This window comes from Gopherus evgoodei, chromosome 14, assembly GCF_007399415.2.
Source record: "Gopherus evgoodei ecotype Sinaloan lineage chromosome 14, rGopEvg1_v1.p, whole genome shotgun sequence".
In the NCBI taxonomy this organism is placed as follows: domain Eukaryota; kingdom Metazoa; phylum Chordata; order Testudines; family Testudinidae; genus Gopherus; species Gopherus evgoodei.
Window position 1 is genome coordinate 5,154,880 of NC_044335.1, and position 70,866 is coordinate 5,225,745.

General features: G+C 49.0%; 2 protein-coding genes across 4 annotated transcripts in view; one reads left to right on the plus strand and one right to left on the minus strand.

Moving 5' to 3' along the window:
- Positions 1–2,641: 2,641 nt before the first annotated feature.
- SOX18 (SRY-box transcription factor 18) lies at positions 2,642–6,414 on the minus strand. The gene is made up of 2 exons (XM_030533768.1): positions 5,859–6,414; positions 2,642–4,711 (listed from the first exon to the last, which is right to left on the minus strand). Exons 1-2 carry the CDS (start codon positions 6,268–6,270, stop codon positions 3,861–3,863), a joined length of 1,263 nt encoding a protein of 420 aa, XP_030389628.1. The 5' UTR covers positions 6,271–6,414; the 3' UTR covers positions 2,642–3,860.
- Positions 6,415–50,040: 43,626 nt separating this feature from the next.
- TCEA2 (transcription elongation factor A2) overlaps positions 50,041–70,866 on the plus strand; it is a 27,386-nt gene continuing 6,560 nt past the window's right edge. For 2 of the 3 annotated variants that reach the window (XR_003996499.1, XM_030533206.1), the window contains exons 1-5: positions 50,046–50,272; positions 55,337–55,399; positions 56,492–56,597; positions 58,632–58,722; positions 69,548–69,681. Coding sequence is in view for 2 of the 3 variants with exons in the window: in XM_030533206.1 (XP_030389066.1) it covers positions 50,204–50,272; positions 55,337–55,399; positions 56,492–56,597; positions 58,632–58,722; positions 69,548–69,681 (463 nt within the window). In the remaining variant the exon portion in view is untranslated. Of the gene's footprint in view, positions 50,273–55,336; positions 55,400–56,491; positions 56,598–58,631; positions 58,723–69,547; positions 69,682–70,866 lie in introns of all 3 variants that reach the window. The other variant, XM_030533207.1, reaches the window with a different exon arrangement.

Genomic DNA, 70,866 nt, shown 5'->3' on the forward strand with positions numbered 1-70,866 from the left:
ACTGAAGTCCATGGAGCTATGGAGACACCAGCTGAGGATTTGGCCCAGCATGTATGAGAGATAGTGTGTGGGTGGGGCGGGGATTGTTTTGTTGCAAGTACCTTTGTGTTGAAGCGCATGGAGCTGGCAGGGACTGCATCATTCAGTGTTGTGGTGGAATAGAGATTTAAATATCTTAAGTCTCAAATGGCCATTTATGGCCATTAAAACACAGAAATGCACAGTATGATGTCTAATGCTCTGTTGCAGAAATATTTCATAAAATCATAGACTTTAAGGTCAGAAGGGATCATTATGATCGTCTAGTCTGACCTCCTGCACAACGCAGGCCACAGAATCTCACCCACCCACTCCTATATTGAACCTCTAACCTATGTCTGAGCTATTGAAGGCCTCAAAAGCGCAGGTCCCCGTCAAGCCATTAACTTCAGTGGTGAGCCATTGCCAAGGAATTAAAAAGCCCTGGGATGTAGGAACAGGGGAAGAAGTGGGAATGAGGTTCAGTCTGTCTCTGACGTTTCCAAAGGAGCAACATGCACGAATGTCGGTTTGCATTGCCTCACACGGCACTTTCTCTGCTTCCTTTGGCTACCGACCTCCTGCATAGGAACAGAATTAGAGATGGGCCCAAGCTTCAACCTTTGGATCCAGATCTGAACTCTTCCAAGGTCTGGGGCAGTTCAGACCTGGGGGCTTGATTTGATGCATTATAGAGATATCAGTTAAGTGAGATTTGTGTGTGTGTGTCAGGGGCAGCGTTTTGTCCATCTAAAAAGAACATGATCTGGAGCCATGAAGCCGTCGGGGACTCTCTCCCATTATAAACAATGGCTAGAGTGAAGGAACACTTCAAATATCTGGCCAGTATAGTCTCTCTCCGCTAGGCTAGATGCATCCATCAGCTGACAAAGAGCGGCTTGCTCCATGTAGTTTTGCGGCTGTTAAGCTGCTACATCTTAAACAACACCAAAGTGATTAAAAGAACCTCACCCACATACAACACAGGGCCAGAAACCTGTATTTTGTTGTTCAATTCCTTTTGGTGAAGGGCTGCATGCCTTGAGGACTGAAGATGGAATACAAAGCTGGTCATCTACTCAACTCCAGCCATTGATAGTTAGCACATAGCAAAGCCAAGGTCTGAATGGGCCATGGACACTGAAGCATTATCTGTCCTCTAGAGATGTCCCCTCCAGCTCAAGATTAGGGCACATCGACGGGGCATCTGCTTCCCATACTGAGCCTTTTCTGCAGATAGGATTTGGTGACATTTTCAGAAGTGCCCGAGTCACACAGGCTCTTTTGAAGAGGTTACCCTGCATTCTTAGCATTGTGACCAGCATTCAATTGACAATGAAAATGCAGCGGAGAGGCATCTAATTATAATAGGCAAAGAATCATCTAGCTACGCTCTGGGATGGTGGAAGAATTAGCACAGCTTGCAAATCTAACAGTGGGGGGAAAGAAGGGAATTTTAATGGTAGAAAATGACTAGCATTTCCTCTGTGATCTAATCTACCCATTACCTTTCCCCTGTCAGAGCTCCAGGGCAGATGGGAGAGGGGCTGAGTGTGCTTTTCTTCTTTTTAATCACAGGAAGTGATCACATGGTAATATGCAAGGTACTTGGAAGCTCAGAACTGGAAAATAAGTCAGAGCTTGCTTTCTTCCTTCCAGACCGTTTCTGGGGACTAGAATGGGAATCAGCCTATATAAGGCTGTTTCCTTTCGCAGTCGTTTGTCCAGGCACACAGGATGCTTCCCATTTCTGTTTGTTTCAGACGGCGATCCTGGCACATGCTGGACACACCACTGGTGGCCATAAGCCAGCTCTCCCATTTAGCCTATGATGTCATTTTTCCATGTATTCCCCCCCCCCTTTTTTTTTTTTTACATACTGTATATGGAAACACAATGGAGTTCCTTTCTGTAATTAAATGGGAACAAACACTCAGTTCATTTATTGGAACTTCATGTAAAAAATGGGGCAGGACTTAGGCCTGTTAACACTAACGTGGGTCTGATTTAGGAGAACCTTGAAAAATTCATGTCATTTGTTAAATATCCATCTCCCCTAAAAGGCAAATCCCTGCCAACAACAACAAAAATCTTTCATCTCTTCATTTTTTTAAGTAGCCTTTTTGGGCTAAATCAATCTGGTTTAAATCACCAGCGTTCAATGAACCGATGCCGCTAGCAATTTATGCAACAGATTGGCATTTTCTTTTGTAAATATTCTGATGCAAATGCTGCACTTACCAGAAATAAATAGAACTAATTAAAGTGAGAGGCATAAAATAGGAACAATGGATAAGATTTGCTTTGGGGGACCCAAATGAATTTAACAATGGGTTGAAACAATGAAAAGCTGAAGTTCTAATGGGTGTGTAGGATCTTGGTGGAAGCTCTGTTGCCGGGAATGTTTTATAACTAGACTGAACAAAGCATTAGAAAATGCGTTACAAGGAACAAGCCTGCATTGGCTGGGCTAGAAGTCTTTTCCATTTGCAACGTTTATGGGCCCCATCCTTGCACTTTTTGACTCAAATGAGGATACGGGAAAAGCTTGTAGGGATCAGGCCATATATGATAGTGTACAGCCATGCTAGCAAAATAATAACCACACAGAGGCACACAAATGTCAAGAGAAGGATATCACATGTTTTATTAAATGTCATTTATCTGAGAACAGATGCTTTCCCCATAGAACATATCTTTCACACTTACAAAATGAGAAATTTAAGAGAGGGTGAGACAGCCATGAGGACTATGTCTGCTGACGTTCTCTGAGCACTAGCCGCCTTTCATATATCTTTGGAGAGCATTTACAAGGCTTCCTAGCGCTGGCGGGCAATACTATCGAAATTAATACAATTGCTAGGCTGTCAGGACATTAATCAAGTGATCCAAGAATCTGGAAATGGTTGGGACAACATGCATTTGCGGAAAATATGTGTTCACACAACAAGAACACAAGATGGAAATAATTATATGAAGATGTTTTAATAATGAACCAGTATGCTCTCCAGACAGATCTAGACAATAAAAATGTATGCAGTTCTATTCTGGGGGCAGGGGTAGGGAGTGTGCAGAATTCTAATCAATTCTTCAACAATATTGATATCTTAATTCCCTTTTCTCCCAATATTTCTTCTTTTAAAATCCAGCCTCGCTACATAAATGCTGTAGAACTCATGGATATCCTTTGATTTATTTTAAAAAAAAGTTTGATAATTAAAAAACCCCCAAACATTAAATATAATTTTATATATAAAAATGCTTAGTAAAAATATAGCCTCGTTGCCCAGTTAAAATATATTGCTGAGAATACAGTGAAAACTGTGCTAAAAACCACCTCTAACAGGCACCCAGTCTTAAAACAACCCCTTCAAAAATATCTCTAAGGTTTCCCATGCTATTTAGTTTGCCCTTCAGTTAAACATGGTCAATTTGAGCAGGTCCCATTGGCAGTTGTTTTAGACACGAATCACTGCAGTTTGTCTAAAGACACGGTAGAACAACCTGATCTTAGAAGTTACAGCTATGCCCGGCTGAAAACAATGTGTAAGAAGCTTTGCCATATTTTCCAGTCGGCACAGAGTTAAGAGATGGAGTGCCATAGGCCGACCTCTTGTCTGGGTTAACCCTCTGCGTTGGAAAATGCATCTATTTGTGTTATATAGTTATACAGTATATCAGTGATTTCAGCATGTTTTAAAAAAGCGATGCATTTAATGAGATACTCTAAATATTATGGAGCTCAATGGTTAAAGGAAGATGGCTTTTCTTTTTTTAAAGGAGACTCTGCACTGAAGGGTCATACGTTCTCCAGGGTGAGCACATCGTGCAGTGGGGCAGACCTAGCCTGTGATGCAGGAGCTATAGTAGACAGCACTGCTGGCATCAGACAATGCAGATATCAAACTGCTCTCCTCACAGGAGATACTTCTCGGAGTCACTTTGGACAGGGAGACATGGTAAGGGAGTCCTGAGGTTTCAGGACGAGTCCTGCTCATGTTCAAATACTGGTCAAACTCATTGCGGTCAACATCTGTCCAAAGCTCAGTTTGATTTAAGTGATCTACGCTGTCAACGTGATGGGCTTCGGGAGGGGGTGAGAGCTGGCCTAGATGGGCAGAAAGGATATTCTGCGGTCCAGAGCACATTTGGTTGTAGTACATGCTAGATGGATGGGGAGTCCTCATAGTATCAGCCAAATGTGATGGGGTCTGAGCATAGGGCAGTGCCATGTCCCGCCCCATGGGCTTCTCTGGGGGAAACTCCATCTGGTGATGGGGATGATAGCCTCTAAAGGGGATCATGCTGCAGTCATCCTGCATGTGAGGAGGGAAAAACGCTGGCTCGGTCTGTTCCAAGACATCCAAGGGAGACATCTCGGGAGTTGGCAAGCCGTAGTTCTCAATATCCGACCCCATGGAGTGGAGTTCTCTGAAGTGGTTAAGTGGGGGAGGCTGGTGATGGCCAGGCTGGCTGCCACTATGATGATTCATGCTGAAGCTGTCGCTGCACGGCTGGGAAAGGTTGTGGAGAAGGATATTGGGTTCCATCCTCTTGATTTTCTTGGCTTGCTTCTTCCTCCTTGGGCGGTACTTGTAGTTGGGATGGTCCTGCAGATGCTGAATTCGCAGCCTCTCTGCTTCCTCCACAAAGGGGCGCTTGTCGCCGGCACTCAGGGCTTTCCATGACTGGCCTGGAAAGGGGAAAGCACACCCCGTTAAAAGAGCTCATCCCTGCACCCTTCCTCCAGGACGCACAGACCTTTGCAAAGAAGCAACGCATGAAGCTACAAGAGAGGAAAATGCTTTGGAGGGCAGGAGGAAGGTCACATCCAGCATGTGGTTAAAAAACCGACAACATATAAACCTCCAATTTAACTCCCCTCTGGGGAGAGGGCTGAAAAGTGATGCCAAGCCCCCTACTCCCCAAAGAAAAGAAAAGAAAAATAGGGATTTAACTCTTTAGCCCTGCAGGGAAGCAGAGAGATGACTGCAATGGCCTACTAGGAGCCAAATTCTGCTGAGAATTCCAACGCTTTCTGGGTACAGGCATCCAGCTCCCCTCTGCAATGGGACACTGCACGCTGCCCCCCCCCCCAAAGGAAAATAAACGCCCACTGGATAGGAAAGCCAATAAGCAAATGTCCTTTGCAAGGCAAGAGAGGAGGCAGAGGGGCCATTGTACTGGAGAGTTAGCAACAGCAGCTGTTCCAGCCACCAAGCAGCCCGGCCCTAAGCCATGCAGTCTTCTTCAGCCTGACCCTGGCCCAGATCCAAAGAGGGGCGCCTGTTTCTATGCCAGTGGGTGCAGCCTGCCCCTGTCCCAGTGGGAGCAGCCGGTCTGGGTCCCAGAGGGTGCAGCCTGCCCCGGGTCCCATGTCCCAGTCAGACTGTCTCTATCCCAGGTCCCAGAGGGTGCAGTCTGCCCCAGGGGCCTGGGTAGGGTGACCAGATGTCCCTATTTTATAGGGACCGTCCTGATATTCGGGATAATTTATTCTATAGGCGCCTATTACCGCCACCCCGTCCCGATTTTTCACACTTGCTGTCCGGTCACTCTAGTCCCAGAGTGGGGGCGACCTGTCTGGGGTCCCGGAGGGGGGGGCGGCCGGTCCTGGGGTCCTGAGTCCTGGAAGGGGGGCAGTCCGTCTCAGAGGGGGGCAGCCGGTCCTGGGTCCCGTAAGGGGGGCAGCCAGTCCCAGGCCCCGGAGGGAGACAGCCTGCCCCAGGTGTCCCGGAGGGGGGACGGCCGGTCCCGGGGTCCCGGGCCCCTGAAGGAGACAGCCTGCCCCGGGTGTCCCGGGTCCCGTAAGGGGGGCAGTGGCTCGCCTCGCCGCTTACCCAACATCTTGCTCAGCACCGCGTTGTGCAGGTCCGGGTTCTGCTGCGCCAGCCGCTTCCTCTTGTCCTTCGCCCAGACCATGAAGGCGTTCATGGGGCGGCGGATCCGCGAATCCTCCCCCGGCTTCCCCTCGGCTCTGCCCGAGGTGGGACTGTATCCATACCCGGGATCCGGGCTCGGCGAGCGGCTGGGCGCTGACCCGAGCGCGCCTGGCTCTCCCCCCGCCGCGCCTGGGCGAAATCCAAAGCCGGGCTCGGGGCTGGGTGTCCGGCTGGAAGCGGAGTCTGCCCCCGGGGTCGGCTGGTAGGCGAGGCCGGGCTCAGCGGCGGGGGCCGCAGTGGGTCCCCATGAACGGCCGCCCCTGGGTTGCGATATCTCCTCTCTACAGTAACTGGGCTCAGGTCTATTCATTCCAGCTGGGCGGCCCTTTGGATCAGAACCGAGCAGTGCGGGGCAAAGGGGAGAAACCTGCGACCGGCGGCGGCTCAGAGGGTCCGGGGGAGCCAGGCACAGGAGCGTTCCCCTCCCGAAAAAAAACCAAACTTTTGGGACGCCGCGAAGCTGGAAGGGGTCAAATATAGCCACCCCCGGCCAATCAGCAACTGGGAGGCGGCGTCCCCGGGCTGCCTCGGGAAGCGCCGATTGGGAAGGGGGTGGGCTGGGGGGCCAGTTTGAAACCTTGGTTCCTTTCCGGCCGAGGAGCTCAGACTTGATTTTTTATTTTGCAAGCTCTGCTGGGTCGCTGAAATCCGCAGCGCGACAGACCCCCTTCCCTCCCGGCAAAGCAAGCGGGCAGGGGGGCGATTCCCTTTGCAGGGCAATTGGGATCCGCTCCGCTGCTGTGCGCGCCTTGCAGCCTGCGATGCGCCAGCCCTGTCTGGGCTCTCTGGCAGGTCGAGCGCAGCTGGCACTGCCGAGGGACCCGGTCCTGGGGAGACGTGTGTGGAGCTGGGTGACCAGATGTCCCGATTTTATAGGGACAGGCCTGATATTGGGGGATTTTTCTTATACCGGTGCTGTTACCCCCCACCTCCTGCCCCGATTTTTCATCCTTGCTATCTGGTCACTCTGCTGCCTAGGTGCCAGTAGGCGCCAGTATCTATATGCAGCTGTCCCTTTGCAGCAGCAGGGCAGAAAAAGCTCCGCTTCTGCCCAAACTGTGTATTTTACTGGAGTGTCCCGGGACAGAGAATGGATCGGCTTGAATATATTGTCCTCCAGTGCTGCCTGCCATCCGGCCCAGCGCTCGGGGGCACAGGCGAAGGGTCTCCCCGCTTCTATCTGCATCCAAACCCCGCTCTGCCTGCAAACTCTACCCCGGACCCCAGCCTGAAATCTGAAACTGAGCATTAGGCGGACTCCGGGCACCGTGTTGAGCAAGAGCTCGCAGCGGAGAGCAGCGGGGTATTGCATGCCACGGGGTGTGTGTGTCTGGAAGTGATTTGAAACAAGCCAATCTGCATTTAACCCTAAACAAAACAAAAGGCGCTTTTTTAAAGGAAAAAAAACACCCAATTTACCCTTCAATCTCGAGACAGAAACAACTGAGGTTTCAAACTCCATTTTCTGCCAGGTCCTGGGGTCCCTTGCTAAGATTTTGCAACAACGAATCAGCAGTGACTCAAGAAGACCCTGAAAGTTTCCAGCCCCCTGCCCTTCCCTCTCCTGCGCTGGCTTTCGGAGGAAGGGGGGACAGCTGTCTGTGCCCTGCGCTTTTTAGGGCGCGCACGTGGGCTTGCACCCCGGGGCTGGTAGCTGCAGAGAACTCCCGCTGTGCTGTTTTGCCGCCGGCAGAAAACCGCTGCCCTGGCCTAGGCCATGGGAGCAGAGAGGGGAACTGCAGTATGTTAGACCTGCCAAGGCCAATGCCTGTCCCTAAGCGAAAAATATACAACCTGAGGGGAAAACAGCCCGTGTATATCTGAAGCAACCCCAGCCCCTCTGCGGCCAGCAGCTTCCCCTCGCTGTTCACCCCAGCCCCTCTGCGGCCAGCACCTTCCCCTCGCTGTTCACCCCAGCCCCTCTGCGGCCAGCACCTGCCCCTCGCTGTTCACCCCAGCCCCTCTGCAGCCAGCAGCTTCCCCTCGCTGTTCACCCCAGCCCCTCTGCGGCCAGCACCTGCCCCTCGCCGTTCACCCCAGCCCCTCTGCAGCCAGCAGCTTCCCCTCGCTGTTCACCCCAGCCCCTCTGCGGCCAGCACCTGCCCCTCGCCGTTCACCCCAGCCCCTCTGCAGCCAGCACCTGCCCCTCGCTGTTCACTCCAGCCCCTCTGCAGCCAGCACCTGCCCCTCGCTGTTCACCCCAGCCCCTCTGCGGCCAGCACCTGCCCCTCGCCGTTCACCCCAGCCCCTTTGCGGCCAGCACCTGCCCCTCGCCGTTCACCCCAGCCCCTCTGCGGCCAGCACCTGCCCCTCGCCGTTCACCCCAGCCCCTCTGCGGCCAGCACCTGCCCCTCGCCGTTCACCCCAGCCCCTCTGCGGCCAGCACCTGCCCCTCGCCGTTCACCCCAGCCCCTCTGCGGCCCGCACCTGCCCCTCGCTGTTCACCCCAGCCCCTCTGCGGCCAGCACCTTCCCCTCGCTGTTCACCCCAGCCCCTCTGCGGCCAGCACCTGCCCCTCGCTGTTCACCCCAGCCCCTCTGCGGCCAGCACCTTCCCCTCGCTGTTCACCCCAGCCCCTCTGCGGCCAGCACCTGCCCCTCGCTGTTCACCCCAGCCCCTCTGCAGCCAGCAGCTTCCCCTCGCTGTTCACCCCAGCCCCTCTGCGGCCAGCACCTGCCCCTCGCCGTTCACCCCAGCCCCTCTGCAGCCAGCAGCTTCCCCTCGCTGTTCACCCCAGCCCCTCTGCGGCCAGCAGCTTCCCCTCGCTGTTCACCCCAGCCCCTCTGCGGCCAGCACCTGCCCCTCGCTGTTCACCCCAGCCCCTCTGCGGCCAGCACCTGCCCCTCGCCGTTCACCCCAGCCCCTCTGCGGCCAGCACCTGCCCCTCGCCGTTCACCCCAGCCCCTCTGCGGCCAGCACCTGCCCCTCGCTGTTCACCCCAGCCCCTCTGCGGCCAGCAGCTTCCCCTCGCCGTTCACCCCAGCCCCTCTGCGGCCAGCACCTGCCCCTCGCCGTTCACCCCAGCCCCCCTGCGGCCAGCACCTGCCCCTCGCCGTTCACCCCAGCCCCTCTGCGGCCAGCACCTTCCCCTCGCCGTTCACCCCAGCCCCTCTGCGGCCAGCACCTTCCCCTCGCCGTTCACCCCAGCCCCTCTGCGGCCCGCACCTGCCCCTCGCCGTTCACCCCAGCCCCTCTGCGGCCAGCACCTTCCCCTCGCCGTTCACCCCAGCCCCTCTGCGGCCAGCACCTGCCCCTCGCCGTTCACCCCAGCCCCTCTGCGGCCAGCACCTTCCCCTCGCCGTTCACCCCAGCCCCTCTGCGGCCAGCAGCTTCCCCTCGCCGTTCACCCCAGCCCCTCTGCGGCCAGCACCTGCCCCTCGCCGTTCACCCCAGCCCCTCTGCGGCCAGCACCTTCCCCTCGCCGTTCACCCCAGCCCCTCTGCGGCCAGCACCTGCCCCTCGCCGTTCACCCCAGCCCCTCTGCGGCCAGCACCTGCCCCTCGCCGTTCACCCCAGCCCCTCTGCGGCCAGCACCTGCCCCTCGCCGTTCACCCCAGCCCCTCTGCGGCCAGCACCTGCCCCTCGCCGTTCACCCCAGCCCCTCTGCGGCCAGCACCTTCCCCTCGCCGTTCACCCCAGCCCCTCTGCGGCCAGCACCTGCCCCTCGCCGTTCACCCCAGCCCCTCTGCGGCCAGCACCTGCCCCTCGCCGTTCACCCCAGCCCCCCTGCGGCCAGCACCTGCCCCTCGCCGTTCACCCCAGCCCCTCTGCGGCCAGCACCTTCCCCTCGCCGTTCACCCCAGCCCCCCTGCGGCCAGCACCTGCCCCTCGCCGTTCACCCCAGCCCCTCTGCGGCCAGCACCTGCCCCTCGCCGTTCACCCCAGCCCCTCTGCGGCCAGCACCTGCCCCTCGCCGTTCACCCCAGCCCCTCTGCGGCCAGCACCTTCCCCTCGCCGTTCACCCCAGCCCCTCTGCGGCCAGCACCTGCCCCTCGCCGTTCACCCCAGCCCCTCTGCGGCCAGCACCTGCCCCTCGCCGTTCACCCCAGCCCCCCTGCGGCCAGCACCTGCCCCTCGCCGTTCACCCCAGCCCCTCTGCGGCCAGCACCTTCCCCTCGCCGTTCACCCCAGCCCCCCTGCGGCCAGCACCTGCCCCTCGCCGTTCACCCCAGCCCCTCTGCGGCCAGCACCTGCCCCTCGCCGTTCACCCCAGCCCCTCTGCGGCCAGCACCTTCCCCTCGCCGTTCACCCCAGCCCCTCTGCGGCCAGCACCTGCCCCTCGCCGTTCACCCCAGCCCCTCTGCGGCCAGCACCTGCCCCTCGCCGTTCACCCCAGCCCCTCTGCGGCCAGCACCTGCCCCTCGCCGTTCACCCCAGCCCCTCTGCGGCCAGCACCTGCCCCTCGCCGTTCACCCCAGCCCCTCTGCGGCCCGCACCGGCCCCTCGCCGTTCACCCCAGCCCCTCTGCGGCCAGCACCTGCCCCTCGCCGTTCACCCCAGCCCCTCTGCGGCCAGCACCTGCCCCTCGCCGTTCACCCCAGCCCCTCTGCGGCCAGCACCTGCCCCTCGCCGTTCACCTCAGCCCCCCTGCGGCCAGCACCTGCCCCTCGCCGTTCACCCCAGCCCCTCTGCGGCCAGCACCTGCCCCTCGCCGTTCACCCCAGCCCCTCTGCGGCCAGCACCTGCCCCTCGCCGTTCACCCCAGCCCCTCTGCGGCCAGCACCTGCCCCTCGCCGTTCACCCCAGCCCCTCTGCGGCCAGCACCTGCCCCTCGCCGTTCACCCCAGCCCCTCTGCGGCCAGCACCTGCCCCTCGCCGTTCACCCCAGCCCCTCTGCGGCCAGCACCTGCCCCTCGCCGTTCACCCCAGCCCCTCTGCGGCCAGCACCTGCCCCTCGCCGTTCACCCCAGCCCCTCTGCGGCCAGCACCTGCCCCTCGCCGTTCACCCCAGCCCCTCTGCGGCCAGCACCTGCCCCTCGCCGTTCACCCCAGCCCCTCTGCGGCCCGCACCTGCCCCTCGCCGTTCACCCCAGCCCCTCTGCGGCCCGCACCTGCCCCTCGCCGTTCACCTCAGCCCCTCTGCGGCCCGCACCTGCCCCTCGCCGTTCACCCCAGCCCCTCTGCGGCCCGCACCTGCCCCTCGCCGTTCACCCCAGCCCCTCTGCGGCCAGCACCTTCTCCTCGCTGTTCACCCCAGCCCCTCTGCGGCCAGCAACTGCCCCTCGCTGTTCACCCCACCCCCTCTCTGGCTAGGTGCGTGCAGCCTAGTGCCTTCAGCACCTCCCCCGGGACATGTCCTTTCGCCCTCATCCCTCCACGGGCACCCCCAACACACCCACATCCTGCTCCAGGTGCCCTCAGAGGCTCTCTCTGAACGGGCAGTTTGTGCTGGTACCTCTGGGTGGCGTTTCATGCCTGCGGAGTGGCTAATCCCGGATCAGCTCGGGTCAGTCTGCGGGTTATTCCTGAACACCAGGGCGGTTTATGGGATAGGACTGAAAGTCAGGTAACCTAGAGCGATGCTGACAGGGACGTGGGCCTGCCCTGGTCAGAGGTGGCGCAGAGGGTCTGTCGGAATATTTGCAGCTGCCACTTTCTGTCCTTGGGCTGTAAGAGCAGGATCCAGCTGATCCCAGCTGTGCTGGAGTTTAGAGGGGAGCACGGAGCTGGGAGGGATGTGGGGAGGTTCCCATTCTCCCTTTGAGAAGTGGAGCCCAAGGAGCTACTCAGAATAGCCCCAATGCAGTAAAAGCCCAAAGCCTGTTCTCTGTGCGGTACCATAAATGTTAAAGACAAAAACTGTTTGGAGCATGAAAGAATAAACTGCCCCCTTCCTTTCAGTCTTCCAACAATAGCTGTGGAGGGCCTCGTCTGCTCTGGACACTGGTCTTGATTACAGCAAAGCTACCGGCCTAAGAGCACTACTGCAAACCCTTAGCATAGACAGGCAGAGCCACTGCTGGGGTGGAGTTTACCCCTGCCTGAAACCCGGCTAAAGGTGAAGATTGTGGTGTATCTGCTCTTTGCAAGACTGCAGCTGTACTGGCGTCTGGGCCTCCACGGCTGAGACTGGTGCAGGGTCCCAGAGATAAGATTCATTGACTGGGCCAGAGCGCAGGCAGCAGGGCTGATGCATTAGAATGGAGATTCCATGTCTCTGCAGCAGCAAAGCTGTAAGTGGTAGCTTGCCACTGAAACAAGTGTCTCTTTGGGTTACTGTCATTTTGGTAACTCCAGCACAGGACAATGTGCTATTATTTCCTTGTTTCAGTGGTATCAGGCCAGGAGCCATTTCTGCAACTATACATTTTGGGGCTGATGCCGTCTGGTCAATCTCCAGGCCAAGATGCATAGTAAACATGGCCATATATATTTTAAAGTATTACTAGCTACAGAGAGAGATTTTAGCCAAACACAAGCTCAAAACTCACTGCAAAACGCTGCAATCGTCACCATTTGTCTCAGCACAGCCTGGACCAGTGAAACCTAGCATAACAGAATAGCAAACCCACAGACAAACGGCGGATCCTGTGTTCATTCAAGTCAATAACAAAGCTCCCATTCGTGCAGGGTCAGGACCAAACTTTGCAAGGTTACAGCTGGACTGATACGTGACTTCTGTGAACAGAACCCTGTAACTCACCAAAATGCTGTTTCATGCAACAATCTCTCCACTATGGTTTTGGCCAGTACAATAGTATTGGCCCTGTTTCATGACCACATCTTGCAACAACCCCACCTTTTTCTGTGGCTTTGGGGACAGTGATTTATATCCCAAGTCTGTTGTGAAATCCTTGTTTTGGTCATTCCAAGTGTAATGCCTGACAGACCCTGGTCGTCAGTGGGCGGGATCCAACCTAGGACCTCTGGAGCCTAGTTCAGGAGCTAAAAGCCAACTGGCTGTTAGGTAAGACTATAAAGCAAACTCATTAATCTCTCTCTAAGTGGTCTCGGTTCCACTAGCTGGGACAGACCATCACACCCAGGAGGTGTGTGGGTTACATACTTCCCCTAGCTGAGGAAGCACATCCCCGGACTTCCCAGTAGAAATCCTGGATGAGCCTCTACTTGTAAAGCTGACAGACTCTGGTCATCGGCGAGTGGGATTGAACCAGGGACCTCTGGAGCGTCATGCAACCACCATGCCCGCTCTTGTAAAACCACACCCAGCATTGCTGTAAACCGTTGAGATCTCCCAGGCCATGTTAATACCCCAGTGCGTGTGATCTACAGCAACATTGGGCTTGTGTAGCACACCCCACAGGCAGATATTTCAACTTGCTCCATTGGGACGCTCAGCAGAACTACGGTTCACGGCTTTTGTTTGTTGGATTGCGAGTGTACTCCTAATCCATCAAAGTGCTTTGGGTGATGCTGGCTATGCTGCACCTGTCTGGGCAGACCTCTGCTCATGGCAGCCTGGGGTGGAGCATGGACATAATAAATGATTGCTACTTATTGCCACATGGGAGATCGGCACCTTTCAGACAGTATTGTTCAGCATCAGACTACTTCTGGGCAGCCCACCCCTCCACTTTTGGACGGGAAGCCAGAAATACTGAGCTAGATTTTCAAAAGCACTTGGCATGCAAGGGATTGGGACACACTGCCTGCTGAACTCTTTGGAAAATCTGTCCCACTCTTTCTCTGTGTTGCTGTGTCCACACACACCTGGGCAGGTGGGTTCATGCCAGGTGGTGTGAGGTTTCTACGGATAACAATCTGCACAATGGAAATGCCTAATTTAGACATTTTTCATCTGTTCGATTGGCTAGATTAGAGAGGAGGAGAGCCAGAGAGGGAGGGAAAGGAGGAGGGCAGGCAGAACAGGTGAAGGAAGAAGGAGGCAGACAGAAGAGGAAATGAAATATGACAAAGGCAGGAAAGCAGACAGAGGAAGGAGCGGGGAAGGCTGCAAACAGAGTAAGGGAACCAAAAACTTTCGACTGCTGCTGGTGCCAGACACAGTCACGGTAACACGGCCTGAGTCAGCCAACTTCGCCCAGGCCCAGCGACTGCACTGGGATCTGTGCCCGTCGGGGATGGCTACGTGGGCAATGTCTAGCCTGCCTTGACTTTCACCCTCGCCAAGGCCAGCGCGGGTAAATCATCCGAGCCCAGCAGACACCCGGCTTGGGGTGTGACATAAACACACAGTCCGTGCTCCTATCGCTCCTCTGGCCTCTTAACTTTCACTGGGGAAAAACAAAAATCCACCCCCACCCCCAGCTCCAGTGTATCCAGATATACACACATGGCACCTCCCACGCACCAGAAGGAGAAAATAAATAAAACCCGGCTGAAAGTGGGGGGTGGGAGACAGCGCCAGAGAGACAGGCAGCCGGGGAGGGAGAGGGAAAGCCACTGGGGGGGCTGCCCTGGGCCCTCCAGCTTCTCACAGTTCGGATTCGTAGCAGCGTATGGAGAGGAAATGTTGGATATTCCTGGGCAGAGATAAGATCATTGTAAAAGCCAGCTGGGTGACCTCTCCCATCACCCGCCTCACCAGGGCTGGCGTCTGAGGAGCTGGCCCTTAGCCCAGCAGCCGCCACTCTGCACAGGGCTTTTTTTTTTTTATTGGGCCCTTGGATTTCTCTCTCCCCTGACCCCCTCCCCGCTGCCCCGGTTTCCCTTTATAGACTCCTGTGCTTCAGCGAGCTCCAGCACCACACCTAGGAGAGGAAGTTTGGCTGGGGATGCAGACTCTGTGGCTGAAATGCTCTTTAAACACAAAAGTTTTTTTTTCCTGAGTTCCCCCCTCCCTCCCCATCCCCCCTCATCTTTCGCGTTTCTGATTATTTGTCAAAGCGGCTGACGCTGGGGCTGCCATCAAGCTCCCACCAGTCTAAAAATAGGCCCAGCACCTCCTGCCTGCTCCAAAGGCAGTTGGAGCCCTCCAGAGTCTTTGGGAAACGGCACTGTAGGAGAATAGGCAGGGGAGGAAGGCCATGGGCAGGAGGGCTGGTCAGGGAAGCTAACTCATGCTATTATTTATGATTATTTGGTTTGAGGTAGTGCTTAGGAGGCTAGTTGTGGAACATGGCAGCAGTGCACTAGGTGCTGTACAAATACAGAACAAAAAGACAGTCCCTGTACCCCACACCCTGCAAGACTAACAATCTATGTTAAAAACAAAAGGCAACAGGTGCAGTCAGACAGACAGACGAGGTAGCCCAAGGAGCCAATGATCTCAAAGCACTTTCCCAAGAAAGGTAAAAGTCATTAGCTTCATTTTGCAGATTGGGAAACTGAGGCACAGAGTGCTGAAGTAAGTTGTCCAAGGTCAACCAGCAATGGCAGTAGCAGAGCCAGGAACTGAAGGCAGGCCTCCTGAATTCAACACCACTGCCAACAGTGGACTAGTATTCGTCATATCAAAATCATTCAGGAGTCACTCCCGATTCCTGAAAATGGATACATTGTTTGTAAGGATTCCCCAACAATGTTCCGACTCTGGGTGGGTTCAGGAACCCCTGCATGAATCATTCACTCCAATTATTCACAGTCCGGGGTGTGGGATTGTTTCACATGGTACTGCTTCTACTCTCTGATTGGATGGGCAAAACTTTTAACAGGAGGATATTTATTAATAATTTATTATTAATAATTTATTACTATTACTTCATTATTGGTTAGCATTATATTGAAGTAACACCCAGAGGCTAAAAAACTCAGGGCTGTATTGTGGTAGGTGTTGTATAGACATAGAAAGTCTTTAGACCAAAAAGCCTAAAAGATGCGATAGTTTCACTCTCCCCTGAATTGCAACCCCCTCTGGGGTAGAACATGGTAGCTCTTTAACAGCACGTAACAATACTATACAACATGCTAGGGAGGAAATAAAGAAGATTAATATAGCCAGTGATAACTTTAGGGGGATTTAAGTAAGAGTTAATTATCTGAGTTTGAAGTTAATTGGGAAACTGGGGTTAAGACACCCCTGCTCGTGTCATGAGACAATCCACAAGGCTGTACTGGATGATGCTGATTGCTGTTGGGATGAGGGCATGACTGACCTTTGATTAACTGAATATCCACTAACCAGAGTTTGGTTATTCTGTGCATGGCATAAGACAGTATGCAGTTTGCAGTAGAGTAGACATTGGAGCTGGACTGCTGTGATCCCAATCTTCAGACCTGCTGGGCTTAAAACCTGGGATCTGCAGATATACAGAGTATTAACAGGGCCTTCCACAGACTTACTTGACCCCAGCACCTCTCCTGTCCCCTACTTTCTCATTCATGCACCAACCTATCCCCTACATCTGAGCTCCAGCGGAACCAGCAGACTCTGTTGGTCTCGTAGTCTGTATTGGTTGCCCTGGTATTATGATCAGCAATATGTACTTTATCTTTTTCTAAAACAAATATTTCCAAAAGACATTTAAAAGGAAAGGCATTTCCTGGAGAACAAATTGCTCAGAAGTCCAAGACTATTTATAAGCCTCGTAGAGAAGTTAAAAGATGAAACACAGCTAAAGTGGCCAGTTAGGTGAGGACAAATTCACCCCTAATGACACTCATTTGACTCCCAGCTGAGTTCCATTTGGCCCCCGCCTTTTAGGGTCAAACTTTTCAGCCAGCTTCCAATTTTTCATGCCTATTTCTGCATGTGCTATTGTTGTGACCACTTTTTTGTGGGTACAAACCCCACACTAGCGCACTGTGCCCGTGATGGATGACTAACTTCCTGGTGTGCAAATGCTGAAATCAGTTTGCCCACCAGGATGTGGTAACGTTGGACACCAGAGTCAGCTGATCACTGCAGAGGGGGAGCAGAACGGGAGGCCAGGACTGGCATGCTTGTCCTTTTTAGTCTGACCTTCCTTCTCTGTAGCTTCTCCAATCCTTGCTTCTGGAGGTGGAGGGAATTCCATACCTGGCAAATGTAGCCTGGCTGACCAGAGATGAAAACCTGCATGGTGAAAAGGTGACCAATGGTGGTGACTCCAGATGAAATTCCAAGAACTTTGATTCCTGAGGACAGGAGAGGAGCTGTCTCCAAGGTCCATTCTATCCCTTGGTCTCTCCACTGAGGCAGCCAACAAAGGGCCAGTTAGTGGGATTTGATAATGTGCGCATCTGCTCAATCAGCCCTGGCCGGAGACATAAGAACATAAGCATGGCCATAGTGGCCAGACCAATGGTCCTTCCAGCCCAGTATCCTGTTATCTAACAGTGGCCAGTGCCAGATGCGTCAGAGGGAATAAACTGAACAGGTAATCATCAAGTGATCCATCCTCTGTTATCCAGTCCCAGCTTCTGGCAGTCAGAGGCTTAGGGACACCCAGAGCATGGGGGTGCATCCCTGACCATCTAGGCTAATAGCTACTGATGAACCTGTCCTCCATGAACTTATCTAATTCTTATTTGAACCCAGTTGTACTTTTGGCCTTCACAACATCTCCCTGGCAATGAGTTCCACAGGCAACAAGTGTGCATTGTGTGAAGAAGTATTTCCTTATATTTGTTTTAAACCTGCGGCTTATTAATTTAATTGGGTTTATGTGTTCTGTGAAGGGGTAAATAGCACTTCCTTTTTCAAGTTCTCCACACCATTCATGATTTTATAGACCTCTATCATATCCCCCCTAAGTCATCTCTTTTCTAAGCTGAACCGTACCAGTCTTTTTAACCTCTCCTCATATGGAAGCTGTTACACATTCCTAATCATTTTTGTTGCTCTTCTCTGTACTTTTTCCAATTCTAATATAACTTTCGAGATGGAACGCCCAGAACTGCACACCGTATTCAAGGTGTGGACGTACCATGGATTTATATAGTATCATTATGATATTTTCTGTCTTATTATCTATCCTTTTTCTAACGATTCCTAACATTCTGTTCGCTTTTTTTGACTGCTGCTGCACATTGAGCAGATGTTTTCAGAGAACTATCCCTAATGACTCCCAGATCTCTTTCTTGAGTGGTAACAGCTAATTTAGACCCCATCATTTTGTACGTATAGCTGGGATTTGTTTTCCAATGTGCATTACTTTGCATTTATCAACGCTGTAGTTCATCTGCCATACTGTTGCCAGGTCACCCAATTTTGTGAGATCCTTTTGTAACTTTTCACAGTCAGCATTGGACTTAACTACCTTGAGTAATTTTGTATGGTCTGCAGAATTTTCCCCTTCTCTTTTTACCACTCTTTCCAGACCATTTATGAATATGTTGACCAGCACTGGTCCTGGTACAGACCCCAGGGGACACCACTATTTACATCTCTCCACTGTGAAAACAGACCGTTTATTCCTACCCTTTGTTTCCTATCTTTTAACCAGCTTCTAATCCACGAGAGAACCTTCCCTCTTAGCCCAGGACAACTTACTTTGCGTTAGAGCCTTTGGCAAAAGACCTTGTCAATGGCTTTCTGAAATTCCAAGTACACTATAGCCACGGGATCACCTTTGTTCACATGTCTGTTGGCCCCGCTCAAAGAATTCTAATAGACAGGTGAGGCATGATTTCCCTTTTCAAAAGCCATGGTGACTCTTCTCCAGCATAGGTCATCTAGCTGTCTGAGAATTCTGTTCTTTACTATAGTTTCTATCAATTTGCCTGGTAATTGCCAGGATCACCTCTGGAACCTTTTTTAAAAATTGGTGTTACATTAGCCATCTGCCAGTCATCTGGTACAGAAGCTGATTTAAGCGATAGGTCACATACCACAGTTAGACCCTCCCAAATACATTTTGCATGGGCCACCAAACTGTCACCGAGGGTCTGTCCACACTGCAGTTAAAGATCCGTGGCTGGCCCTTGTCAGCTGACTTGGACTGTGGGGCTGTAAAATTGTGGCATAGACATTCAGGCTTGGGCTGGAGCCCTAGCTCTGGGACCCCGACCTGAGCCCAAATGTCTACACACAGTTTTGCAGCCAGAGCCCTGTGAGCCTGTCAGCTGACACGGACCAGCCCCAAGTGTAGACAGATCCCAAACATCATGACTTTGGTCACTACAAATCTGGGTCAGATTTGACTCAATAATTTAGGGAAAGGCTGCTCGATCTCTGAGCTGAGCTATCCGCCACACACACACATACTGTTTGTTCTAACAGTATCTTTGTTATAGATATAAAACAAACAGCAAAGCTCTCGTCTTCCACTCAGATTGTAAGCTCTCTGAGGCAGGGGCTGCCTTTTTGTTCTGTCTGCACTTAATGCAGTGGAGTCTTGTTTCATGACTGGGATTCCTAGGTCCTAGGATCATACATACAAATAAATACATAACTCCCAAGGAAGAGTGTGTCCCAAGACACCTTCTGAGCACTGGCTTGCCCCCAGGAAAAGGGAGCCTCAGCCTTTGCAGCACAGAAACTAGGCACCAGTCACAAGGAAGTGGAGAAAGTTTTCTCCTTCTATGTAAGAAATCAAAGTCATCCTCGTTTATACAGGAATCCCACTGTAACCAAAAATCCCTATTGTCTGAGCAAGCGAAACCCACAGCTAACCCAAAAGAGCTGTTGTGCTGCCCATACTCCACCCACCAGACAGCTGGAGCAATTGTCCCAGGAACAGAGGATTCAGTTTTGCATCGCTTGCATTTCAGAATAGCCTCTGTTGCACTCAGGGAAGCCTCAACTCTCACCTGAGGAAAACATCTTTCTTGCTTCCATTGGACATTCGCAGAATTATTTGCCTTTAGAAATTCTCTTCTGGCACAGACTCTGCTGCTCTCCTCTCCAGCACCTCATCAGCAGTCTGCCCACAAAGACTCCACTGCCTGATTTTCAGAGGCACCGAGCCCACTGAATTCAGCACTTCTTAAAATCAGGCCCTCAAGCAAGGGGTTGCCATGACTGCTCCAACTGCCTGTCCAACTGTAACTCAGAGTACAGCCAGCCAGCAATCTCTCACTCTAAACGGGCCCCTCTCACCAAGCTGGAAACTGAGAAACTCATCACATTTGTGACCTGTGTTTCAGTGCTGAGATAGTACTAAACACCCCTTGCACTGTGTCGACTCTGTGTGTGTGGGACTGAATGGGCTGGGTATTTCTCAGTGACATAGCCGAGGTGCATGTGGGAGTGATGTCGTGATTCCATATTTTCAAGGCCTCGACTTGGCCTAGATTTGTGAGCCAGCAGTGTTGCGTGCAAAGACAACTGTGCATGTAGAGGGTTTGGAATTGAACAGAAGCCGAGAGAGAGTTTGCATGTGCAAATTCTATCCCAAGTGCAAATGCCGAAAAATGCTGGTCCGTACAAAGTTGCACAGGCACAAGCAGAAGCCATGCTTTGAAAGCGTGGCCCTGTGTATTTAACTGGATGGGGCAGAAATAAAAATGGGGGTCGGGGGTGACTGCGTAGGTATGTGTATATGTGACTGAACGGTGTATGTCAGGGGTTCTCAAACCTCATTGCCCCAGGACCCTCTTCTGACAACAAAAATTACTACCCAACCCTGGGGCAGGGGGACCGAAGCCTGACCCCACCCAAGCCCTGCCAGCTCAGCAGAGGGGTGTGGGGAAAAGCCAAAGCCCAAGCCCCATCGCCCTGGTCAGTGGGGCTCGGGCTTTGGCTTCAGCACCGGGTGGTGAGGCTTGGGCTTGGGTTTTGGTCCCAGATTCCAGCAAGTCTAAGCCAGTCCAGGTGACCCCATTAAAACGGGATCACTACCCATTTTGGGGTCCCGACCCACAGTTTGAGAACCACTGGGGTATGTTATGGCCACAATGAGCGCTTTGGAAAATTCCACCCATTATGTTTCTAACTAGTTTGCCAAGTGCTCTGATTATGAATAGTGCCACTCAGGTGCTAAGTCCCACGGTGTGTGATAGCATTGTGTAAGGGGGGGTGTCGATGTGCATCAGTGTATATGATAGGGGGGGTACATGTGAGTCTGACTGGGGTGCGTGTGTGCTTTTTTGAACAGTCATTTGTGTTTGTGTTTATTTTAGTATTCAGAGCTCATCACCAAACCAGCCCAGCATTTCAGCAAGGAAAGTATTAAATTTCCCCCAACCATTTCCAGACTCCCATAAACACATTTTTGTTTCAGCATTAATGAATTACCTCAATGCATAGCCAGCCGCATGCCAAATACGTGGACACAGATTGCAGAAAAGCCACTGAGAAACAGAACTGGCTGCCATTCAACAGCTCTGATTGACACAATTTATTTTCTTGATTACAGCACAAAAATAAGTTCTAGGCACAGCATCCCATACAGGCAGGAGAAAGCATCTGGTCCACACTGAAACATTTCAAATGTTCATTTGCTATGCTTGACTTTTTTTTTAATTGTTGGCAGAAAATACTATTTATTAGTATTTGTACAAAAGATACACACTCCTGAGTTCCTTGAACAGACAGGACTCTGCTGACTTGGCTGCTTTGAGTCTGTTAAGTGGCTCTGGGTGTGCAAGAAAAGCAGGAAAAGACCTGCCAAATCAACGGTGCCATCATCCTTGAGACTTTTGCATAACCGAGTTTGTAAAATTGGTTGAGTTTGTACAATCCCAAGCAGTCTTATAGGAGCTTCTGTACTTCTTATCTGTGTAAACTTGAAAACTTGTCTCTCCCGTCAACAGAAGTTCATCAAATAAAAGATATTACCTCACCCGCCTTGTCTCTCTAATATCCTGGGACCGATACAGCTATAACAGCACTGCGTACATTACAGGAGCTCAGTTAATTATATTTATCTGCTGCAATCTTGAAGGAAAAAAAAATCTTTGCATGGACCACTTTCAGGAATAGCTGTTCAAAAGTGTGTCCCCTGCCTTGTGCATGCATAGCCTCTGATGGACATACCCAAAGGAATTATATATGCACATCAATGTGTACAAAGCCCACCTTGCTTGTGGGTTTGGGGAGCAGCGTGAACAGAAAAGCACACATCTGTTTTCATAAAATCTTTTCCTAAAACTGTTTACACAGAAGTGAAGCTGCTGGAGAGGAAAGCAGGACCAGTTTAAGTGCCTGATATCACTCCTCTGCATGCTAAGACTTTTACAATAGGTGGTTTCCCATCAATCTTTGTATCGTTTTGTAATATGTTGAACACTTATGTCCATGCAATACACATAGACCAATGCCCACACGCACAAACAGTCCTTCTGCCACTAATCTACAGTAAGAGAAAGGTTTGCTGTGGACTGTTTTTCCATAGAGAGATAAAGTGAGAGAGGTAAAGACTTTTATTTGACCAATTTCTGTTGATGAAAGACACAAGCTTTCGCTCTTACACAGAACTCTTCTTTAGATTTGGGAAAGGTACTCAGAGTATCACAGCAAAATACAAGGTGGAACAGAGAAGGAGTTAACACATGTTGCAAGAGACCATTCAAAGTGAAGTGGGCAGCTAACTCCTCTACAGTCTGGGATAAAGGAGAGTTAGTAGGTTACAGATTGTTGTAATGAACCGTAAGTCCAGAATCTTTATTAAGTCCATGATTTTTGTCATCTAGCAGAGCTGTGAATTTACATTCCCAGGGTCATCTTTTGAAGAAGTTGCATAGTTTTCCTTTGCGGATGAGGACTGGGAGGTGAGCTGTGCAGTGAGTGTTTTGTGAAGAGTGCTCACCTACAGGCAACACGGTGTTTTTGTCCTTTACCATTTTTCTGCGTGAGTTCACTGGAGAGCACATTGATTGTCTCGTTTCACCCACGTAGTTGTTCCTGGTGGCATTTAGTGCACCGGATGAGGTGCACCACATGTTGTGTGATAGGCATATGTAAGATCCATGGATCTTGGAAGGTGTGTTGGGTGGGTATTGATCAGTGGAGCTATGTCGGCAGGTTTTGCATGTTATGGTAGGGGCTGAGTTGATGTACCCTGGTCTGTGGGGAGTTTGCCTCTGATGATGAGCCTGGTGAGGTTGTTTTTTCTTAGCACATTGTACTCCAGTACACTGGTCTCGTAAAGAGCTCCCCTCCCTTTCTGCTGACAGCAAAGTCTCTTTCACGCCTGGTAGTGTCAGATCAGGTGATTTGCCAGAAAAGAACACCTCCCCCTTCTTATGTGGCAAACCTTCTCTCCTGGGCTCTGCTCTGAGAGTTTCCTAATCGCCAGGTTTCCTTTCTTGAAATTTATTTTATGTCTTGTTACTAAAACTTCATTTGATTGAAGATGTCATAAGAAAAGGTTTCACACAGCCTCCCAGAAAACAATACTACTTTCAAATAAGGGAAATGAGTTACAAACTGTGATGACAATTCAGAAGCATTTGAAAGCAGGGGCATCCCCAACACATGATTCTACGTTAAGTTATTATACCCCACTGCAGAAATATGGATACATGATTTTTAAACGCTTATGGCCTCACCCAGCAAATCCCAGTGCAAGAAAATATCTCAGCGAGTTCCAGTAAAGCACACCCACAAAGAAGGAAGTGGGCGCTCCAGAGCTTGAGCTCCAGAAATACGGGCCTCTGATTGTTTGGGGAAGGAAGCAACCTCACTATCACAGAGCAGAGTCTCCATGAGCAGGTCCGTAATGCAGAGTTGGCTCGTGGGGATTGCTGCTCATACACTTCACCAGATAGCACCGCCTGTCAAACTGCAGAAAAGCAGCTAAGAGTGAAAAGGAACATTTCCCCATCTCAGAAGTATCTGATATAATAATGTAGGATGTGTACATCTGGGAAAGGTTTTCTGCTCCTCCAAACTGTTGTGTTCCTTGACATGTTATAAGTTATAACAGACCATTACCTCACCAGCCTTCTGCAGATGGCTGCTGTCTGCAAAATGCACTAAGCACTTTTCTTTCTTTCCCAGCTGAGTCTGCAGCCCTTTAACTGAGCTCCTTTAGGTTTCTGGTCTGGTTTCCTAGTTTTGTCTGGTTTCCTCGTTGTAACCTGGCTTAGCATTGGCATGTGCTTGTTTTGTTTGCTTAGTGCTAGGTTGGGGGCTGGGGATACTGGAAATGTCTTGTAGTACGATTTGCACAGACAGGCTTCACTATGGAGTGGGAGGTTGGAGGCTGACCCTAAGCATGCAATGAAAGAACCCTGCACTTGCGTCTGATGTCGCTACTCACAGAGTGGCACCCAGGAAGCAGAATTCCCAGTGCAGAGGTGGTGAATATTACAGAAATTAATAGCAGCTTGATAGCAAGAGGAACCCATTCTGGAGGGGTCGGAGGGGGGGGATGGAATGTTACAGTAATAGAGCCCTGCACAGATACAAAATTTGTACCTGCATCTGATCCACAAACAAGATCTGAGGATATCTGCAGATTTGCAGGGCTCTATGTGCAAACCTTGCCTTCTAGAGACATGAGCAGGGACTGATGTGTCTTAGAAGAACCAACATCAGCCTGAGGTTCAGACTAATGATAACATTTAGAGTCACTCCTGATTAGACACAGCCGCCAAATCCCATGATTCCAAGAATCAGTGGATTGACTCTGGACTAGGAAGGGACCTCTCTTCCAAAGCACAACTTTGTGCAATGGCTGGTTGCTGTACTGAAGGTAAAGTCACAGTCCTCAGAAACATCAGGAATTAAACGTGTGCCAGCGAGAGGAAAATGGATTTGAGGGGCCATTTGTCCCATCTGCTCTGGCAAATCATATGATTGTATGGCTATGTGATATGCAACATCCAAAGATCATGTGTTATTCTTTACATATGAGACAGTGGAATACATTGCAAATATCCTGAAATATGGCCAGTTGGGTAATACTCTCAGTGCATGATGTATATATGACCCTGCTCAATAGATTTAAACTAAAATATGGCTAATTTTCTTTATGGGTTGCAGACTGTGAGGCAGCCTGTAGATATCAGAGTGCAATGGATGTTCAGCTCCTATTCACCCAAAGCTGGGCAGGAAAGGTCCAATCGCTAGAGCATACGTTTGGGGCTAAAGAGAAATGGTGTCTCTTTCAGGCCTTGCTACAGACTTGCTCAGGTAATTCACATCACAGCTCTGTGCCTCAGTTTCCCCATTGTGAAATGGAGAGAATTTCAGGGGGCAGCAGGTTGAGATTCACCCTGGGGCTGTCAGCCTGCACAAGGATCAGCCGCATCACTTGAGAATCTGACAACAGCGAGGCTGCAGCTGTGCTGAAACCACTGCCTGGCACCCGGACCAATATTGTTTCCTTGTGTTCCCCTGTCGCTCTGTATCTAACTGTTATTTCTTACCTCATACTTAGATTGTCAGCTCCCTGGGGCAGGGACTGTCTTTTTGTTCTGTGTCTGTACTGCACCTAGTGCAGTGGGGTCCTGGCCCAGGACTGGGGTGCCTCAGCCCTACAGTCATACAAATAATAATAATGATAAGTTGTGGCCCACTGTCCAGGGGTGAAGCCCGTCCTATTGTCAGTAAAGCTCTTTGGAAGGAACCACTAGGAGTGCAAAGAGCAGATTATTATTGTCTGACAGCGGTGCCTGCAAAAGGAAAGGCTGGTGGTCCCTCCCAGTTTCCTCTGCCACGACCCCTGGCTATTCCCATAACCAGAGGGCTGGGAGGGGAAGTCAGCGGAAAGGAAAGGGCCAGAAGGAAACTGACAGCATTACGTGGCTCTGGAGCCTCGTGTGGAGTCGCTGGGCTGATTAGTCAGCGTGGTTCCAGGGGCTGGGAGGAGGGGGAACAACCTGGATCTCACCTCTCTCCAAAACGAAGGGTCTCCCAGCCGAGGGGCAGGATGTGCCGGGGTCATTTTGACCGAGTGCTTCTTTCCTGGAGAGAAAAAAAAAAGGCCCAGGAGTTTTCTGTGAAATGACGGTTCCTTTTCTTTTCAGGCCTTGGCAGCTGAAGCTCTAGCTGAGAGGTTCAAGTGGAGAAAGGCTTTTCCCTTTCAGCACTGTGTTTCAGAGTCAGCACTGACACCTCCTAAGATAAGCAGGCCTCACGCTCGACCCGGGCCTCCTACCAACTGCCATGCTCAGTCCTGAGAAAAGCAATGCTCCCATGAGGGGTGGGTGCTTCCCCCCCATGGGGCTTCCAGTCAAGCCTGCCTGTGCCTTTTATCTGGCCTCTACCAGCACAGTATCCAAGCACCTCACTAGCTTTAATTCATTTACCCTCCCGGTGCCCCTGTGAAGCAGGGCAGTGCTATTATCCCCAATGTACAGGTGGGAACTGAGGCCCACAGAGGCTCAGCCAGGAAGTCTATGATGAAGCAGTGACATGAACCTAGGTCTGTGCATGTAAATCATAGGCTAGTGCCCTGGTCACTGCCTCAAGCATTTCTCACTGGTACTTGGCTAGCACTTGTCCTCCACTGGCCCCTGCTCTGCATGCCAGCAAGCACTCAGGGTCCGGTCTCTGCACTGATTCCCATTCACTGGGTATGCTGTAAGCTGCAATAGGTTGGCAATACTGTGGGTGAACACTCACAAATTCTGAGCCAGGCCTCAAAAAATCATGTCATTGGCTTAAAAAAGTCAAAGGTAACAACAGCTGGGTTCTTTTTTCTTTGCTCCAGGCTTGCGAAGCTTCAGGCCACACTCAGGACACGTGCTCAGGCTTTTCTCTTGCACAGATGAAGGCTAGAAATGAAACGTGCTTTTCACTAAACTCGCGCTCAATCTTGAGCAGATGCTGCGCTGCACTGGTGGGTGGGAGACAGCCAGAAGAAAGGCACCGTTGCTCAGCACAGGACCTTTGCCCAAAAAGTAGGGCTAGTGGGAGGGGTGTACCGGCTGCAGAGAAATGCGGGGGTGGGGCAGGGTGTGACAGAGAGAAGGCTATTTGTGACAGATGGAGGTGTGAGCGGCTGTACAGGAAGTACCAGGGATCTGGAAGCCAAAAGGGTTCTCTTCTGCAGAGGAAGGGAGCAGGAGGTTATTGACCTGAGGGGTTGGAGGTCACTGCTGGGTGGGGGTCATCGACTGGCACAGTGGAGAGCTTATATAATTAGGGCATCTGTGTCTGTCATGGAGGGTGCGGAAGTCATGGATTCTGTGACTTTCCGTGACCTCCGTGACTTCTGCAGGGGCCAGTGTGGCTGACCCCAGGGCTGCCCAAGCAGCTGGCTCCGGGGCCAGCTGCTCAGGTGATCCCCGGGACAGCAACACCAGCTGCTACTGGAGCATCCTTGGGGACAGTCACATCAGCCGCTGCTCCGGCAGCAGTCCCCGGGCAGCAGTCCCTGGGTGGCCAGCCAGAGCAGCCGTGGCCCGGGCAGCTGGTGCACCTGGCCCCAGGCACCCCCCTCAGCAGCAGCCCCCCATGCTTCCCAGCTCCTCCCCTACCCAAAGATTTAATTACAGGTCACAGGCCGTGAATTCGTGAATTTGTGTTTATTGCCCATGACCTGTCCATGACTTTTACTAAAAATACCCATACTAAATCGTAGCCTTAACTATGCTCAACAGAGAATCGCTGCTCTGCTTTGCTCCTGCCTCAGACCAGGAAGGCAGTTGAGCTCAGGGCTCCTGCCTGGCAGAAGAGTGTTGAGAAGTGTGAGGCCAGGAAGGGATCTTGCGTCACTTTGCTAAGATCAGTGTCGAGAAAAGGTTGTCCAGGCAAAGGATCTGAGATCCTTGGCTCAGTGCTTTGCTGCAGGGGGTAGGAGAGCGTGATGGGCTCTGGAGTTCACAGTGCTGCTCTTTCAGTTCGCTCCTGAAGACCCCTACGTGTATGTGCCTTGCCCTGAGGCTGGCCGCCCCAGAAGATGCTGGGGTGGAGTTACTTTCCAAAGGAGCCAGCTGATGGCCCAGTGCTTAGGGCATCAGTTGCCCAGGAAGGTGTCTCTATCCTGATATCTCCCTCCAGGGATCTTATAACACCCATTGTGATGCCATTCCCGGAGGAACCCTCTCTATATACCTCAACTCCTACCTCCCCCATAACAGTTCCTCTTTCTTAAATCTTTGAACCATATCAGTGACTAAAATCCTTGTGAGGAGCAAGAGAAACCAAGCACCAGAACTCCTCTTCCCCTCCCCCCCCCCGGTCATGTTATAGCTGAAGAAATAAGGTTAGCGCTCTTATCTGATGGAGCTCGAGCCTTGCCAAAGCTTGCTGCTATCAGCTCAGGACACATGTACAATTGGCAAAGGCTCTGGGACAGAGTAATACAAACAATTTTCATTGTGGAGTCAACAATGATGGGAGAAGCAGCGCCACGCTATAACCAGTGTAAAAGGCACACTTCATGCAGGCTCAAGACAGGAGGATGCAGTCAAAAACAACAGCAGGGGCAAGCAGATTATTACAATTATAGTTGTATTCTCGAAGGAGAAATCTGCCATTGAAAATGGCTCGGAGCCAGAAATAGGAAACGGAGGGATTTTGGCTGCCTAGTAAAAGGCTATGAAATGAACTGAAATCAACTGCGTTTCCAGCTTATCTGGAGAAATGTGTACAAACAGGGCAGGTTTGCCCATGTGCCAGGGTCCACGTTAATGTATTGCACCCTCATCTTGATCTGGAGGAAAGAGATCTTGAAAGGGCCGGGGGTGGGGTGAGATATTTCCAGGAAAGAAGTGATACAGCTGTGACAGTTAGAAATCTGAGGATTTGTTTCCTTATATCCAGATCCTCTTAATTTATACGGTGCATGGCCCTGATTTTCAGAATACCTGGATGTGTGCAAAGTGTGTGTGTACAATTAAGCATCTAATTTGTGCATGCAGTTACCCTGATTGTGCATATACTAGGTAATTACAATGAAAATATCAATAATTAGGTATTTGTGAGAACGATCACCTTATTTGCACACACAATTAGTGTACATTAACTATGTGTTTTGCATGTGCCATTGCATGCCCACGTTCAAGTACATAAAAAGTTGTTACAAGGAGGAGAGAGAAGAATTGTTTTTCTTAACCTCTGAGGGTAGGACAAGAAGCAATGGGTTAAATTGCAGCAAGGGAGGTTTAGGTTGGACAGTAGGAAAAACTTCCTAACTGTCAGGGTGGTTAAGCACTGGAATAAATTGCCTAGGGAGGTTGTGGCTCATCACTGGAGATTTTTAAGAGCAGGTTAGACAAACACCTGTCAGGGATGGTCTAGATAATACTTAGTCCTGCCATGATTATGCAGAGGACTGGACTAGATGACCTCTTGAGGTCCTTTCCAGTTCTATGATTCTATGAAAATCTGCCTGTGAATATACCATGAATTCTTTTCCAACCACATGATAAGTCTCCCTAAGTGACTACAGTTCTACCAACCCAGCTTCTTGTTATACACTGGTTCAGTATGGACTTGGGAACATAGGAATTGTCAGACTGGTTCAGACCCAAGGTTCATCTAACCCAGTATCTGGTCTCTGATGATGGCTGGCACCAGATGCTCCAGCGGAAGGTATAAGAGCCTCACAATAGGCAGATGTGAGATAATCTGCCCCTCCATCAGGTCTCATCCAGGTCTTTGATAGTTAGAAATTGGCTTACACCCTGAAGCACAAGGCTTAATATCCATTCCAGAATTTTTGTTAGCAATGACATTTAGAACTCTGGATATACTTTTTATCCATTTAAAAGCCTAATCCCTTTGAGACACTTGTTAAATTCTTATCCTCAATAACTTACTGTGGCAATGAGTTCCACAGTCTAATTGCATGTTACATGAAGAGTATTTCCTTTTATTAGGTTTCAATTTGCCACCTTTTAATTTTGTTGGCTGGCCCCTTGGTTTGTGTTATGAGACAGAGAGAAAAGAACCTCCCAGTCTAACTTACCTCGACCATTCATTATTTGATGTACTTTTATCATGTCCCCTCTTATCTGTCTCCTTTGTAAGATAATCTTTTCAGTCTTTATTCATACAAGAGTTTTTCCAGGCCCTTGATCATTCTTGTCACTCATCTCTAATCTCCCTCTAATTCTGTGATATCCTTTTGACAAGGGTTGACCAGTTCTGTGCATGAGGCTGCAGCACTGATTAATATAGTGGCATTATAATATTTTCTGTATTATTCTCCATTTCATTCCTTATTCATCATAAATCAGTTGGATTAGTCATGTGCTTACATACCTTACTGGAGCAGGGTCTTGACTCAAAATGAAATTGTAAATGGAGAATCATCTTCAAGTGGGGTGTTTCTAGTAGGGTCCGGCAGGGATCAGATCTTGGCCCTATTCCATTTAACATTGTTATCAGTAATTTGGAAAAAAACATAAAATCATCACTGATAAAGTTTGCAAATGATACAAAGACTGGGAGAGTGGTAAATAATGAAGAGGACAAGTCACCGATACAGAACAATTTTGATTGCTTGGCTTAAGCACACAACAATTTCAATATAGCTAAATGTAAGGTCATACATCGAGGAACAAAGAACGTTTGCCATACTTACAAGATGGGGGACTCTGTTCTGGGAAGCAGTGACTGAGAAGATTTGGGGGGTCCCGTTAGATAATCAGCCCAACATGAACTCCCAATGCAATACTGTGGGCAAAGGGGCTAATACAATCCTTGGATGTATAAACAGGAGAATCTTGGGTAGGAGTAGAGAGGTTATACTGCCTCTGTATTTGGCGCTGGTGTGATTGCCATTGGGAATTCTGTGTCCAGTTCTGGTGTCCACAATTCAAGAAGGGTGTTGATAAATTGGAGAGAGTTCAGAAAAGAATCCCAAAAAGATTGGGAAACTCGCCTGATAGTGCAAGACTCAAGCAGCTCAATCTACTTAGCTTATCAAAAAGAAGGTTAACGGGTGACTTGATCACAGCCTATAAGGAGCTACATGGAACAGACATTCAATACTAGAGGGCTCTTCAGTCTAGCAGCTAAAGGAATAACAAGGTAATAAGATTTAAAGGCTGGAAGTTGAAACTAGACAATTCCAGACCAGAAATTAAGCACACGTTTTTAATTAGCCATTGGAACAACTTTCGAAGGGTTAGGGTGGATTTTCCATCCCTGGTAATTTGTAAATGAAGATGGGATTTTTTTCTGGAAGATCTGCTCTACTTCAGCTGCAGATATTGGACTTGAAGCAGTAATTAATCCAGGGAAGTCCTGTGGCCTGTGTTATACGGGACGTCAGATGAGATGATCACAATGGTCCCTTATGGCCTTGGAATCTATGAATTCTCCCCATGTAGGTTTGCATCAGTTTGTTTTGTGTGCTGCTTCTCGTTGTGTTAAGTGAGTGTGCGTTTCTGCAAGACTGCTGCAATCTAGCCCCTATACAGCTAGCATCCTCTGTATAAGTGAGGGCAAGGCAGCTCTTGTCTTTATACTGAATTAGAGCAATGCTTAAAGGCAGCCCTGGCCTTGGACTGACGTTGTGTGAAATTCAGATGTTGCGTTTGAGGATGTTCGTTCCTTGTACAGATGTTGGCTGTTTAGCCTTGCATGGCATCATTTGCCCCGAATGTCGTTGCGGAAGAATTTTAACACCCACCCACCGCGCAGCCCAACCCCATGAATTTCCAACCCCATGAATTTCCAACCCACCCTCCAAGTTTGATTTTACTTTTCCCCATCTGGGAAGCTGCAGCTGGCAGCAGACTGTCCAGGAGTTGGCCCAGTGGCGGTCTCTGAGTTTCCATAGCAATAAGCGCCAAGCAGGAAGCAGCGAGAGGAGCAGGAAGGAAGTGCTTTGCTCCCTCTGGGTGGCACTTTGGGGCTCAGGCTGCAGCGAAGCCTTGAAATTATGCCATGAAAACACAAAGCAGAGCAGAGAGGAGGCTGGGGGAAGGCATGTGTGAAAGGTCGAGGTGAAGCAGCGCCAGACGAAGAAGGAAGATCATTTCACAGTCCAAATTGTTGGAGATGGTCAAATAGTTCAGCTCAAAATTATACCTGCAGAGTCTTTCAATCTGATGGCAAATGACTTCCAGATTCCACGCAGCGAAGGCAATATACATCCGTATGGCCCAGAGACATGCCTTCAACGACCTGATCCAAACTCATCTCTGGGGTGACTCCTGCTGAAGTCACTGATGGGGTAGATTTGGCTTATGATTTTAGTAGGGCCAGAATAATACCAACCTTGTGTAGTTTTGCACTTTTCCAGTCAAATTCTGGAGCAGAGGTGGATGCAGGGTTTCGCCCTATGGCAGTGGTTCTCAACCTATTTACCACTGTGGGACACGTATGCAGCTCTCTATGTGTTATGTAGGCTGCATCCACACAATATATATACTACCTGTATGGCCCTGAGGATGTCACATGGGCCACTGATGAGGGCTGATTGGGCCGCGAGTGGCCTGCGGGCCATGGGTTGAGAACCACTGCCCTATGGTTTCATGTTCAGTTTGGTACTAAAACGAAGGTGGCATCTGTTGGATGGGAGGAGTTCTTGTGGTTTATGAAACCAACTCTCCTCCTACCAAGAAAAAAACACAACACAACACTGCTTAACCCTTTAAATGCCCTTGCCACAGATTTACAAAGGTCTTTCGGCAGATTGTGCAATTTACAAAAGTGCCTACACAGTTCAAGCATCTCACTGCCATTGAAAGGCAATAGGAGTTGGGCACATAACTCATGGAGGTGCTCTGTAGAGCTCACGAGGTGCCTCTTTACTTGTGCAAACCTCCCCCTTCTGCCCTGGGCCAAGCCGCTCTTGCTCCAAGGGATGTCCTGAGGTCCTGGGCTCATTCTCAAATGACAAGTGCAAACCAAAGTGAGTAGGTTCAGGGCTTACTAGTGAGTTCACTGACCTCTCACCCCACTGCAATGAGGCTGACATCCTCATGTCATGAACCCAGCTCTGAAGAGTCCATGCTCTGGAAGAACATCTGGTTATCACAGGGGAGAGGCCTTCTTTACACCCTTCTCCAGGGCTGGGTTCTCACAGCACAGGCCTGTGGCTGGTTCATTCTCCAGCATGATTGCCTTTGCTTTCTCTCTGTGCTCTGGCAATTTGCTGGACACTGCCTTAGACCAAGGGAAAGCTGCAGGGAGACTTTGCCAACCTCCACCTCCATCAACCCCCCCACTTCCTGTGACCCCACAGGGCTGTTCCCAGCTTTAGTAATCACTTCTGTATTTCCGTGACTCCAGGTCTTCCTCCTAGAGTTAGATTAGGCAGCTAGGGTCACTGGGTTCTCAGCCTGACTCTGCCACTGATTCCCGGCCACTCTTGTCATGTTAGTGAGGGCAGCACCATGTCTTTTGGGCACAGCCCTAAGTGGGCAGGTGATGGAGTGGAGCTTTCCTGACCACTCAGGAGTGCAGAGGGCCGCACAACCCTTCCAAAGTCCCCTCCTCCTTTCTGTGGGCTGGGTCCATGTCCCCACTGCTCCCCTATTCTTTGTGGGGCAAAGCATGCAGATAAGGAGCTTCTGAGCCTGACCATGACTGCCTCGTGAGTGGATCCGTATTCCTGTCTCTGCCTTGCCTCGCCAACACACCAGGGCGAGTTCCCCACCACGGCATGCATCACCTCAGGCACACTGAGCAGAGTCGATCGGACAGAGGCTTCTCTTTGGGGAGAGTCTATTGATAGAGATTCTCTAGGTCCTAGTCAGGAGCAGAGGATGGAAGAGGATAATGTAAGGGCCAGATCAGATGAGAAACATTCACATAAAAAATCGGACACATCAGAAAAGGGCAGACAAATAAACAATGACAAGTTTTTAAAGTGCTTGTACACAAATGCTAGAAGACTAAATAATTAGATGGGTGAACTAGAGTGCCTTGTGATAAAGGAGGATATTGATATAATAGGCATCACAGAAACCTGGTGGACTGAGTACAATCAATGGGACACAATCATTCCGGGGTACAAAATATATCGGAAGGACAGAACAGGTCGTGCAGGGGGAGGAGTGGCACTATATGTGAAAGAAAATGTAGAACCAAATGAAGTAAAAATCTTAAGCGAATCCATATGTTTCATAGAATCTCTATGGATAGTAATTCCATGCTCTAATAAAAATATAACATTAGAGATCTATTTTCGACCAGCTGACCAGAACAGTGATAGTGACGATGAAATGCTAAGGGAAATTAGAGAGGCTATCAACATTAAGAACCCAATAATAGTGGGGGATTTCAATTCTCCCCATATTGACTGGGAACATGTCACCTCAGGGCGAAATGCAGAGAGAAAATTTCTCAGTACTTTAAATGACTGCTTCTTGGAGCAGCTGGTACGGGAACCCACAAGGGGAGAGGCAGCTCTTGATTTAGTCCTGAGTGGAGCGCAGGAGCTGGTCCAAGAAGTAACTATAACAGGACTGCTTGGAAATAGTGACCATAATATAATAACATTTAACATCTCTGTGGTGGGAAGAACGCCTCAACAGCCCGTCACCGTGGCATTTAATTTCAAAAAGGGAAACTATGCAAAAATGAGGGGGTTAGTTAAACAGAAATTAAAAGGTACTGTGACTAAAGTGCAGAGCCATAACAAGGAATTTTTGCACCCGAGGCAAGGGCTGGCTCCAGGCTCTTCAGTGGCAATTCGGTGGCGGGTCCCTGAGTCCCTGTCGAAGGGAACGACCTGCCGCCGAATTGCTGCCGCCACTTCATTCATTCTTAGGCCACAGTTTGGTGGCAGATCCTTCCCTCCAATAGGGACTCAGGGACCCGCCGCCGAATTGCCACTGAAGAAGCGGCGGCAGAGCTGCCGCTGAAGTACGGCAGATCACGGTAGAGCTGCGCCCCTCCGCTTTGTGCGCCCAAGGCAAGTGCCTCGCTCACCTTGCCCTTGTTATGACACTGCTAAAGTGAAATCCCTGCAAGCTGCATGGACGCTTTTTAAAGACACCATAATAGAGGCCCAACTTCAATGTATACCCCAAATTAAGAAACACAGTAAAAGAACTAAAAAAGAGCCACTGTGGCTTAACAACCATGTAAAAGAAGCAGTGAGAGATAAAAAGATAAAAAGTCAAATCCTAGTGAGTTAAATAGAAAGGAGCATAAACACTGCCAAATTAAGTGTAAAAGTGTAATAAGAAAAGCCAAAGAAGAGTTTGAAGAACGGCTAGCCAAAAACTCCAGAGGTAATAAAAAAGGTTTTTTAAGTACATCAGAAGCAGGAAGCCTGCTAAACAACCAGTGGGGCCCCTGGATCATCGAGATACAAAAGGAGCTCTTAAAGACTATAAAGTCATTGCAGAGAAACTAAATGGATTCTTTGCTTCAGTGTCATGGCTGAAGATGTTAGGAAGATTCCCAAACCTGAGCTGGCTTTTGTAGGTGACAAATCTGAGGAACTGTGACAGATTGAAGTGTCACTAGAGGAGGTTTTGGAATTAATTGATAAATTTAACATTAACAAGTCACCGGGACCGGATGGCATTCACCCAGGAGATCTGCTCAAATGTGAAGTTGCAGAAGTATTAACTATGGTTTATAACCTGTCCTTTAAATCGGCTTCTGTACCCAATGACTGGAAGATAGCTAATGTAACGCCAATATTTAAAAAGGGCTCTAGAGGTGATCCTGGCAGTTACAGACCTGTAAGTCTAATGTCGATACTGGGCAAATTAGTTGAAACAATAGTAAAGAATAAAATTGTCAGACCCATAGAAGAACATAAATTGTTGGGCAAAAGTCAACATGGTTTCTGTGAAGGGAAATCATGTCTTACTAATCTATTAGAGTTCTTTGAAGGGGTCAACAAACATGTGGACAAGGGGGATCCAGTGGACATAGTGTACTTAGGTTTCCAGAAAGCCTTTGACAAGTTTCCTCACCAAAGGCTCTTACGTAAATTAAGTTGTCATGGGATAAAAGGGAAGGTCCTTTCATGGATTGAGATCTGGTTAAAAGACAGGGAACAAAGGGTAGGAATAAATGGTAAATTTTCAGAATGGAGAGGGGTAACTAGTGGTGTTCCCCAAGGGTCAGTCCTAGGACAAATCCTATTCAACTTATTCATAAATGATCTGGAGAAAGGGGTAAAAAGTGAGGTGGCAAAGTTTGCAGATGAAACTAAACTGCTCAAGATCGTTAAGACCAAAGCAGATTATGAAGAACTTCAAAAAGATCTCACAAAACTAAGTGATTGGGCAACAAAATGGCAAATGAAATTTAATGTGGATAAATGTAAAGTAATGCACATTGGAAAAAATAACTCCAACTGTACATACAATATGATGGGGACTAATTTAGCTACAACAAATCAGGAAAAAGATCTTGAAGTCATCGTGGATAATTCTCTGAAGATGTTCACGCAGTGTGCAGAGGCGGTCAAAAAAGCAAACAGGATGTTAGGGATCATTAAAAAGGGAATAGAGAATAAGATGGAGAATATATTATTGCCCTTATATAAATCGATGGTATGCCCACATCTTGAATACTGCATACAGATGTGGTCTCCTCACCTCAAAAAAGATATACTGGCACTAGAAAAGGTTCAGAGAAAGGCAACTAAAATGATTAGGGGTTTGAAACGGGTCCCATATGAGGAGAGATTAAAGAGGATAGGACTTTTCAGCTTGGAAAAGAAGAGATATGATAGAGGTATATAAAATCATGAGTGATGTGGAGAAAGTAGATAAGGAAAAGTTATTTACTTATTCCCATAATACAAGAATTAGGGGCCACCAAATGAAATTAATGGGCAGCAGATTTAAAACAAATAAAAGGAAGTTCTTCTTCACACAGCGCACAGTCAACTTGTGGAACTCCTTGCCTAAGGATGTTGTGAAGGCTGAGACTATAACAGCGTTTAAAAGAGAACTGGATAAATTCATGGTGGTTAAGTCCATTAATGGCTATTAATCAGGATGGGTAAGGAATGGTGTGCCTAGCCTCTGTTTGTCAGAGGATGGAGATGGATGGCAGGAAAGAGATCACTTGATCATGACCTGTTAGGTTCCCTCCCTCTGGGGTATCTGGCATTGGCCCAGGATACTGGGCTAGATGGACCTTTGGTCTGACCCAGTGCAGCTGTTCTTATGTTCTTATGCCCCAGTAGAGCTCGGCAGCTCATCAGTGGGCTGCAAACTGGCCACTCGCTGAGGGTGCAATGGCATAAGATGCAGAGCTGCTGCTTTTGGACTTGAAGTCCTGGAGTTCATGCCCCGCCAGACAGAGGCTCCCCCATGCATGGAGAACTTCAACACAGCGCTGCATGTTGACAAGGAGAGGGAAGGTTGCTGAAGGGCTAATGAGGAAAAAAATGAGACAATGAAAGAGAGAAACCTGCTAAAAAAAAAAAAAGAACCAGGGGAGGAAGGGGTAAAACTAGGCTCCAGGTCAGAAATTCATCAATTATCATCAGATAAATGAGCTGGACCCTGGGGCCTGAGATCCCCCTAAGTACAATGATGTCATTACAATGCCCGCGCTGCTGCAGCAGAGGAAGCAGGAAGCCTGAAGCAGCCAGCAAGTCTCTCTTCCTCAGCTTTCCCTGTGTGTTTCAATGAACAATGTGTCCCCACAGCGGACATGATGCGAGGCAGCAATTTCTGGAGAATGGGTCTGGTGTCCAGAGCTTCCTCCCTGCAGCTGATCCTGGCTCCCCTCGATTGAAAAGGCTCTTTGTAAGATTAAGGGATAATCTCCACAGGGCCATGGAGGAAGGCTCATGGCTTGGGCCCTAAAAGGGAGGTCTACACTGCAGCTCACCGCTCGCCCCCCAGCCTGGGTCTGCAGACTTAAGCTAGCGGGTGCTAAAAACAGCTGGGTAGATGTTGCAGCTCAGGCTCTGAAGCCCGCCAGCCTGAGCTGCAATGGCAAAGCACCGTCTGCACAGCTATTTTTAGCAACCTAGTATGAGCCCCATTAGCCCAAGTCCGTGGACCAGGGCTGGGATGATCCCTCGCAGCTGCAGTGTAGACACACCTTCAAACTAGTGTTGGCTGGGCCACGCACTAGAATGGTACAGGAGGGAATTGCCCCTCATGGGAGCTAATGGCCCTTTTCTATCTCCAGCTCCAAGCACGGCTCGGTGGACAGCCAGCCTGCAGCCAGCTGGGCCCATCCTTATTTTCTCTCTTTCTTCTTTTTGAAACAGGGCATGTGAGAAAGGCTCTGAATCCAGCCTTCCAGTGTACGAATCTGGGGCTCCCATAGAGCGGCGGGGGAGCTGGGAGTGGTACCCCTTGAGAAGCAGTGCTCAAAGGCACCCACCACGCCTTCGAGAGGCCTGGAGGAAGCACGGGGATGGATGCCCCTAGCTACAGCTGTTCAGCAGGTGTAGCAGCCAGCGCTCCCTCCCAGTGCAGCTGTTCAAGCATGGCTTGATCCCTCCCAGCCTTCTCCCAGTCCAGCTCATCCACCCTTCTCCCAGTCCAGCTCATCCACCCTTCTCCCGGTCCAGCTCATCCACCCTTCCTGTGCAGCTCAGTGCTGGGAGACAGATTACACACCTGGCCCCTGGGGAGGGGCATGTGCAAGAAAGCCTGATGCTCCCACCCAAAAGGAAACTCTGTTTAACCCCTAATGGTCAGGCAGCGATGCTGGCTAGGGTTAGAACAGCAGACTGGGAGGCAGGAGCTATAGCATTTGATCCCCGGCTCTGCCTCTGAGCCTGTCACCTTCACCTCTGTCTGTGTCCCTTTCTCCCCAGATCCCTACCTTCCCGTGGTTGGGGCTAACCAGTGAATGCCCAGAAAGCCTTTGGAAAACACAAAGAGGGAAGTATCAGATCGAATCACCGCCTCTCTGCAGCCAGTCTCATCTACCTCTGGGGCTGGTTGGTTATACTGTGCCCATCACCCTGTGGTCTGGGCATCTACATGCTATTAGAATAGGTGCTGAGGCCGCTGCAGAGCAGGACTAGGGTGCTAGTTAGTCTTTCAGTTTTCTGAGCACTATAATTATGCCTAGCAAACATTTATGAAAACAGAAGAGCTGACCTCTCTGTCAATAAATCGGTATCTGCTGGCTGGGGCTCCCACAATGCATCTACCAGTGTGTATCTCCCAAGGAAGATCGTCCCAAGAATCAGAAACTAAAGGGACAACTGCCAGATTCCATCTCAGCCTTTCCCAGTGCTTCCCCCTCCGCTCCCCCCACCCCACACCCACACCCTTGTTTTGCAGAGGGCTGTGAGAAATCCCTACACCAGCCTTGCTGAGGGATGTGGCAGACTCCGGTTGCTGGGGGTTGGCAGCGACTGTTTGTGCTGGTGCCGACAGGCCGGCTGGCATGCTTTTCCCCAGGGAGGCTTTAGCAGAGGCTGTGCATTTCTGGGAATTGTGTAGGTCAGGGAAGGAGGTTATTGTTTGAGTTACAAGTGTGCAGTGCGCTGATGAGATCAGGGCTTGGTGCTTGGTGGTGGAGCAGCGGAGCTGTCTGCACCGTGGCTGATGAAGCGATAAGCTGGAGATGGATTTTATCTGGGGCACATCCAGGCACATTGGTACAGTGAGAGCGGAGGAGCAGAATGCAGGCTCCTAAAACCCAGATGTCCCCAGCTCCACTCTCCTGCCCCACTCCCTTTTAAGAAAGTGATCAAAAGACCTGGACAAAGCCAGCGTGGAAGGGAATACGCCCACGTAACATACAGCTCTGCCACTGCTCCTCAATGCAGATAAGCCACACTCCTGATAGTCCAATCCTGGGGCCCCATACCTCTGCCAGCATTCTTCCTGGCTTAGCAACGCCTCTGCTATCACTGTCCTGAACTGTGCAGTTGGATGGTGCTGGCTAGAACAAGACATTATGGCCCAATGTTATGGACGTGTCCCGCACACAGCCTTGCCAATGCACATTCATTGTGACCTGCAGTGTCACTACCATTCTGTATCTGCATACCTTCTCCCCAGCTGCCGACTCATGGCAATTCTGCCCTCCAAAACCCCTGCTAATTCAGTCCTGGGTCCCCCAGCCTCCTCCCAGGCCCCTGCTACCCTGTCAGGCATGGCCCTCTTAAAGACCGTCCTCTTGGTCCGACAGCCCCACGGATCACACTGGTGGGGGAGAAAACACCAGTGTCCTGATTACAAAGGAACGGTGCAGCTGGGGGACGTTGAACGGGTTGCAACCCGAAGCCAGGGCTTTGCCTTCAGCCCTTTAGCATGGATGAGCCTGGAGCTGCTGGGGTTGGCACAAGAGATTGCACTGCTTTCCCCTGCAGCAGCTCTGCCACACAGGCTGAAGAGCTCCCTCATCTCCAGAGCACATTGCTCTCCGGGCTTGGAGCTGGCCTCTTGGTGGAGCAAGCCATGTGACCCCGGCAGAGACAGCCCTGCGGCACGGTACGGGCAAGGCAGTTCTGGAGAGCCTCCTTGCCATCCCCGCGTGGCAGCTCTCGCCAGGGAGCGGGGACAGTATAGGAAGTGCTCAATGAGACAGCCCTGTGTGAGAGTTCGGGAGCCCCTGCCTTCCCACAGCAGCCTTTATCGAGGCCCCATTTCAGATCGGCGCTTTCCACGGGCCAAACGGGAAGTGTATTAACACCGGACTTCTCAGGGTCAAGGATGCAGAGCAGGTCAAGAGGAGAAAGGCTGTGGGAGGCCGGGGGGGGGGACGCAAATAGCAAAATGACTTACTTTGATTTCCTATGCTTCATGTAGGCAAATAGAGTGACACAGCCAGACCCCAACCCAGAGAGCCAGATTCTCTGCTGGCGTCAACAGGTGTCACTTCGTTGGCATCGGCGGAGCGACGCTGTTTTAAGCCGGCTGAGGATCAGCTCCACAGTCCCCAAAGAACGCCTCCTTTAGAGTCAAAGGCGGGTACTTAGCACTTCTTCCTCATTAGGCTGTTGCTATTTTGAGTAGCAGCCAAAATAATTAACACAGTGAAAGGGAAGAGAGCTAAGAAGCAGCCCCAGTGTCTCAGAAAAGCATCTGTAGAACTGGCGGGCCAAATGCAGCACTGGCATAAGCCCGGCGCCTAGGCCAAGGGAGTTTATAATCTCATCCCTAGCCTCACCTCAATGCAGCAAGGACAGGCTTTAGGGAGCTCTTCTGATCACAAGGGGTTGCTTGGACTATAAATCCTCCAGCCACAGCCAAATCAGGCGGTCCTCACTCACGCAGAACTCTCACCAGTGTTAATGCGAGCCGTGATAGGGCAAACGCTGCATTTATTTCCCTTTTGGAACTGAACAGAAAACGATCAACTTCCTATTGCTATCCTATTGAATTAATGGAGAATTATCATAGAAACATAGAAGATCAGGGTTGGAAGGGACCTCAGGGGGGTCATTTAGTCCAACCCCTGCTCAAAGCAGGACCAACATCAAACCCAGCCAGGGCTTTGTCAAGCCGGGCCTTGAAAACCTCTAAGGAAGAAGATTCCAACACTTCCCTAGGTAACCCATTCCAGTGCTTCACCACCTTCCTAGTGAAAAAGTTTTTCCTAATATCCAGCCTAAAGCTCCCCCACTGCAACTTGAGACCATTGCTCCTTGTTCTGTCATCTGGTACCACTGAGAACAGCCAAGATCCATCCTCAATTATATCCCTACTCGTCAACCAAATCTACAGAAAGATGCCACTCTCCATTAACTGCAGAGTCATTTTTATGGAATTTTGTGAAATTTCTATAGAACCTTATTGAGTTCTGTTGAAGAGCCTGTTAAATTCTGCAGAGTCTTTCACAAGTGTTGGTGCACTGAGAGTTTGGACTCTCTTACAACAGCGAGATGATCCCAGACGATGATCCCAGCCCAGGCTGCAGAATTCAAGTCTGAATTTGAGTCCAAGCTTTCCCAGAGTTGCAGGGGTGCTTATATCGAGAGTTTTGGCTGGATGGCCTTTAGGTCTATAGCCAAAACGCCACAAAGGTCAGGGTGTCTGAGCCAGAGATTTGATCCATTATATTGATACCAAACTGGTTCCTCAGGTGATGTAAGGCTGAGGAGAATCAGACCCTGTGTTTGGAATCAGCAGTGCAGTGCAGTGTTTAGTTACATCAGCGCAGCACAGTATCCGGATCTGTGTAGCAGATAGACATATCCCCCATCTCAAATAGAAAAGAGAATTTTGCAGTTAACCACCCACCCTTAATAATGGCCTGAATCCAACCCCCATATTCCCAAATTCTAGGTGAGTTCAGATGCCGATCAGACTAGCTTTGTGGCTCATGCCCATCTGTTAGCTAATCTGAGAGACACATTTCAGAGATTGCCCATGCGCTGAGAGTGGCATAGATTTCCTTTCTGATTCAGATCTGTGTGGCATTGGCCCCCTGGAGGTTGGCTTTAAGTTCTGGGCTCAAACAAATCCAAAAGCTCAGAGAAACTCCCCTGACTCTGCCCATTTTCACCTGGCCCACCTGCCAAGCTGGAATTCATCTGAGGTTCACAACTTTCCAACAAATCTGAGTCAAGCTCCGGCCTTGGCACGAGACCAGCTGTTTCAGGTTTTGCGGTGAACAATTTTCATGGCTCCACTGCTCCCCCTTCACAAGGGGCAGATGAAAAGCCGGGATCCATGTGGATACAGATGTCAAAAGGTAGCTGTCAGCATGCAGTGCTTAGCCAAAGTCCCCAAACTCTGCTCTAGGGGTAGAAGCAACCTGGCTCTGTTTTTAGCACATTCTCGGGCTGGTTTTGCAAGAGGTAAGGGAAAGTTCATGGATCTGTTGACAGATCAGCCCAAGTGGGAATCTCTCTGGGAATTCCTGCTGCAGCAGGTTGGCTCCTATGGAGGTGGAGTTTCCTCCAGTTCTCCACCCAGGCTTGAGGAGAATATGCTGGCGACCAACTCTGGACTCCGGAGGCTGGGCTGAGCGACGCCACCGCTGAGCGGAGGTCATCCAAAAAACCCAGCAAACTCTGAAAGGAAGCTTGTGGGTGGAAGGGACTGTGTACTGGGTGAGATCAGAAATCCAGGCTCAGGATCTGATCTAAATCCCTGTTTCTGCTAGGGAGAGATGGGGGATGAAGGTTTTCAGCCCACACCAGGCTAGATGCAGCCACTGAAAGGATCGCAGGGGTAGAGTGTGTCATTGTTTGACCTGGGTGATGCCCCTCCTGGATCCCTCCCCCATTGGGCACTGGAGGTGAGGAGGAAGGTGCTGGAGCCACCACTACTGGCCAGCATCATGGTGCACCTGTGTATGGAGGCAGTGGGGAAGTGGATTACAGTGTGTGCGTCAGTCGAGACTTGCTGAAGCTTGGAAGGTAGCTCCGTGTAGGGAACGAAGTGGGGTAATGGTGCTCCACAACAGCGCCGAGTGACTGAGCTCTCTGGAATCTGAGACATGCCACAGTCCATACTTGTGGTTATGAATCACGTTTGAATTCAGATGATACAAACCATATTTCCAGTGTCAACAGAGCCTCTTGTGTGCTCCTCTAAAGCAGAGTCCTGGGGTATCCCAATTTCCCCACCCATGGGCAGGAACTCCCCCTTTTCAGGGTCTTCTGCCTGGAGGGACTCCATCCCACTGGGTTCTGCTTGCTTTGAGACGTCTTCTCCTCCCTTTCAGAGACAGTCTCCCTCTGCAGTGACCTTCCCCCTTTCAAGCCCAGATGCTGTGAAATCTCCAAACTCTGGTCTGGACAGAGCCCTGATTTGTAAAGACAGGTCTGAGCCATGATGTCCCAAGGTGGATCTACATTTCCACAGAGATGAGAGTATTTGGAGAGAGGTTTTTGGGTTTGGCCCATCTCTGCTCATCTATGGACTTTCAAGGTTGTCCCTTTAGTAACAGTATATTTATTACTAAATGATCCGAAAGTGATGATCATTGACTTCAGTGGGAGCTGCAGGTTCCCAGCAATTCTGAATAACAGATTTAGATGCCTAAATATGAATGTTCGCAGCTAACTTGAAACACCCAAGTCCAAAGCTGTTGGCCTGACTTCCTTCAAAGCCCCAGCATTCAGGGTCACGGTGAAGTTAGAACTTACTAGTTCCTGACTTGGGGTCCAGAGCTCACAGTAGCAGACTATATCAGCAACTCTCTGCAGGTTTTACTTTAACTCCCACTGAAGCACCGCCACCTCTGGGGCAGAAGGCAGCAGTAGTAGTCTAATAGCACACAATGGCCCTATGCCACCCTCAAGGAGAGAAATGCAGCTGGCCCTATTTAACTTCAGAAACAATGTAAAGCTCTCCTCCTCCAGCTGAAGAAAGCAACATTTCCAAAATAAGACCCATAAATAGGAGCTTTACGTGTATTGAGTAGGACCAACTTACTAGTGAATACGCATCCAGACATAGTCTTTCTATGGCTCAAGAGTCCCATCTAGAGGAATTTCGGAGACAATAACATACACTCACGTAGCAGCAGACCCTAGAGTGGAAGGCCCAAGACGGCTGGTCGGGAATTTTTTGACAGTGTTTTTTCATTGGAAAATGTCCGTTTGTAGATACAGAAACTTTTCATGGGACCGGATCAGTTTTGAAAAACCTTTGGTGGGGAAATGGTTTCTCAAGTCCAGGACAGAGTTCTGGGCAAAATCAGAAAGAAGGAAAGAGAGCCTGTCCCAGCCACATTCTTTTCGCAAAAACCTTTGAAAGATCTCAGTTTCGTCCCGAAGCAGAGCAGGAATAATATTCAAAATCTCGAAAATCTTCGTGAGACAGGAAAGTGTTTCCTGCCCAGCTTTGCACAAGGGTCAACTGTGGGTTTACCTTAAGCTGGCCTTTCCATTAACTAATTCTGGGAGGGACATTTGATTCATTATTCTACAGGAAAAAGTCCTGCCCATCAGATTGCCTTGACTGTTAGAGGTTCAGGTGCTTCCGTGCTCGGTATTTGAAAAACAAACGTTGCTGCATGCATAGAGAATTTACATTATATGGATGGCCTTAACACTCCAACCTAACACATTACTGTACATAGAGACACCTTGCTTTCAGACATCTTGAGACTGATTTTCAAAGCAGCAGAAGATTAGAGCCATAGGAAAAAATAGGCTGGTGCAATTAATGCATATGCAAAAAGCCAGTTAGTAGCCTACCACACTTTTTGCATCCACAAACCCCTCATTTGTCTTTGCAGATGTCATAAATACTGGTTCAAACTAGGTGTGCAATAGTGCACACATTGCGGCATGCATCTGACGGTACAAAAATGAACCCTAGACTGTTTTGTTGCTTTATCAGTTTACCCCAAATTCTTTTTATTATTTTTAAAAAAGCAAGCAGATACTTTTTTTTAACGGACCAGATTTTTCACTAAATTAGTTGCACAAAAGATACATGCAAAATGTGTGTGCACTCATATGCCTAACTGACGTGTGTATTTATTGCAGTTGTGTGAAAACTGGGAGACTGCTCCTGCAAAAGGCCCATGAAGGACATTTGAGGGTGCAAACATCCAATTTGTGTGCACAGTTACAGTAACTGCTTGCAAACCAGGCATGCAATTGCTCTGCAGGTAAACAGGCTCTGTCAATGAAGCCCTGTATGTTTGAAACTAAATTTATTGTTTGTCTGGGGAAAAAAACGAATGAAGAGATCCAAAGGAAATGAATATCTGTGTGACCATGTGAGAAAGAAGCAATCTGCTTCAGCCACATGTCTGGGATCCTTCCTCCAGGACAACCCCTGTTTCCGAGAGAGCATTTTTAACTTGACCTGCATCCATTTCACTAACCCTTGCAAAGAAGAAAGGAAAGAGAACATAGCCAAGGTAAGGAAAATCTATATGCCCAGAAATAGCAAGTAAAGGGTTCAGATATTGTCTATGACATGAAGACAAGAATAGATGAGGCCAAATTCTGGAGTCATTAGTCAGGTTTTATTTCGTCAAAGCTCCGCGCCATGGACTTTTCTTTGCCATTTTGGGTTAGCAGAAGCCATTGGCATCAGCTTTTTGTATTTTTATAGTTCAGAAGACCCCTGTGGTCTGATAAGCAGTGGCAGCATTTGTTGTTATTCTTATAAATGATGTCATGAATAAATCAAGCTTCCTGTGGCTCTGTTCACCTCCATAGGAACATTTTTGGGGCAAGAAATCTTGTTTTCCTTGAAAAACCACCTCGCCAGAATGGCTTCAGTTTTTGGTAAAGGCAGCGCAGTCATACTGCCAGCCTGCTAGGCAGAAAGGAGAGGTTTTAGAGACGCTCCAGGTGTAGAATATCAATGAGAAGCTGCGGCAGCACTTTGTTACTGTGCAATATTACATGCATGCTGACATCTGGAATATTTTCTGTTGATCTGTTGCTCAGAAACACGGCGGTATCCTCCATACCACATCAAAGAGCTGTCACCCTGCTCCGTCGTTACATGGATGGCAGGACAAGGGTTGGGAATGACGGCAAGGCTATCTGTGTTAACCACCTGAACACTGCTAAACACGCCACTTAGAACACAAGCACCACTGCACATACACGGCTACACGTAGTGGATAGACCTTAATGCTTCATTACCTTCAGTGGACTATGATGGATCCTGGTAGCACTATAAAGGGAGTGAGTGAAGCAGCAGCCCTGGGGTCAGCCTACCTATAAAAACAACAGCAGCAGCTCCTGCTGCCTCACTAGCACCATCAGCTGATTGTGCCATATCGATTTCTATAGAGCAGCTTGGCTAAGGCCACGTCTACACTACAGCATAAAATCGAAATTATTAAAACAGGTTTTATAAAACTGGTATTATAAAATCGATTTTATGCATCCACACTAGGGCACATTAATTCGGTGGTGTGCGTCCATGGTCCTAGGCTACCATCGATTTCCGGAGCGGTGCACTCTGGGTAGCTCAGTAAAAGAATGAGACCAATAAGTTCGATTTCCGTCCACACTAACCCTAAATCGATATAGTAATATCGATTTTAGGGTTACTCCTCTCGTTGGGGAGGAATACAGAAATCGATTTTAAGAGCCCTTAAAATCAATTTAAAGTGCCTTGTAGTGTGGACAGGTACAGCGGTAAATCGATTTAACGCTGTTTAAATCGATTTAACGCTGTAGTGTGGACCAGGCCTTAGTGATGACTAGGGTGTAACATTCAGGAGTAGCTAAAAGGGGGGAGGGAATCAGAGATGGTATTTTTCTGTTGGAAGACGAGTATTGATTGTTGTCAGTTTCAGATGAGGGTTGTTACTCTTTCCTTGTGCAGGCAGAATCCCTGATCCGTTAGCGGTCAGGATGGGAAGGCTGGATTGGAGGCATAGTCCCACCGTTGGATGACATGCCCCCGTCTCTCCCAGTAGGAGGAGGCAGCATCAGATGAACAGACAAAATCAAATCTACGACCAGGCTGTTGAAATTCAAGAAACTCCATGGCATGAGATTCTCTAAGTGTGACACCCATAACTTGGAGCACAAAGAGGAAAGAAGGGACACCAAACAAAGCCAAAACCCCTCCACGGAAATCCCTTTTGGTTTACACTGGGTCTCCTGCTTCTTAATCCATGGAAAATGACCAGGCTGTTCACAGCCACCCTGCCAACTTTTCTAGTAGCTTTTCTAACCCAAACAATCTTTGCTCAACAACAAGAAAACCTTGAGCAGTCTCAAAGCATATCAGCACAAATCCCGTTTTTTAAACAAAGCTCCATCAAGCTCCCAGCATGAACCGTGGTTACTAACATGGCTTTGATTAAACGATTTTCAGCTTTTTTCCCAAAGTTCTAGGCTTCCTAGTTCATAAATCTGCTACAGTCACTCTCCTGGAGGCAGGCCAGGTTGGTTGGTCCATTGCCACAACACCCCCTCCTGTTTCAGAGTAGCAGCCGTGTTAGTCTGTATCAGTAAAAAAAACGAGGAGTCCTTGTGGCATCTTAGAGTCCAACACATCTATTTGAGCATAAGCTTTCGTGAGCTAAAACCCACTTCATCGATGCATGCTCCCTCCTGTGGCCCTGCTGACCTATGGAGGAAGGACACAGTATAGGAGCTAACCAGACTCCTTTTCTTACTCAGCCTGCTGGTTCCTTTGTCCCACCTAAGCTCTGCGCACCATCCATCACACACTTTAAAAGGCCATTTCTAGCATGCGCTTGTTGTATGGTGTTTCTGCGCCAATGCTTGATTGCCTGAGGCCTTGTCTATACTAAAGTCGCACAGGCTTACCTAAAATTGTTTTGTTTCTAAATCAATTTAGTTAAAATGGTGCAAAACTCAGCATGGTCACTCTTACACCGATTAAGGCCTAGAGAATAGTAAATGTCCAAATTAAGCGTAATCAACATAAACTAGGATTAAATCAAATTAAGACCATCCACACTGATGGGTTTTACAGCAGTTTTACTAAAGCAATTTAAAAACACACTTTTAATTAAATCAGGGCAATTCTGAATATAAGCAAGGCCTGAGAAGTGCCCCTGTCTACACTCAGGATATAGAGGATCACAGACCTAATATGAGTCAACAATCTATGTAATATGGTTGCAAAAAAAAAAAAAAAGAAGCAGCAGCAGCAGCAAACATCATTATGGGATGTATTAGCAGAAGTGCTGTAAGCAAACATGAGAAGTAATTCTTCCATTCTACTCAGCACTGATGAGGCCTCAAGTGGAGTACAGTGTCCAGTTCTAGGCACCACATGTTGCAAAAGATGTGGACAAACTGGAGAAAACCCAGAGGAAAGCAATAAAAATGATTAAAGGTCTAGAAAACATGACCTATGGGGAAAGATTGGAAAAATTGGGTTTGTTTAGTCCGGAGCAGAGAGGACTAAGGGGCGACATGATAAGAGTTTTCAAAGATGTAAAAGGTTATAAAGAGGAGAGTGGTAGACTGTTCTCCTTATTCACTGAGGGCAGGACAAGAAGTAATGGGCTTAAATTGCAGCAAGGGGGATTTAGGTTGGACGCTAGAAAAAACTTGCTAAATTAAGCACTGGAGGCTGTGGAATCTGTCATTGGACGTTTTTAAGAACAAGTTAGACAAACACCTGTCAGGGATAATACTTTATCCTGCCTCAGTACAGGAGACTGGACTAGATGACCTATCAAGGTCCCTTCCAGTCCTAAATTTCTGTGATTCTATGTGTGCACATGCTCTACACAATTCTTGACTCAGCACTACATGAGCTGCCCAAAGGACAGCTGAGCAGTTCTCCATCTCCTAGAAGTTGATCCCATATCCCTCTCTAGCCTGCTGGAATATGGGAGAAGAACTCATTATCTCCCTTCCCAGCCCAAGTGCGGGAAGGAACTCCAAGACAACCCATACCAGTGATACAGTGAGACTTAAGCCTGATAACACGATGCAAGTAGTACAAAAAACTCCCTGACAATGGGCACAGCCCTGTAAGGTGTTAAGCACCCTCAACTCCCATTGAAATCAGTGCTTAGCATCATGCAGAATTGAGCCCAGAAGTTCTATCAGGCTGTGGAATAGTCTCCCAGAGGGAATGATGAAAACAACTCTCTCAGACCTCTCCATAAACTGGGCACTGGGCTCTCCTCACTGTGGGGTCAGCAGAACCTCAGGGCACTGGGCTAGAATTGTGTTGCAGCCCTCGTTGTGTATTTGTTCTACACCAGTCAATGAAAAGACCCAGCACCTTCCAAGATGGGGAGGTCTGACTCCTCCCCAGCACCAGTGAGAGCCAGGCAGCCTGTAACAGCAGTGCTTTCCCAGACCATGTCTACACTGCAAAATGAGGTTAATCTCATTTACACCGGCATACAGCTACTGCAGTTATTAAATCGCTTGTGTGGGTGCACAGTTGGCTCTATATGTCGGCATCCTCATCAGGAGAGCGCTTGTATGGATTGTCCTGTGAGTGTGGGGCATTGTGGGATGGCACCTGGAGGCCAGTAATGGTTGACATAAGCAATGCAGTGCCTACTCTGACACTGCATGGCTTGGGACGCTGCGCCAATTGGGAAGATGGTGGTACTAAATCAGCGCAGAGAGGCACTCAACGTCCACAGCAGACAAATTTAAGGGAAGTAAGACATGCCGACAGCTAGGTCGCCACAAGGCAGCTTACGGGGACCTAAGCCTGTCGTATAGACCGGGCCTCAGGCTCAGTTTACAGCCTTCCCTTTATTTTCCCTTCTCTTGTCTTGTCCTTCCTTTTTCACTCCCTCCTCAAGGCCACTTGATTTTCTCTCTTGATCCTTCTCCCCCATTCTCTCGTTTGTTCTCTCCCTTTCTCCATTATCCCTTCCTCTCTCTCCTTTATCCTTCCCTCCCTCCTCCATCTCCTCCTCTTTTCTTCTCCTCCCCTCGTCCATCACTCATTCCCCCTCTCCGCCCCTCCCGTCGTACGCCCTCCCCCTTCCAAACTGTCCCCCCTGAAAACAGCTGTAGCCCGAGCCACCCATGCCGATCCGTTTTCAGCCTGGCTCTCCGGTGACTGCTGGGGCTTGTAGTCCTCGCCTCGCCTGGAGAGCGTGGGGAAAAGGACCAACGTGAACTACAAATCCCACAATGCTCCGCGTAGGGGGCGGGGGACCTTGCCGGCGCATAGCCCTCTGGTGGGCTGTAGTCCCGCCGAGGCGCCCCGCCGCGGGAGGCTGTGCGAAAGAACTACGAGTCCCATCGTGCCCCGCGCTCCGCAGGGCTGGAGATCGGGCGGGCGGACTGCGGACACCGGGGTGAGTGAGTGCCTCGGCAGCCCCCCCCCCCGCTTCGGCCCCGCCGCGTCCCCCTGCTGCGGGGAGCGGAGCCATGGGCGGGGAGGACGAGATCGTGCGCATCGCCAAGCGGCTGGACAAGATGGTGTCCAAGAAAAGCGCGGTGAGTCCGGTGGGCGGGGAGACCCAGGGGTGCCCCCTGCTCCCGCCCCGGAGCGTCCGCGCCCCGCCCCGCCCCCAGCGCCTTCCGTGCCCCCCTCTTCTCCCTTGGGTCCCCCCCGAGCGCCCCTGTTCCCTCCTCAGCTCCCGGGGTCCCCCCCCCGAGCGCCCCTGTTCCTTCCTCAGCTCCCGGGGTCCCCCCCGAGCGCCCCTGTTCCCTCCTCAGCTCCTTGTGCCCCCCGGGGTCACCCCCCCGAGCGCCCCTCTTCCCTCCTCAGCTCCCGGGGTCCCCCCCGAACGCCCCTGTTCCCTCCTCAGCTTCTTGTGCCCCCCGGGGTCCCCCCCGAGCGCCCCTGTTCCCTCCTCAGCTCCTTGTGCCCCCCCGGGGTCACCCCCCCGAGCGCCCCTGTTCCCTCCTCAGCTCCCGGGGTCCCCCCCGAACGCCCCTGTTCCCTCCTCAGCTCCCGGGGTCCCCCCCGAATGCCCCTGTTCCCTCCTCAGCTTCTTGTGTCCCCCGGGGTTCCCCCCGAGCGCCCCTGTTCCCTCCTCAGCTCCCTGTGCCCCCCGGGGTCCCCCCCCGAGCGCCCCTGTTCCCTCCTCAGCTCCCGGGATCCCCCCCGAGCGCCCCTGTTCCCTCCTCAGCTCCCGGGATCCCCCCCGAGCGCCCCTGTTCCCTCCTCAGCTCCCGGGATCCCCCCCGAGCGCCCCTGTTCCCTCCTCAGCTCCCGGGATCCCCCCCGAGCGCCCCTGTTCCCTCCTCAGCTCCCGGGGTCCCCCCCCGAGCGCCCCTGTTCCCTCCTCAGCTCCCGGGGTCCCCCCCCGAGCGCCCCTGTTCCCTCCTCAGCTCCCGGGGTCCCCCCCGAGCGCCCCTCTTCCCTCCTCAGCTCCCTGCCACCGGGGTGCCCCGTCCCTGAAGAGAGCCCCACCAGCACTTCAGTCGTGTCCCCTGGGGTGCCCCCTCCCAGGCTGTGCCCTCCCCCATGAGAGCACCCCTGTCTCCCATTGTGTCTTCCCTCAGATGTGCCCAGAGGAGTGCCCCCCACTGTCCCTGGTTATTCCCTTCTCTCCTGAGTGTGCCTCCATCCCTCTCATGACCTGGTGTGTGTGACCCCCCTTCCCCTCCCCATGCCCCTCTCCTTAGAGCCCTACCTTGGGGTGTTCCTCTGTCCCCCTCTGAGCCCTTGGGTCCCTTCTCCCTGCTGCCTTCATGGAGCGTTCCTCACACACCCCCTCCTTTGTTTTCAGTTATGTCCCCACTACTGCACCCCCCGGTATCTCCCCAGAACACCTAGTATTCCCCAGCACAGCCCCCCACAGCATGCTGCTGCCGCCCCCAGTGCGTTATCCCATTCAGCTCCCTATCTCCTGCTGTCCCCCACTATGTGTGTGCCCATAGCAACCTTTCACCTACGGTCAAGTGGATCTAGCTCCAGTGCCCTCATGTTCCCTATCAATAAGGCCCTACTAAATTCACGGTCATGAAAAATGCATCACGGACCATGAAATCTAGTCTCCCCTCCATGAAGTCTGGTCTTTTGTGCGCTTTTACCCTATACTATACAGATTTCAAGGGAAAGATCAAGGTTTCTCAAATTGGGAGTACTGACCCAAAAGGGAGTTGCAGGGAGGTGGCAAGGTTATTGGGGGGGAGGATCGTGGTATTACCACCCTTACTTCTGCGCTGTTGTCTTCAGAGCTGGGTGGCCAGAGAGTGGCGGTCCTGACTGAGGGCCCAGCTCTGCGGGCAGCAGCGCAGAAGTAAGGGTGGCAATACCATACCATGCCATTTTTCTGCGCTGCTGCTGGCGGCAGCTCTGCTGTCAGAGCTGGGATCCCAGCCAGCAGCAGCCACCGCTCTCCAGCTGCCCAGCTCTGAAGGCAGCCCGCCTCCTGCAGCAGTGCAGAAATACTGCAACCCACCCTACAATAACCTTGCAAACCCCCCCCCCCCCAAAAAAAAACCCCTTCTTTTTGGGTCAGGACCCCTACAATTACAACATCGTGAAATTTCAGATTGGAAATAGCTGAGGTCATGACAGTTACAATTTTTAGAATCCTATGACCGTGACATTGACTACAATGGACTGTGAATTTGGTAGGGCCTACCTATCAACCATCTTGCAGCAAAGCATTGTAATTCTCAGTTAGCCATCTGCAACACTATGGTAGGCGAGCCACCTGTTGCTTTCTGCTCCAGCCCTGTTAGCCTCCCTCCTTGGTGCTTTCCTTGTGGAAATGCATGGTGGCCCCTCATCTACGCCTTTCTGCCCCTATAGTCTCCTCATCGGTGCCCTGCCGGAAAGCACGTGCATACAGGGAAACCTCCTTTGCCTTTTGGTGGCCTTATTTACCATCAGACCTCCGCAGAAAAGCATGATGAATCTGGGGGAGCCCTTCTTGCTGTCCCCAAATTCTTCCCTCAGCTTCCTTGTACCTTCCCATTGCAATTTCGCTGACTCCTGCAGCCCCCTCCCACCAGCATACGTGCAGCCACCATCACTTCCTCTCAACTTCCTGCAGTACAGGGAAGGACAGACCTTGCAGCCCCCTCAGCCATCTGAGGTCTCCATTATTTCCTATCACTTAGTCATCACTGCCTTGCCTCAGAAGGGGAGCACCATCACCTCCCCTTTCTTCCCCACCCTATTCCACTCCAGTAGTAAGAGAAGGAGGAATCTCCCATCATCTCTCTGTAGCCAGAGGTGTGAAGAGCTCCCTTCTTCCTCTCCAATGACCAGAGAAGAGGGGAAGCACGCCCATCGTCTCCTTCTAGAATTACAGGAAGATTTTTGCTGTCTCCTATCTACTTCTGGATCCCAATTGCTTCCCAACCTAGAAAGCTTTGGTGGGAGAACACATAATCTTTACAGCTGAAGTGAGGGAATTCCTTCGTTTCCTTTTCCTCCCAGCTCCTCCTGCATCTCCTTCCTGGGGACTGATCCTTTCTTGCTCCCTCCTCACCTAGCAGTTCTCCACAACTTCTGTGATTGCCCTAGTTCTCTCATTTCAGTCCCCAACTTCCTTCCTCAGGGTTGGATCCATGTCTCCTCTTAACCTTCCCTTTATACAATAGCTATTTCTCCAATCTTCTTCCCTTGGACTGCCCCCCAATACGCTTTTTCTGCCATGCAGACCTGCTCCCCAGTACTCTTCTTCCTCCCTAATTCTCTTCTGTCCCTTCACTATGAAGATAAAATGACAGTCTCTGCTTTCCCCTAAAATCACATCACTGAAGAGGTCCTTAACCTCAAAGTGGTGGGGTGTTCTTCAGAAAAGGAAGCATGAAAGGATCATTATTGTTGAATTGGCTTCCAAGTGTCGGTGATTAGCAAGGAGAAGCAGTGTCTTGAGTGATTTGACCTAGTTGGCATTGGAGTGTAAGGTAACGGGCTGTCCAGTTGGTAGTTTAATAGGTGGGTCACTATATCCTGTGATTTTTTGGCTACTAAACCGTGTGCAGTTTACAATACGCGAACTAGCATCCAAACCTTTGGTTACTGCATTCGTGGTCCTTTGCCACTGTATCCTCATTTTGGGGTAACTTGTGCCCCACTCTGCCTCCACCTTGTCAAATGAGGAACTTATCTTTAACACACACTGGTCCCAATCCTGCTTTCACTAAAGTAAGTGGCAAAACTTCCTTTGAGGGAAATAGGAATTGAGCCATTGTGTGCACTGTAAAGGCTGCATTTATTTGACTCTCGATCTCGGAATGTCAGAAAGAAATTTGGCAAGTCGTTCATTCGTTCGTTCTGGGTAAGTTGCTGTAAGGCTCCTGAGGGAGTGAATTGCCTGTGTGTGCATATTGAAATCTCCAACTTCACTTTGATTTAGCTCTCACAGCCTGTGTCCTGCAGGATGATGCTGGCAGCTGGATCTCTTCCTGAGATGAATCGGAAACAGCCTTTCTGCATGGAGGGGGAGGGATCTGAAGCTGAAATATGTCAGTTCAGGCTGCTTCACACCACAGCAATTATAGTCTCTGTAGGTTTTGTGTTTCAAATGGGCCTGGAGTGGTTAGCATTTTAAATGAGCTGTTAAATGTGAACATTAGAAGGCCTTGTCGCTTAGGAGAAGAGAGGAAGAAACTGCAGTCTGGATGGAGGCTGACAGATTCCAGGTTATAGTTTTCACGGAGAGTATTGCAGAAGTGAAAATTTGCTAACATCTGTCCAGAGCTTGCAATTGTACCTGATATTTTAAAATGTACACATGGTGTGGTTAGGGCCATGCAGCAATTGAGTTTTCTGGATACAGTGAAGCAGATGAATGAACATTTTACATACCATATTCCAGGTGACCTGCTTCCTAACTTCCTTGCTTCTTATCAATTTTGATACAGTGGTCAAAGCTTTTCTAAAGGGCAGTGGGTGGACATCCTGAATACTTTTGCAAAGCAAGTTTTCCTTCTAGCCACAAATCCTACTAGGGACACAATGCCAGCAGCTTTCTGCTACCATAGGCAAAATAATCACTACCCCCAGGAGTGATTGTGAAGTGCTCTGAGAGCCTCTGATGCAATATCTTGGCAAAGGTATCCGCATCGTCAACCAGGTCACCTAAAATGGTGATTTGCTAACAGGATTATTCCTAAAGGAAAAATGTTGCGGGAGAAAGTTTAATGAGAACTCCCAAGCAATGCACCTCAGACAAGAACTAACACCTAAAAAACTATCTGGATAGGGATAGTAGTTAACTGTGTAAGTAGTAGGCACAATAGAAATGTGCTGCGTGCCCGGACAGATCTGTTACATAACAATGCTTCTCTGTCTTGCTTGGTTCCCATACCTTAGCTAAGGCCTCCTTATATACTATAATTTCAGGAATATAATGAGGATTGTTTCTAGTGTCATCTAAAATATTAGTCTCAAGATTGGTTGGTTGGCTCTCTCATGTTCTAGGAACAATTGTTGCTTTATTGGCCTGTGCAGGTTGAGTTTAAGTAGCTGTTCTTTTTTAGATGATATGGAAGAAGTGGCCCATAATACTTTTTTTTTTTTTTTTTTTTTTTTTTTTTTTTTGGTAACTAGTAGGTTGTTTTTTTTTCCCCTCCGCCTTTCTTACACAGGATGGTGCGATGGATTTGCTGAAGGAACTGAAAAGTATGCCTATCACTCTGGACCTGTTACAGGTAAATCATGCAACTAAGGCAAGGAAAACTAAAATCCAGATGTAGGTGGAATAAATGCTGATTTTTTGGGAATGAGATTAAGGCAGTCTCCCCTGACATTTGTTCCATCCTCCCAGAAACATCAAACAAAGCTATGCAATGTTGTATTTATAAAGCCTCACCAAGAGAGGTGCTTAGGGTATCAGAACAAATTCAAAATTCAAAATTCCATTTGTAAACATGAAGTGAAAAGATCGCGCTTTTCAAAACCAATGGAGGGATCGGAATAAAGAAGGGGAAAATAGACTGGGAAAGCAGCAAATGTGAGGCCAGCAGCAATCATATTTTGTAAAAAGCATTTGTAAAACTACTAACAAAAGAGAACATCAAGGTATGTTTTGAGTGGTGAGACAGGGACTGAAGCAGAGCTTGAGGGGAAGCACAACCTAAGGCCCACCAAACTGATGAAGTTGATGGAGCCCATAAAAGTTGGGAGGCATGTTCCATCGGGATGAGATTCTCGGGAAAACTCTCAGGGGAGGAGAGGCAACTCCAATCTGGTTTTTAGAACTAAGTTAAATAGTTAATAAAAGTTAAGGGCTTTAGTAATATGCTGAAACTTAAAAACACTCCTTCCGGGCATCGGTAACAATTAAGGTGCTGAACATCCTTTTAAAAGAAAATCCTGTTAGAAGAGTGGTTGCGGTTTAAAGGCTTGAAGTATCGTGCGTTACAGCTATGCATCTGTTTATAATTTTGGCCCTGTTTTTAAATTTCTAGGAGACTCTAAGGGATTTTCTTTCAGATCCTGTTCAGTTTTGAGTAATTTATATATGCTTCTAGGTAGTTAGGAAGGGGAAAAGGTGTCATGGGAGATGGAGGCCTCCAAGAGAGAGCCATATGCTATGTAAGCCAGATATTCAAGACTCACCGAAGAAGCCAACTTGTTGGTAGCTGTAGAAGCATCAAGCAGCTGGCTCTGTCTCGAGAGATTTGTACGCCTTGGTCAATGCTGTGGTATCTTGTGGTGGAGACCTGTTGTTCTCTAATTTTAGTGCCATTGGCTAACTAGTCAGTTCTTGAGTGGTTCACTTCTTGAATGTTGATTTGCAGTCCACCCGGATTGGGATGTCGGTGAATGCGTTGAGGAAGCAGAGCACTGACGAGGAAGTGATATCGCTTGCCAAATCACTTATCAAGTCCTGGAAAAAGCTTCTAGGTAAGAAAATAAGAAGGGTTTGTTGGATTCAGTTTACCAAATAGTCACCTCTAGCAGCTTTGTTATCCTGTAGGCTGTGTTACTCCTACAAGCTTCTCTCTTCATCAATAGAGGTAGGAAGTTCTAGCAGGCCACAGAACTTAGAACCTTAACATGAGACTTCTCATCTGGAGGGTTTCAAGTACTACACAGTGAATTCCATTTAATAACAATGAGTTCCTATTTTAAAAGAAAATGATCCCTGCAGAAGAAGTGGAATTAGGGGCCAGGACTGCATGTAGTTAATGTGCATTTGCCCAGGCTTGCGAGGTTTGAAATAAGAATAGTTAGCGTGCCAATGATGATAGTACACTGATCTTATTTATAAAGTTCTCCATTTGCTGACTGAGGTGCTCAGGGTGTGCTGTAATTTAAAGTAAATGCAATATTAAAATATCAATAAACTAGCACAACAGATAAAAAGCCAACTAGTGTAATATTGTAAGAAACCTGCTAGAAAACATTTCCAGTGGTGATGAGTTGGAGGGTTAGGTCTTATTTAAAATCTTATTGCTTGATTATACTTCCCGGAATAAGATATGGTAATGCTTAATGTGCAAATGTTCATAAAGCTCTTTGAAGATGGTACTTTGCACAAGGGTAGCCCTTTGCTTGTTCAAAAGCGTTAACCCATTTAGCCCCCTTTCAAAGTAGCTAATTAGTACGGTCCTCCTTTTTTCCAAAAGTCAGTCAACTTGTCTAAGATTACTGTGTGAGTCGTTAGCAGACAGGGATTAGAGCTCAGGAGTTTCTCTCCCACTTCTGTGTTCATTCTTCTGGACCACCTTGGAAATAAAAGTGCATTATAAACAAGCTTTTCTTTGGAATTTCTAAGAATAAATGGAAATACTCCACCCAAATACTAATAAAGACACTTTATAGGGCCTATGGTGCCACTGAATTTTTTTTTTCCTGATTGCAGACCATGAAATTTTAAGCCCTGTTAATTTCAGATCAGAAGAGAGGCTATGTCTTGAGTGGGTTATTTGTGTCATTGGTAACTGATGTAATTATCTTTAGCATAAAGCATGCTTCTAAGCCTATGGCAGTACCTGTTTGTGAAGCTCAGAGTAGAGTGTCCTTTCATCAAAACTGACAAGTCTGTCTGAATCAGTAGAAACAAATATCTTCTATATTTAATACCATCGGGTTGTTCAAGGTGTATGTGAAATGATCTGCTAGTTCCAGTCTGCATCTCAAAGAAACCTCCTACGAATAACTTGGCAAAGAAGCCAAAGATTAGACGGGTATTGGAGACTGAACTCTTTTTTCCTCCAACCCACTACTGGCTCTGGTCTTTCTACGTCAGGGTGGATACATAACGGTGGGACCATGAGGGGAAGCCTTCACTGCCTGTTCCTGGCCTTATCTGATCTGCATTTAACCAGAACTTCTGTCTTCAGGACTGCGAAGCCATCACCTTCCAACAGCACTGAACTAACTGGAAAAGAAATACACTTCTTAAAAGAATAAATTGTATCCCTGGCCTTCCAAACACCTTCCTTAAGAGAGGGGCTGCCCCTCATTGGCACTATTGAAAATTGAATTGGGTTTAACTTCCATTTTCAAAAGTGATTTTTGAAAATTTTACTCAGTCTGTACATTCAGCAGCAGGGATCTCACTAGAAAAGAAACTTTGGCTGGGATAGGTCTTCCCTCGTGAAGAAGGTAATCTCATGGAATGAAGGATGGGTCCTTTCACACTGGTTAGCTAGGGAAAGGTTTGTGGTACGTTTGCTAGTTTCTTGACTTCTTGCCAATCAAAGGCAAGTAGAAAGATTTACCATGGGTGCATTGCAAAGTACTTTAGCCTGTACAGACCCATTCCTCCATGCTGCTCTTCTGGAGCTAGTAACTTGCCTCTGACCAAATATCTGGGCTCTTAACCGTCCTTTGTGCCCTGCTTAGTGTAGTCAGGATTGTGGTGTGAGGATCAACCCTGAACCCTCTGTAGTATCTGAGTGTTTGTTTTTTCCCTCTTCTTACTGGGTGCAGATGCTTCGGAGGACAAAAGTGAGGAGAAGAAGAGGAATTCTTCCTTGTCGGCATCCTCCTCAAAAGAGAGCGGTGACTCAAGAGACCAAAGGTAATGCTTCCCTTTAGCCCAAGATGATGCTGTTGTACATGTTGTTCCATCACTTGGGGCATTCTGTGTTAACATTTGATCTTTAACGTGTCTATTGGGCTGTGCAATTGGTCTGCTCAAATGCTTCATTCTGATCAGACCTGCCCGGAGTCCAGCCTATCCAGCAAAGGTGACAGGCTGCCTGTAGATCTGTGTGGTGTTCTATAATAAAGAGAAACTACAAATGTAATGGAAGAATAAACATCTATAAAATACAGTGGCGTTAGTGAATTTTTTTGCTTTCTGTTCTACATGATTTGTTTTACCTTCATGTTTCTGTTTCCTTCTGTTTCATGCTGGTTTCTTTCTCTGTTAATAAAACATTCCTTTGGGTTTGATTTTGTTTGTGTTGCATTTTTATATTTTTTCCCTTGCTTGTTGTAAACGCTTGGAGTCCTTTAGAAGGGCTGTGACTATGCTCAGCTTTAGCCTTTTATGGTGATGCATGGGAGCCAAGTATTCAAAGATGCTCCTAGCAGGAGCCTCACCCCCTTCTCCTTCCTGCACAATGATCTCTCCTCCACAAGTGGTGGAAAAAGTCCACCCACCCCGCAGTTGGCATCTAGCTGGTCTGCTGCTGACTCACCCCTCTTCATGGAGTGGGTACTCCCCAGCCTGTTCCCCATCTGGCAAGAATAGTTACAACAGTCAGCAAGGAGAAGTGGGGCCTGGGTGGATGGCAGGGAGGTTATGAGGTGGGACCAGCTTCACCAGAGTCCCAACTGTGCCTCCCAGAAGCAAGAGACTGATCCTTCCTTTTAGCCTGAGCACTCCCAAGAATCCTGCGCGGACTCCAGGAACCTGGCCATTTCATAAGGCGTAAAACACCTGTGGATTAGTCAGTTTCTTAAGGATTAATATTAAGAATGTAAGAATGGCTGCACTGGGTTGGACCAATGGTCCATCTAGCCCAGTATCCTGTCTTCCGACAGTGGCTTGTGCCGGGTGCTTCAGAAGGAATGAACAGAACAGGGCAATTTTGAGTAATCCACTCCCTGTGACCCAGTCCTAGCTTCTGGCAGTAAGAAGTTTAGGGACACCCAGAGCATGGGGTTCCATCCCTGACCATCTTGGCTAATAGCTATATCCTAGTTTCTGTTTATTGGTAACTCTCTGGTTTACAAGTTTTCCCATGCTCATTAAAGTTCGTCCCTGCGTGTGCCAGTCAGTCCCTATCTGACTAGCCTCTTTACCGTGTCTCTGTTTTGTTTCAGAACTGTCACATGACTACTGCTGCAGCTTAGTTATTTTCAAAACCCAATACCTTTGTGTAGGGCTGGTACAGTGAAAGTTACTAGCATGATGGCTGAGCTGCAGCAGTTTAACTTGCTGCATCAATCTCCTCCTCCACTTGTGTATAAACTGGAATGAAACGTTCCAGAAAATCATGATTTGGCATAAGCCTTGCCATGTTTTTAAAAGAAATGGATCCCTCTGGTTTGAGGCCATAAGCCCAGCTGCACTGCAGTGTAAAATTGGAGCAGGGACCGTCTCTTGTTCTGTGTCTGTTCAGTGCCTAGCACAATGAGATCCTGGTCCATGACTAGCATTTCTAGGTGCTAATTCTACAAATAACATTAATCTGGAATCTCCCAGCTGAAGTTTTCCCTTTGCATTGTGCAAAGACAAGGATTTCTCTGGGATGGGGGTGGCAGGGCTTCATGTGTTTTCAGTGAAAGGTGTGCTTTTGTAAGCTGGGAGAGGAGTGTGAGCACAGGATTGGGACCCAGGAATGCCTGCCGTCTAAATCCTGTTTCTGACACTGGATCCTTCCATGCCCTTGGGCAAGTGTCTACGATTCTTACCCCTATTTCTCAATCTGTAAATAGAGAACGATACTTGCCAGCCATATAGGAATCTGGTGAATCTTAGTTCATTTGTGTCGGCAAAGGGGAAAGTAGTATGTTTGTGCTAGGCTGATGGTATACTAGAGTCAGGAAATAACACCTCAGAGAAACCTCTGGCTTGGCCTCTAATAGACTTTCCTCAGGAAATTCTTGTGAGTCTGAAGTAAGAGTGTTTTCCCGGGACATTGCTCAGAGTTCCTCAGCTGCCCCCAAAGCACCTGGGAGAGTGAATTGGGTGAGAATTGTGTGAGTAAAACAAACCCAGTCTGCTAGGACACTCGCAGTTTGGAGGAAGTGGCCTGGAGTTGTCACAGCCCGAATAACACACCAGTTGTGGTCATGGAGGCAGATATATGGTGTTTCTGGCTTTTTCAGCAACGAAGGACCAGTGGATTAACTGTCAGTCCCACCAAACGCTTTGTCCTCCACTAGTAAGGCTCTAGGAGCCACTGCATGGCTACTACTTGGTTTTCATTTCAGAGTGCGGTGCAGACATTAAACCTCCAACACCCCTGTCAGGTAGAAGTACCCTCTCTCTTTTACAGGGGGAAACTGAGGCAGAAGTTAGGTGTTAGAGATATTTAGCTCCTGTCTCCCAGCCCATAGCCAGTCCTGTACATCATGCTGTCTCGTTACAGAGAGAAGAGCATATGTTCCTCTGATAGTACAAAATAGACTCCCAATGCACCTTGACAAACTCAGAGAGCTTACTGGCCAAGAATTGCCCCGGTGTCTCTGTGAAGGACAGGCTGAGACTAAATTAGTCAGATGGTATGGCTGATCTCTGGGTGATGAGTGCGCGCCTATGCTGGTCTGATGAAGCTGCTATCAAAGCAGTAGAGAGGCCAGCCAGTGTTGAAATGTACTTACTGCAGCCATGGAGTCTGACAGATTTTGGCTGGGCCTTTCCCCTTGGGATATCTCTTGGCCCATAACTTTTCTTGATTTCTGCGGTGCAGATGGGGAATTTCTTTTGCAATGACTAGGGAATTAACATCAGTACAGCTGTATCCAGAGCATCTCAGCCCTACAATGTGGAGGTGGAGCTTGTTCTGGTAGGCGAGATTTTTGTGTGATACGCTAGTATATGGTACCCCCTTATAAAAATTATATCCTGCAGTTCTGTATCATGGTTCAAAGCACTGTATCTCACTACTGGATGCTGTAGTATTGTGGACTGCAGTATTTTTTAATAGGTTGCGTATAGAATGTCTTCATCTCTGGCAGCTCTGTGGTTTCTTTTTTTTTTTGCCAGAACTCTCATCAGGCCACTTTTTGGGAGTGTCTGGATTTGTTGCATGTCAGTGTATTACTTTTATGGCAGTTTCCGTTCCACTGCAGTCCAAATTCTGTTATGAGTCTGGCCATCACATGTGTCACCATTTTGTTCTTGAGTCACTTCTTTTGTAATGCAGAGGACTTTTTAGTCTCCTCTTGGGTAAAGTGTACAGCCTTATTCCCACGTTTGACAGGAGCAGTATGAACCCCCAGGATTTCCTTTGTGGTGAGGGTTCTTATTTGCCAACTATTGTAATGACAGACAAACCTCCTCTTACACAGACTTTGTAAGTGTGGGCTGGACTGCTGTGAAATCTGTTTTGTTTGATCCAAGAGCAATCAGCTGAGGTTGTTCTCGGGCTTGCTATGGTTTTAAACTGCAGGAGTGAGGAACAGCTTGTTCTCCTTCCCTGCCGGTCCACTGGACCACAGCCTACTCTCACTGCCTCAGTGACGTCATTGTACTGCACAAGCAGGCAGCTGGTCTACAGGGTTTGGGGGTTACTTCGAGCCATAACCTTCCTGGGGCCGGCCTAGGTGACTTCTGTTCCTGAGGTAGAACTGCACTGAGACACACAACACCTAGTGAGGTTTGTAGGGCAGAATATCAAATTCTCTTTGAGGTTGGCAAAGACTTTTTATACACATCTCCACAAATTAGTCTTCCAAAGCTTTAGTGGATGGTTGCTTCTTGGGCTGTTGAATTCTACCAAAGCCACAAGCTCATGTAACAGCTTCTAGGTAGGGCAGGCTTTGCACATTTCCCTGGATGAGTTTTTCTTGGTCTCTTTAAAGCATCAATTGCTATAGGCCCCATCTGCATCTGTGCAATCACGTGTGCACTCGAGTTTACAGGAATGGTATGTGCAAACCGCACTGAAAATCAGCAGGTACTCCGCACCTTTCCACCGTCAGGCCACTTTTCCTTAGTTCCCTAAATATTGATTTAGGAATCGAATTTTCAGCATCCAGGTTTGATGTTTTAGCTCTTAAAGCACATGGAGCTTATTTTACTCCTTTTTAAAGATGTTTAATTAGCAGAGATGTGACAGTTAATGGAAGCGGAGTCCTAGAATGGAGATTTTGCTTTGGGATAGTTTTGTGGCTCAGTGTTTCTGTGAGGCTGAGACAAAGGACTTGTAAAGTTCGCCCAACAGAAGCACCAGTCTCATTGAGAAGCATCTTAGAGCCCCATGTGATCCACAGAAATATACATTCAGCCATGTATGTGTAGCCTGTACAGAGAGGCTTAGATTCATATTTACTGTAGTACCTGGTGGTACTTGTTCCCTTCGAAACAGCAGCTGCTTACTGGCAAACCACCATTTGCAGCATCTCTTGCAGCCCTAAGCTGCCTACATACATCTCTTGCAAGTCACGCTGTATGTACTCAGCTTAGTGGCGTTAGCTTTTTAGTCTACATTTAGCCTACATTTTCAGAAAAATGCACACACAAATTCACTTGTGCTGATAACCTGTTGTACATCTCCATGACTATTTGGGCCATTGTAAATCTGGCCCAGAGACGTACATTTTCACAAAGATAGGCCCTGCAGACCCCCTTTGCACAGTCAATTACTGACACCTGAAGCTGCAGATGAACCCCTAGTGGATTTTGCAAAAATGCATAAATCAGTTCCCTGCCCAGTTCCTATTGAAAAAGCTCAGTGGGAGTTAGATGCCTAAAAGCCTTTGAGAACCTAGATCTAAAGTCTTTTGTTCAGCCCCTGAACAACTGCCTGGGTTCAAACTCCCTACGTGTCACTGTGCCCTCACTCTTACAACATCTCCCTGCAGGGAGCAGCAGTAGGCTTGAGCTTCCATTCCCATTGGATCCGTGGCTACATTTCTATCCGTGCCCGCAGGGTGCCGTCTGGGGTAGGGTTTTTAAACGTGGAATTGGTACGTCTGGAACTAGAGTCAAACCACTGCCTCCTCTCACGTAGCAATGGACAGCTTAAGATTTTGGGGCGCTGATATGCTTGGCTGAGTTGAAACTCATCCTACTGAATTATTCCCATGTCAGTGCCTTGAGCTGTCTGAGTCCCATTGTCAGAACAGCAGCAGTAGCAGCTTCACGATTAGAGGATAGACACCCAAGGCTTTAGGACAGCTTCATTGCCTTGCGAGTAAACCAGCAGACCTAGTGTAGTAGAGTGGGGTCTGTTTTGGTGGCTATAAATGTCAACTCTAAGGGAGTCATTCTCTCCCTCTTCCATTGAATGGACAGAAAATGAGTCGGGTTCTCTGCAGCCCCCCACAGATGGGGAGCTGGTTATAGATCCCTGATTCTGTGCCCCTGCCCCCGAACAGGTCAAACAGCTGGATATGGTCCCTAGGGATCAGATATCAGCAGAGGATAGCTGGAGTGCATGGGCTTTGGCCACCCCCTCTCTGCTACTGCCATGGGGGCTATGGAAAGGGAGGCATCCAGCAGGCCTATGGTTTCTGCTCCCTTTGTGGTGCCTGAATATGCAGGGAGAGCAGAAGAGGGCAGAGAACCTGTCTGTATACTTTGGGGACCAAATATCGTGCAAGGCTTAGCGTGCGATACAGAGGTTTTTACCTAGTTGAAGTTCAGCCTAGATCAGGAGGAGCTGACAATAGTACCCTCCTGTTAAGTGGCCTAAAGGGAGTGAGTAGGTGTTTTCAGGCTGTTTCCTAGTGGTGGTTTGTCCACATTACACTTGCTCTTGTTGGCAGCTCGGATGGTGAGGGCTAAGCCTGAGGGCACGGACACTCACCTGCCCTTTCAGCCCGAGTAGTGGGCCTTCCTGCTGCAGAGTTAAGCTATGTGGCTGGAGAAGCTTGCACTGTTACTGTCTGGGCTGTGCCTGCTCTGTGAATACCCAGAGGATTCCAGTCTCCAGGGCTGTCAAACCAGCCGTAAGTGCATCTGTAAATAAAAACTGTGAACACTAGGGGGCCTGACTTTAGAAAACCTGTGTGCAAATGACTGTGCCTGCACATGAAAATGACTGTGGTGCAGTTAGTCAATTAGCGTGTTAATTCCCAGCTGTTGTCCATGCCCTCAACGCCTCTGGAAATTTGGGCCTCAAATGATTCCAAGTTAGAAGCGTCAATGTCTCCTTCCTAAGCAGTGTGCTCTAAGGAAAGGTTCAGGGTGGGGGGGTTCTCTAGTTGCATGACCCATAGTGACTTCATACTACAGTACAGACAGAGCCCAGGTCTCTCACCTGCCACTTCTCGTTAACGGCCTTTTCTACAGGCTGTACAGCTATTTTTCAACTCAAATCCAGGGGACTTTTTGAATTGTTTTGATGGCAGGAGTTGCTGCATTGAAGAGATAAGGCTTTACATAGAAACCAAAGAGGTTAGAATCTGTGCTGAGAGAAACTTCCATGGAACAGAGAGAGGGTTCTTTGCCTTTATCTTATCTTTGGATAGTACTCTCGGTCAGGGCCAGGCTTCCTGGGGTCATAAACAGAGAACATCTTCAGCTGGATTGTAATAATCTTCATTGAAAACCCCCTCACCAACAGGGAATTCGCTAAGCAGCACGCCATTACCAGTGCTCAGAAATCAAGTCACACTAGTTGTGGGTGGAATTCACCTCTTCCCATTTAAAGCTGGGGTATGAGGGAACTGAGTAGGGGGCTGAAGATGCAGAATTCAGACCCCTCTACCTCTAGGCAGGAAGTGAGACTGCAGCACGGAAGGACTCCTCCCCCATATGGGTTTTTTTTGGTGATTGGGTCCGCATAGTCACTTTTTTCCTGGTCAACTTCCTAACAGTCCTTCGTGCTGGCCTCCCATTGCCATGTCCAGGTGGTGTAGAGGCCCTGCTGCATCCGTCAAGAGGCCCCATATACAGCCCTACCACAGTGCAGATATGGGGTGAAGGGCCTTGATCTGATCTTCTTCTCTGGCCTGCATTTTGCTCTAGATTTAATTTCAACCACTTGGCTCAGCCGAGAGCCTTGTTTTCCATAAAGTGTTTTTGGTCATGAGACCATAGCCCTGGTGAAAGGTGTGGGCCTGCCAGCCCTGGAGACTAAAGACTTCTATCTCTGGAGAATCTGCAGTGCAGTCAGCAGCTGAGCAAGCTTCCCCTTGTTACCCTGCCTATGTGCCTCAATCTTGAGCTGGAGAAACTGCCTCTGGGGGCATGAGTCTCCATGGCCCATTTGCTTCTGGGGCTCTCTGATGAACCTACCTCCCAGGGTGCTAGTTAGAGGAGCAGTTTCTGATGTGGTCACTTAGGAACTGGACTGCGATCACCCAACTCCTTCAGCAAATACCAGATTCGGTGGGGGATCAGAAGGGGTGATGTTTACATTTATTGCATTTTGATGGAGGTGAATAAGGGCATAATTTGGGTTATATGATGCACAGAATGATAAAGTACTGATGGACCAGCTCACTAGAATGGCTAGACATTCCTGACCCGAGCATTTCACCTATGATGGGAGTTCATGTTGTGGAATCCTTGATCTTGTTGCATTTTAAGAATGTGCAGAGGAGCGCATAGTGTTTATTTGAACGAATTCCTTTATTTGACTGGATATTCTGATTGCTCGCTGAAGTGCTTTGCAATGATTGTGTGGTCCGTATAGTGCTTCAAATCAGAAAGTCTCTTTTCTTTGTTACACTAAGGAAATGAAACACAAAAACACTCCAGGAATAAAAACATTGACCCTACTCCCACAATCCTAGCCTAGGCACCCCTTCGCTGCACCCCAGTTCTAACAGAATTCACTCCTGGGAGCAAAATTAATTTTAAACTCCCCGCAAAGAGATCATCTATGAAAAGAGTAGGGCAATCCCTGAGGATCCCATCATCACTAACTGGCACTGATGTTACTGGAAGTTTTGCCTGAGTAAGGCTCTTCTTTGGCTCTCGGCATGTCATTCCAAGAGGTTCCACGTTCCAGGGAGCTCTTCCTTGGAGCTGTAAATTCCTGTATGGCTGTGTGCCAAAGTACCAGCGCCAAACACCCCGGGCCCCATGTTGGCAGGTGACAGAAAGTCAGAACCCAAGCATGGAGTATTGGCAGTGTCCAATAGCTGTGTAATAGCCCTTTTCATTGGGCCTGTTAGGAGATTTTAAATGAGAAACTCTAGGTTCTGGGGCAGGATTCTTGGGTCAGGCTGTGTTAGGGGAAGCTCTACGTCACCTCCTTGCTCTGGTGATGGAGGGGTGACCTGGGATCGTCCTGCACCAGCCCAGAAATGCCCCATACAGAGCATCATCTGTGCAAGGCAGTCCTTTTGCAAAGTGGATTCACTGTATGCTCCACTGCTGATTGTCCAATGTAGGGACAAGGCGCAGTAATCTCTTTTATTGGACCAACTTCTGTTGGTGAGAGAGACAAGCTTTCGAGCTCCATGGAGCTCTTCTTTGGGTCTTGGCATGTCATTCCAGGAGGTTCCACGTTCCAGGAGCTCTTACTTGGAGTTGTGAATTTTCATAGGGCTGTGTGCCAAAATACCAGCACCAAACTCCCCAGGCTCCATGTTGGCAGGTAACAGAAAGTCAAAATCCAAGCATGGAGTATTGGCAGTGTCCAGTAGCTGTGTAATAGCCCTTCTCATTCACCTCCAAGGGTATGACTGTTTTCTTTTTGTTCAGTGGGGTAAATCAGTTTGCGTAAACAATATCATAGAATCATAGAACTGGAAGGGACCTCGAGAAGTCATCTAGTCCAGTCCCCTGCTCTCATGGCAGGACTAAGTATTATCTAGACCATCTCTGATGGTTGTTTGTCTAACCTGCTCTTAAAAATCTCCAATGATGGAGGTTCCACAACCTCCCTAGGCAATTTATTCCAGTGCTTAACCACCCTGACAGGAAGTTTTTCCTAATGTCCAACCTAAACCTCCCTTGCTGCAATTTAATCCTGTTACTTCTTGTCTTATCCTCTGAGCTGAAGAAAAGCAATTTTTCTCCCTCCTCGTAACAACATTTTATGTACTTGAAAACTGTTATCATGTCCCCTCTCTGTCTTCTCTTTTCCAGACTAAACAAACCCAATTTTTTCAATCTTCCCTCACAGGTCATGTTTTCTAGACCTTTAATCATTTTTGTTGCTCTTCTCTGGACTCTCTCCAGTTTGTCCACATCTTTCCTGAAATGTGGCACCCAGAACTGGACACAGTACTTCAGTTGAGGCCTAATCAGTCTGGAGTAGAGCGGAAGAATGACTTCTCATGTCTTGCTTATAACACTCCTGCGAATACATCCCAGAATGATGTTCACTTTTTTTACAACAGCATTACACTGTTGACTCTTATTTAGCTTGTGATCCACTATGACCCCCAGATCCCTTTCCACTGTACTCCTTCCTAGGCAGTCATTGCCCATTTTGTATGTGTGCAGCTGATTGTTCCTTCCTAACTGGGGTACTTTGCATTTGTCCTCACTGAATTTTATCCTATTTGCTTCAGACCATTTCTCCAGTTTGTCCAGATCATTTTGAATTTTAATCCTATCCTCCAAAGCACTTGCAACCCCTCCTAGCTTGGTATTGTCTGCAAACTTTATAAGTGTACTCTCTATGAAGACGTTGAACAGAACTGGACCCAGAACTGATCCCTGCAGGACCCCACTCGTTATGTCCTTCCAGCCTGACTGTGAACCACTGATAACTACTCTCTGGGAACGGTTTTCCAACCAGTTTTGCACCCACCTTATACTAGCTCCATCTAAATTGCATTTGCCTAGTTTGTTTATGAGAAGATCATGTGAGACAGTATCAAAAGCTTTACTAAAGTCAAGATATACCACGTCTGCAGCTTCCCCCTATCCACAAGGCTTGTTACCCTGTCAAAGAAAGCTGTCCGGTTGGTTTGACACAATTTGTTCTTGACAAATCCATGCTGACTGTTTATCATCTTATTATTTTCTAGATGTTTGCAAATTGATTGCTTAATTATTTTCTCCCTTATCTTTCCAGGTACAGAAGTTAAGCTGACTGGTTTGTAATTCCCCGGGTTGTCCTTATTTCCCTTTTTATAGATGGGCTCTAGATTTACCCTTTTCCAGTCTTCTGGAATCTCTCCATGTATAGTATCAGGCTTCATTGATAGGTTATAAGGGCTTGTCAGCATCCACATGTGTGCAGAGCCACCCCAGCTCCTAGGAGCTCTGTGTTCATATCCAGGGATAGCCCTATTGGTTGGCATATTGTCATCTTTGTGAATTTGGGGGTTGGCTATTGGCCAAGGTCTTTGCTCTGCTTTTTCCTGGTTGGTTTTACATCATTGTAAGGAACAGGATATGTGACCACGTTGCCGCTGCGCTGCGCCCCGCGCTGCTCTCAGTGACCTGAACCAAATCATTCTGAGAGGTGAAGTTTCTCTAGGGTGACCAGACGTCCCGATAAAATCGGGACTGTCCCAATGTTTAGGCGTGTCCCGTGTCCCGATCGATGTTTGGTCGGGACGCAATTTGTCTCGATATTTCGCACTCCTGGTTTTTTGTTTTGTTTTGTTTTGTTCCGCCAGCAGGACTCTGCTTTTTTTCCCTTTCTTTTTCCCTTTGCCGGCGGGACTCTGGGACTTGGGGTTTTTGTTTTTTTTTCCCTCTGCCAGCGGAACTCCGAGACTGTGAGGTTTTTTTGCTGTGCCGGCGGGACTCCCCCCGAATGTGTCCTGATATTTACTTCATCCCATCTGGTCACCCTAAGTTTCTCTTCTAGCTCCAACAAAAGGCAGGACCCACCGAAGACTCCAACCACACCGAAAATCACCACCTTTCCGCCGGTGCCCGTCACCTGCGACGCTGTCCGCAACAAATGCAGAGAAATGCTGACTTCTGCTCTGCAGACCGACAGTAAGTAGGGCAATGGGCTCCACTGGGCTGGCTGCAAAGTCCCACAGAGGCCCCTTTGCCATGCATTCCTCCTGAGCGTCAGATCCGTCTGTGCTGCAGTAGGGAGGAGTTCCAGGCACAAACAAGAGGACTGTAGCCCTTAATCCCCTGGCAAAAGCTTATTTCACCCAGGGGATCGACCTCTCTGTGCCATAGAAGGGATGAGAGTAGGGATGGTCAACTTCTGCTGGGAGTATTCTGCTGGGCATCTAGTTGGGGTGGCCTCAAGCCAGGGGAGTCCCATAGGCATTGGGTTCACTCCCCATCGCCTGCTCTTGTCTGATTCCTTTAAAACTCAGCTTACATCCCCATCTCCCCGCTGGGAGAAAGTGGAGCTGGAATGCAGTGGGCTGGATATGTTAGTAACCACACTGCTGCCAGTAGTGTTCTGTGGCTAGGACTGGACTCTGAGGAAACACAGCTATTAGAACGGATCCTCTTGAAGGTCGTACGTCTATAACGGCTTGGGCTGAAGTTTGTCCCTCAGTTATACATGTGCTGCCGTGGTTGAAGTCAATGGGAGCTGTGGGTGCTCAGCACCTCGGAAAAGCAGTCCCTGAGTGTCCCATGTTGGGCCTCTAATACTTGGGATGTCCAAAAGGAGAGGCCGCCTTTGAAAATGAGGGCCTGGCTGCATGCTGAGGCTCTGCATTAACTTGGAATGATGGAGCGTAAATGACAGATGGAGAAATGCACAAGTCACAAAGCTTTGCTCAAATTGCTCCTGTGTATCTGACATGCCAGAGAGTGTTAATTGCAAGAGTTTCATTGTATCGTCCCCTCACCCCATCCCTTGTCTACTTCAAGGAAGCCCAGCCTGTGGCTGTCCATCCCCTTCCTGCTCATCAGTCATTTGCCATGTCCAGGCTCTAGCCACACAATCATTACATCACTCAGGCTGTTCCTTATACAGTAAAGGTTGTTTACTGGCTTTCACCAGCTCTTTGCTCCAAATAGAGCAAATAGGAGGTAGGGGGAGATAAGGGTGTGGGTGGAGGGAGGTTGCAGGCCATTTGACCAAGAATAAGTAATGTGAAGGCCTGATTCTGATTACACCAGCTTTACTGCTGTGTAACTCCATGAATCAGAGTGGAGTTATTGCCAGGTTACACCAATGTGAGATCAGAATCAGTCCCTGTGTATTCA

Excerpts from the sequence above, each read along its gene's own strand:
- SOX18 (XM_030533768.1), bottom strand. The coding sequence starts at position 6,270 with ATGAATAGACCTGAGCCCAGTTACTGTAGAGAGGAGATATCGCAACCC. Across the intron at positions 4,712-5,858 it reads GGTGCTGAGCAAGATGTTGG|GCCAGTCATGGAAAGCCCTG; the intron begins GTAAGCGGCGAG and ends TCCCCTTTCCAG.